Below are 72,089 nucleotides of genomic sequence, written 5' to 3'. Positions count from 1 at the left end.
ATCTTATGTCACATAGCTTTCGAGTAGTTCCAGAGAACTTTCCACGACCTTCTTTGGGCTGCGGGAAGAGTGTGTGAGAGCTATGAGTTCGAAAGATGATGGCAGCTGCCTTCCACAGCCCAGTGCCGAACCTGGAAGCACTCGTCGACCTCTGTGTGAAAGGTCTATACACTAGGTGTTGCAGCGAAGCCCGCCACTAATTTTTATTTTTAGGCATTCTATGGCATAAACATATGTTTATAGGCATACTACTACAATGTTAGCGGAATTCAAGCACTTAACTTTTTAACTATTACATTTAGGCGCCTGGCTGCATTTACGGGTTTGTAGCTGGCGGTTATCGGTTTTTAGAATTACGAACACGCGATTGCCCTCGGTGCTGTGGTTCAACAGATTCAGATGTTCTAGTGCGCCATACGAAAAGCGTTCGTCTGTGTAGCGCACTTAGCAACGGTCACCAGTACACGCCACTGCATGGCTTTCGTTTCACTTGACCTTGGCTCCGTGGCTTATGTGGGATACACCTGTGCCGGAGCGAAGCTCCCTTATAAACTAGGCCCCCAAATGTAGTAGCATAAAGATAACATTTAAAAGCAGTTAACCAGCTTTCTAGTGAACATGATACACCTTTTTCAGACCTAATACAAGACTGTTATTACTATGCCGCAGAAGCAATCTCTTTGTCTCATAAAGACTGTACTTAAAAATTAGTGGCGGGCTTCGTTGACACACCGAGTGTAAAGGATGGTTTATGGACTATGGGGGTTTAACGTCCCAAAGCTACTCGGGGCGCCGGAAGTGAAGGGCGCCGGAAATTTCCACCACCTGGGGTTCTTTGATGCGCACAGACATCGCACAGTACAAGGGCCTCTAGAAGGGTGTAAAGGAGACCGATGGTGTAGCACTAGTCCGCTGTAAGTGACGCTAAGTCTTCAGAATATTAATCCGCAGCAGGAGCAGAGGGCTTTGTGGACATGAAATGAGTTAAGATTTGGTAATAAGACCAAAAAAAGCCTCAATACCGGTTTTAAAGATTTCTTACGTAAATGCGTTTTTGTATGCAGGTTCGATGCAACTGCTCAACGTGCGGCCCGTTCGTCTGGGGGTATGGTTGTCGCTTTGGGTTCGAGAGGCCCCGGTTTAAATTCCGGACGGGCCCATGAAATTTAACCACAGTAAGATTCAGAATAACATTTAATGTTTGAACCGGACCCCCTACCTACCCTCTCCGGCGCGGCACGCAGGCCTCTGGGAGAGGAGTAGGGGGTTTATTCACGACAAGACTAGCACTTAAATTTAAGTGACGCTGCAGCTGCCAGTTGGGTCTGTTCCTTTTGCACCCTAGATTCTGGGCTTCTTAATACTTCATTTCAAATTTCATCGTCTTCATATTTGCTTTTTCCTGGAGCTTCTTCGCATTTTAAGACGATGTGGTCCATGTCTGCTACTCCTCCGCAAAATATGCACTTCTCTTCTTGACTTTGGGCCTTTTTTTCTTTCCTTTTATGTTTGATCCATGCCCTCTATCTTGGGGAAGGGTAGTTTCGCGCTTGAAGCCTTCTTAACATCTTGCAGTCTCTATAGCTTAGCTACTTCCTGTCTGGAATGGGCAGCCTTCTTTTGTCCTCCCTTTGCATGGCCATCTTCTCGCTTGGAGTATAGTGTTCCGCTTCCACTACCTTGATTGGTCCAGCGCAGTAGAGCCCTCGTCTTGATAATACTAGACGAGCAGTCCTATCTGAGGCATCACTGCCTGGACCCCCAGTATGTGCTGAGATCCATGTTAGTCTTACATATCAGTTTATATTTGCGCCTTTAATTACTTCGAGCGCTTTCTTGCCGATTCTTCTCCTTGGGTAGTTCATCACCGCGTTTCTGCAGTTGCTAATGATGACTTTGGCTTTGGTAGCAGAGAGGGCTAACGCAATCGCTAGCTCCTCTGCCTCTGTGGTAGATAGGCCTTCGGCTATAATGTCACGTTTGCATTTCCCAGCCGCATCTACGGCCAGCGACGCTGAATGTTTTCTTTTTTTTCTTCGCGCCGTAAGCCTCAATCCTTGGGATGCTTTCGAGGCATTCAAGTCTCGGCCCTGCTCGCGAGCTTGCATGCCAGAACTCGTCTGAGCGCCCAAAGCAGGAGAATCGAGCGCGACTCGCTGCCGTATCAGGCGTATACCAATCTGAGGATGCGGCTGCTGCGATTTAAGGATTGAGTCCTGGAAGAAACTGCAGCTGCCGTAGCTGCTATTCTCTTAGCGGTGTGTTATTAGCGCCGGCAGGAGTGCGATCCAGTACGAGGCACATGGCGGTGCGTTTCTCCATACACTACACCACGCTTAGCGTTGCGAGGCTCTGTGCGCGCAGGCACACGGAATATACGCCTCGCATGTTTAGGGGGCCCTGACGTATTACGAGCGCGGATAAATTATTGAATCCATACAAGGGCCAAATCCAAGAATTTTTCCCAGCAAAGACGAAGTGAAATAGGTGCGTCCCCTATATTTTCGTCTAATTGTAAAATTAAAGCGCTCTTAGCACAGGAGCTGCATGCCCAGGTTCTCGTGCCCAATAGGGCCACAAGCTGAGACATGGTGCGGATTACCTCGGTTGGCGTTGCTGATTGCCATTACCCTCCGTTCGCTGGACGCCTCGAACAATGGGCGCAGATCTCACGGTGCCTTCTGGATCCTTTTGCGAGACGACAGCAATGAAGGTGCGCTTTATTTTTCTAGTGGCGCTGAAATTTAGAGTCGATTTGCCTGAACATGCGAACAGACGTATTTCGTATTAGATTTTGCACCCACACTGCACCTTTGACATCAGCTTTTGAAATACTTCAAGGTTAAAAACGTAGCGCAAAGAAACAAGGACACGGAAAGAAGGACAACACACGACGGCGCTTACTTCCAACAATGGTTTATTTCAGAAAGAAAAAGTGGTTTTATAACGAAATCACGACCAACACGCTGACAAACCATGTGCTAGCAACGCGTATCAGCCAGATATGCGAGCTCCTTCGCCATCAATGATACAGAGGGGGTACTCACACAATCATCTTTCAAAAGTGATATCCATTCCGCTTCTATGATTTCTCGTGTCAACGGGTTATTGTGCACTTTTAAAACCATGCATTGTTCAAGAAGCGGTATGCAGTGACATGACGTGGCATGGCGACATGGCGTCAGAGTGTGCAAGATTCTGAAGGCTGAGTCGTTTCGACAAGCTCGTCTCTACAAGGAATTGCTGCATCTTCTTGTTCACCAAAGGTCGAGCCAATCCACAGCAAGGAACAAGCTTCGAGAGTGCCAGCGGCTTGTCAGTCAGACTACGGACTTCGTTTGGCAGCGACAACTGAGCTCTCTCAGAAGTCAGCTTGGCAACAAGCCATCTTCACCCCGGTATGTCATCCATACCCCGCAAGGACTGGATCTTCCTGGCCATGTGAAATCTGTTCTATCGTTGGGTCCTAAGTTTGCTCTGGAACCAAGTACGTCTTCAGCGGAGCGGCTCACGTTCGTTCACCAGATTTCCCGAATCATCCCTGAACAAGAGGCTGACCGGTGTGTTTCGGCAGGCGTCGATACCTTGGTGAGATGTAAGTGGCAGCCTTCCAGACTTCCTGTAAATCGTGTTAAGTCGTATCTCGAGAAGCATTCATTGTGCCTCCTTTCTGCGGATAAAGAAGGAGGGTTTGCCGTGTTTCCGTCTGATATGTTTAATGAAAAAGAGTGTGAAGCTCTGTCCTCCGCTTTCAACTGCCACCCAACTGTAAACATTTTAAAGAAAAAAGCTGAAGCGAAGAAACTGTGCAAAAAGTTAGACCTTGGTTCTGTTTTGAAAAGAATTACGGATTGTAAAAAGGACTTCCTTCACGTTTTATTCAATGCAAAAACCCATAAAACTGATGTTCCTTTTCGAGTTATTGTATCCGAGAATGGTACTTGGCAAAAATCGGTTGCCATGTGCCTACAAGAAAAACTAAAGCTGCTTTCTATTCAGGATCCCTTTCTTGTCCGTAATTCTGAGCAGGTTCTAGATTTTTTCAGGTCACATGAAGGACAAGGCCTATGCGCTTTCTCTGTGGACATAAAAGATATGTATTATTCCATTCCGCATGATGCTTTGTTATCTTGTATTGAAGAATGTATAGACCAGCAAGGGTCGATTGCTTTTCAAAATGCTTCTGGCATCTCGGTGAATGGATTTATAGAACTTTTGAAATTATATCTGAAGTCAACGTTCATTGTATGGGATGAAAAACCTTATCTTCAGAAAGATGGCATCTGTATAGGTTCCTGCATTGCACCCATCCTCAGCGATTTGTTTTTAGCCCGTTTGGATAGGTCGTTTGCTGATATTGTAAAAGATACCAATGTAATCAATATTTTTAGGTACGTTGACGACTTTCTGATTGTTCTTAACAGTAATGACAGTTCCTTTAAGGATGATGTTCTTAATGTTCTCAACCTTTTTCGTAACCATTTTAGTCCTCTTGAACTAACGTTTGAATTACCTGAAAAAAGGGTAATCCAATTCCTTGACATCAGCATCGCAATGCATCATGATCGCACGTGCTGGATGTTCAAACCCCGCGGCGAAAAACCATTGTTACCTTTTCATTCAGCCCATTCTAAGCTCGTAAAAAGATCTATTGCTAGCCTTTCATTTTTTAATTGTTTGAAGAAGTCTTGCCCGCACCTCATGCATGAAAGTTTTTCTCAGCAATGTAAGAGGCTTGAGAATGCTGGTTACCCTTCCCATGTCCTAGTGTCTGTGGCGGAAGGTGTTTTGAAGAAAGTCTGCAATAAAAAAGGCCAGGATAACCAGGAAGCCATGAGTAAGAAAGAAAAAGTTGCCGTCATTCCTTATTTTCATAAGTTTTCTCATAATCTCAAAAAAATAGCGCAACGTTCGGGAGCCAGAGTGGTTTTTTCGGCGCCTAAGAAGTTGAGTCATCTGTGTACGAAACATTTCAAAAAATCTAAAAACGGTGTTGGTTGTACGAAAAAACATAGGAAAAAGTTTGTCCATTGTATTGAAAATGTCATTTATCAAATTCCTCTTTTCTGTGGCAAGCAGTATGTAGGGCAAACCGGCAGATGCCTGAATGATAGGCTTCGAGAGCATGGGCGTGACGCAGATGATATGCGTGAAAAAGGGTTGTCAGTCCACTGCCGGTCATGTCACTGCATACCGCTTCTTGAACAATGCATGGTTTTAAAAGTGCACAATAACCGGTTGACACGAGAAATCATAGAAGCGGAATGGATATCACTTTTGAAAGATGATTGTGTGAGTACCCCCTCTGTATCATTGATGGCGAAAGAGCTCGCATATCTGGCTGATACGCGTTGCTAGCACATGGTTTGTCAGCGTGTTGGTCGTGATTTCGCTATAAAACCACTTTTTCTTTCTGAAATAAACCATTGTTGGAAGTAAGCGCCGTGTGTTGTCCGTCTTTCTGTGTCCTCGTTTCTTTGCGCTACGTTTTTCACCTTGAAGTTATGAACCAACAAGCCCAAGCATATACCCTTTTGAAATACCTGTAGTTTTGCAGTAGCAATATTTTGTTGTGGGGACAATTGTTCCTTCCCTGGGTATGAACAGCCGCTTTCGCTCTTTACACCGCCGTGCCTCCCAGAGGAGGCGTCTGGTTTAATTTTCATAGATTGTCGGGCCCGTTAATTGTTCTCAGGCATTCACTCAGAACGTCTCTGTCTCTTGTGAGCGAGGCACAGTGTATGCTCCGCCTTACTTACGCATGCAGTTCAAATATATTTGTATTGGTACCCTTCTACGCCGTGCTTTGCCCACATCCTTATTGTATTCCTTGTCCGATGTAACGGTTGCGAGATCCTGCAAAAGAAAAAAAATTAAGGGCTCAAAATAGTACAGTCCGTTGTAACAGACGCAACGCCAGAGGAATTTTGACTAGTAGCGGAGGGCTTCGTGAATACGAAGATGACTCACGCGTGAAGAATAAAGCCGAAACAAATCATAAAACCGCATTTGTTCTCATCTTACTCAAGAACGTGTTTCTCAACCAACAACGTTCGTGGCCCGTTGGTCTAGGGGGTATGATTCACGCTATGGGTGCGAGAGGTCCCGGGTTCAAATCCCGGATGGGCCCGCTTTTTCTTAGTGTGCCCGTTCATGCTGGTCGGCGAAATACATTTTTTTGCGGCAGGTCTTTTCCTTTGAAGGTGACATCGAGGCACTCTTGCTATACCGTGCGCACAGCGCCATCCTGCGCCAGGAGTAGAAGGCAGACATGGCGGTACTTAAATTCCTGTAATGCAACTGCAGAAATTAAGTGCATTTCTCATTAATTTTAATTGAATTAATTATTTTTCTACTCGCGTAAGTTGCATGTCATGAATTAGTTTTTAGCAGTTAATTTGGAAGCGAAAGTAACTAATTACAGTACAAATTACTTTTATTCAGAACGAAGCACTGCTCTTGGTGACAGCAAAAATTTGATCTCTCGTCTGCTGGGTCGGGCACTTCAACAGCAGGGGAACGCGCGGAAAAGCCTGGGCCAGCAAGCACTGCTGAGTTGGACACGCGGGCGGATGCCGATGCGCGCGCGGACTTAGCCACCACCTTGGAACCGAGAAACACGGAAAGCTACATGGCTTCTGGCGCACACCTGACAAGAGATTTTACCGTTTTCCAGTTGTACGCAAGGCTTGAAAAGCTTTTCGTTATGCCGAAGACAGTGTTGCCATAAAATGCATCTGTAGGACAGCTGTTCAACATGGCGAATTGGGGACACTATCTTGAAAGCAGGGCCCACTTTGAAGCTGAGCTGCTCCTGCGATGCAGTAAATTGAGAAGACTGAATGATTGTGGGAGGTGTCTCCACTGGACTTTCTCTGTGTGTGCAAGGTAAAAAGTAATTTTAAAGCAAATGGAATTACTTCATGAAACTAACTGAAATGTAAAGGGCTGCGCTCTGGTTGGTTATCGGGCAAGGTCATTGGAGCTCTGAGATTAATGAAACTATTTTTAAACAGACTCGCTAGCCATTGCCGTTAAAATAAATTCCATTAATTTCTTGTTCTTATAGTAAATCAGCTCTCGAGGCATTGGGCATAGGTCATGTCACACCAAACGTTCCATGTTATGCTCCTATTTTGCGCTAAATCTTCAAATTTATGTTGAAAAAACATGGAATTGAGTTTTTTTTAATATCTGAATTCAACCTATCCCTTAAGCGCTTAAATTCATGCAATGTTTCAACTTCATGTATTTAGCGATACAAGCTAAACATTTTTTCCTTTCATTTGATGCCCTTGTAGATATCCTTAGTGATCCATGATTTTCCCGTTTTTTTTTTGTGCGGAAGCACAGTTGATAAGGGAAGGCGACGTTATAACATTGTTTAGCATAGGAATTGACGCATCGTATGACATAGAGGGATCACATTCAGCATAGACGTTTGCCCACTTTAAACTGGCGACTAAAGACGGTTAGTTGATCTTTAATTGGGGTATAACGTCGCAAAGCGACTCTGGCTATGAGAGACTACGTAGTGCAAAAAAACTCCGGAAATATCGACCTCCGGAGGTTCGCTAACATACATCGACATCGCACAGTAGACGGGCTTTTTCGCCTCCATCAAAATTCAACCGTCGTGGCCGGAATCGAACCCACGTATTTCAGTTCAGCAGCCGAGCGCCATAACCACTGAGCCACGGGGGCCGCTTAGACACCATGGTCATTAATATGTTTTTTAGTGTGCTTCATGCTTTGGGAATTACTGTGTATGGCAAGTGCTGCAAATATGTATAGATAGCCGTTAATGTCAGAACACAGGACGCCAGATCTATAGAATTGCCACCTTAGGAATATTTGTAAAGCACAGATCACTCAGCGCGCGTTTGAGTGAGTTGTTACCCTAGTGCCTTCAGCAATTAAATTTTCTCAACTAATTGCAAGCATAACTTCAAGAAGTTGGCATCCTGGTTGTTTAGCTGAAAAGAGGTCAACAATAAATTTGCCTTAAACTACATGTCTTTTTTGACGTTTGAAAAATCAGCGCTCTTTCAACAACGCTAAAGAAAATTATGAATAATCCCATGGGGAGGGCGATAAAGTGCCAGAACGAGTACATTAGGACAAACAATGTCAACTGTTTCAAAATTATTCCTCATACATGCGAAATGGCACACATTGAAACAGATGATGCTTCCAAAGATAAATGGACGCGCCCCCACCGCGTCTTTCTGAGCGATAAACGGAGCCGTGTCTATCAACTCGAAAACTAGGAACTTCTGCCCTAGCAGAACACCAGGTTTCTGAAAAAACTAAAAAGTGGAAAGCACACTTGAAAAGAAATAAATACACGAATTTCCACATGTTTGTTCCGGAGACTTCTTGCGTTCGCATGAAGTAGAGAAACTTGCTTCCTACGCAACCAATTTTCACTGTTAAGCGATTTGTAATGGTCCTCAGTCGTATAAGTGGCCATGAAGTATAGAAATTGTCGATAGTGTTAAAATACTTGGAGTTATTTTCACACAAAAATGCTTTGGGACACACACATGGAAGAAATATTGGTCAAGTTATCATATGTGTTTATATGGTGGTACGACTGACAGCTCTTTTACCTTACAGAATAAAGGCTCTCGCTTATAACACCCTCTTCTTTTTCTATGCGATATTATTTTCTTCTCGTTTGGGGTACGACATCACTTACGAATCTTGAGAAGATGCATATCCTGCAGAAAAAAAAATCGTTCGAGCCCTATTTAACTTACCTTACAATGCCAACATATCAGGCTTATTTCCGGAAGCAAATATAATGCCCGTATTTTACCTTTATAATTACAAGTTAAGTCGAGGTTTTTAGCGGGATGCAAAAGAAATTTTTAAAGTTTCTTCATGAAATATCTAATCTTACCACGAACACACATTCTAACGTCACAAGATAGACAGAACAGTGGAAGGTGATCACTCCGCGAACCAATTATTCTCCACAAAAATTATCATACACACAACCAACACTTTTTAATACTTTTCAATAATCAGGTCTTGAATTTTATGCATCTCTTGTACGAGCATTAGGTCATTTTTTGTCACCCATTCTTTGTTAAATAATTGAAGAAAATTTTTGTCATCTAATCTGCGTTTTTTGTCTTAATTTTTGTGCACATTTCATGGGAAGCCAATTGCTATATATGTATATTTCCTGCTCAATCCTTGCTTGCAAACTAACGCAGGTTGCGGGTTCTAGTCAAGTCGCTTGCCTGTAAAGCGACTTTAACCCGCAGTCTCCTCTGTCAATGATAGGAGAAAAGAAGTTATTATTATTATTATTATTATTATTATTATTATTATTATTATTATTATTATTATTATTATTATTTATAAATTATTATTAGCCTTTGTAATAGTGTTCGCTTTGTAGTGCCGCGCTCCTCAACAAGATATGGTGAAGCTAGACGCTGTGTTTATGCGCCGAAAATTCTGAACGATTTGCCAAATGAGGCATTCTCGATTAGGCCAAAAAAGGCATTGAAAAACTTTATTTGTTCAATGTAACGGGGTTGCTTCAATACTTCTAATATGCATTGGTCATCATCTCTGAAATATGTACATCTTATCTTATTGGTATTGATCCTTGTCTCGTCATTTGCTCCTTGTTTGTGTTAAGCTTCTTAATTGCTAGTACTCCTGCATTTACCTTGCTATGCTTCGATACTGATATGAATATTGCACACTCGTCCGCTGATTTTGCCGGGCCAAGTCCTTCAAGCCATTGGTGGCTTTGACAGGCCCGTTTCTCGTGCTTTGTATTCTTTTGTGCAATAAATCTATTATTATTTATATGTATATTTAAAATTAACCGCAATAGACGAGCCAGTTTTTCTACACAGTCACAACTGTTATTCCTGTCGATGCGTGCCAATTACCTACGTGAACTCGGTAAAATAACTGGGAGTATTGTTCGAGTGTGATGTGTCGCGGCACGCTCTGCTATCACACATTTGCGATAAGCTTAGGAGCGCTGCATGGTTATTTTTCAAGTTCAAATCTATCGTAAAATTTCAAGTAAAAAAAAACAAAGATTGCACATGCTTTTGTCTACAGCACTCTTCAATATGGAATTACCGTCTTTGCTTTTTCCCCACCCGATGGCAGAACCGCGTGGATTCTTTGTTAAGGAACATACTAAGAAATGTAGCCTACAATAATCCGTCACTAAAAGATGATAACATGTTCTCGGCGCTTGGCTTGCCATGCTTCTGGTCTTTGTTTGTGCAAACTGTGGTGCTACGGGATTTTTGGTTTAATGGTTTTGAAACATGCATTGAAAAACATTATTTCTTCATTGTAACGCAGTTGCTTCAATACTTCTAATATGTATTGGACATCATCTCTTAAATATGTGCATCTTATCTTCTTGGTATTGATTCTTGTCTCGTAATTTGCTCCTTCTTTGTGTTAAGCTTCTTAATTGCTAGTACTCCTGCGTTTACCTTGTTACGCGCTGATACTGATGTGAACATTGCACACTCGTCCGCTGATTTTGCCGGGCCTAGTCCTTGAAGCCATTGGTGGCTTTGACAGGCGGGTTTGTTGTGCTTTGTATTCTTTTTGTGCAATAAAATTATTATTATTATTATTATTATTATTATTATTATTATTATTATTATTATTATTATTATTATTATTATTATTATTATTATTATTATTATTATTATTATTATTATTATTATTATAAGTACATTTGGGTTAGAGGCGGCAAAGTGTACGTAAAGAAGCATGAAGCAACAACGCTCATCCGAGTTACCTGTGACTCTGACATAAACAAGATAAAATGAGTGACCTTTCTGTACCCAGCGAAATTAAATTTTCAGACTTTTCTGCCTTTAAAACGAACCTTGGGCGAAGCAAAGATCAGGAGTTCACACTTGTAAATTTTAATGTTCGTAGGCTTCGTAAATATTGGGACCAATTCATGCTTGTAGCCCAAGATGCCACAGGCTTTGTCGACATCTTTGTTCTTACTGAGATAAATGTGCCATGTTCCTGTTTAGACATGTTTGCCGTGAAAGGCTACCGGCCAAGTTTTGGTACGCGTCCTACACGCTGGGGAGGAGGGATTGGTGTATTCGTCAATGAAAAGTACGATGTTTGTCCTATTGACATCACTTTTACATATGCGGAATGCTTAATAATAATAATAATAATAGCATAACTCGTTTCGTAATCGAACTTGAAGAGATACTTCTTCAGCACAAATGGGATGAGTTGTTTTGATTTGCAGGTGGCCTGGACATCGGTATCTTATGCCGAAGCAAAACTTTGGTAGCTGATTACTTATCCTCACTCTCCGCATATGAAATTGAAAACGTGATTAATGCCCCCACACGTGAAGACCTAATGAACAGTCGACTGGTGAAGTCTTGGCTGGACCACATTGCTGTACGTGCACCGATTCACAACTTGACCTCGTGTATTATCACACAACGGCTGGCCGACCATTATTTCACTGCTCGTCGTTTTTCTGCTCAATCGAAGGTTCAGAGAACTACACTAGAGTTGCAGTGATGCCAAGAAGATACCAGTGTCAATGTTAGAAGAAAGGAAACTCGATAATTTAGTAGCAACGTTCAACTGGGCATCTCTAATAGAAGATCAACTAGCGGAAAAAGTTTACGTAAAGTTATGCGATAAGCTAGCTGAGTTCAAAACTTTTCTACGCCTACGGTTACTCGTAAAATCAGGCAGAATCACAAATGGCTAAGCCCTGAAATTATGATAGCGGTCGCGAACAGAGACTGGCTTTGAAAACGTTCTAAACGTAATCCCAGAAATGCAGACCTCCGTTTGGAATACAGGGCTGCTAGAAATAGAGTGGTAGCACTTGTTAGATCTGCACGGCGAAGGTATTTTCAAGAGCAGTTCGAACGATCTGTCAGAAATCCTGCAAAGATGTGGTCGTTGATTAACTACCTTCGTGGAAAAGAAGCAAACTCACTTTGCTCGGACGCTTTAAAAAATGATTCTGTATCAAAAGCTAACGACTTCAATAAACATTTTACGCTCGCGACGGAAAAGGCAGCAGCTCGACAAGACGTTAAGTGCTCACTAAAAGAATGTTTATCAGCTTCAGCATATCTTCCAAGGCTCTCAAAGGACGATCTTGAAAGGATATTATTCAGCTTCAGACGAAACAAGCCTGCAGGAATAGACGGCATATCAGCCTGATCGTTACAACGGAATTTTCCTGCTTTTTCGAACATCCTACTTTTTTTTTTTGTTGAACGGATTTTTGGAAAGCGCGGTTATTCCGGAGGGCTTGAAAACAGCTATCATTGCACCGCTTTTCTAGGGGGGACAAAGAGATGCTTGTGAAAATTACCGAACTATCTCCATACTGCCAATTTTGTCACAAATACTGGAAAAATTTCTGTTTGAATGCATGACGTCTTTTTTGAATAAATTCTCTGTCATTTCGGGTCGTCAGTTTGGGTTTGTTACAGGGAGGGGCACTACAGCACTTCTGGAGGAATTCGCTGATCTACTCTACAGTGCCCTTGATGAAAACCTGTTCAGTTGTGCCCTCTTTCTAGATGTTCAGAAAGCTTTCGATACCGTGAACCATATTATTTTGCTGCACAAATTGCATCTGTTGGGCTTCCGAGGCCCCTTTTATGATATTCTCAAGAGTTTTCTGTACGGACGCGCACAAGTTGTCAGATTAAAGTACAAAAAAGAACATAGCTGGAGCCTGCCACTGAGGCCAGGTGTACCCCAGGGGAAAAATTTATCTCCATTCCTCTTTAATTTATATACAAATGTCTTGAGTTCGATGGTATCCAAGTGCTCAAATTTCCAGTACGCGGATGACACAGTTTTGCTAGCAAAACGCTCTTGAAAAACATGTTAAACTCCATTGCATATAATTCCCCTGTGCCATCCGGCGCTAACGGTTTTCAATGGCTCAGTCTCCCATCATTTCGCTCTTTATTTGTTCAAACAGTCGTTCGTCGCCATTTTTAGAATTCGAACTTTTTAGTGCTGAATGTTTGGAGTAGAAAATTGCGTAAGTCGACTCGTTATTTTGTACCGCAGAGTTTAACGCGCTATGGTAAATAAAGACGCTGCGTTTATGTTCCTGAAATCTTTAATGAATTGCCTGATGAACGTTTTGAAGTGACCTCTTTGCGGAACCTGAAGATGCACTTGAAAGCTTTATTTTGACCGCGGACGCTCTTTGTTTATCACGTAATTGCGTGTGATTCTGTTTTGTTCTGTTACCTCTTTCCATACTACTTATCTTGGAGCTCTATTCGTGAATTTTGTAATAATTTAACCTTAGTGTTCTTTGTAGACATTAGTGTTTTCTATTGATCTGCCATTTTGTCGCTCTGCTTTGACTGCCAGGCCCAGCCCGGCAAGCCTCTTGCTGGCTTAGACGGGCCTGAACTTCATTTGTACTGTATACAAAGTGGTAATAAAGACTTATTATTACTATTATTATTATTGGCCAGCTAAAACATCTAATTGGATCCAGGCGCATAAATGCCATAGTTCAAAATTTAAGTGTTTCAATTCCACTAACATTGGCATTACTATACCGTTAAGAGATATTTACGTCTTAAGCAGCCTATCGTTAAAGATTAGTGGCCCAGTGTATAGCTTTCCAGAGAGAGGCCGAACAGCGCCGCCATATTTGGTACTCTGCTTTAGGAGGCAGCGGCTAAGATCATCTTGAAGCTCCCACACACTATTCCTACAACGGCCGCCGCGGTCGCTGAGTGGTTATGGCGCTCGGCTGCTGGCCCGAAAGACGCGGGTTCGATCCCGGCCGCGGCGGTCGAATTTCGATGGAGGCGAAATTCTAGAGGCTCGTGTGCTGTGCAATGTCAGTGCACGTTAAAGAACCTCAGGAGGTCGAAATTTCCGGAACCCTTCACTACGGCGTCTCTCATAGCCTGAGTCGCTTTGGGGCGTTAAACCCCCTATAAACCAGACTATTCCTACATCACAAAGGCCATCAGCCCGGCAGTCGTGGAGAGTTCCATGGAACTTCACGAAAGTTATGTGACGTGAAATAAATGCCATTAACATCTTGTCAACGAAGGACACGTAACGGCACAGGCACAAAGAAGTACTAAACGCGATGGACACGAGTCATGTGAGATCAATAGTGCGCTTCATTTGTAAAAGACACGGGTGTTAGGGAACTGTGGGGCTTCATCCGACCCTTGAATTGTAGGAGGACACAAATGGAGGCAGTGTCCACGCTGTTGATTAAATAACAGGACAATAAAGAAGATAAACTAGCCATGGGTCATCTATATTTCCTGCAGCCAACTAAGGTTCTCAGCACTGCTAAGAATGCCCGGGTTAAGAACAACCCACAAAGGAAATGCGCGCGTTTTTCATGATTAAAAAGTAGTCCACTGCACTAAAAAAACGCATTAACGATGGGCAAACAAAAGCTGGAACAACCTTTGTTAAGACCAGGAGAATTCGCGGAGATGAAAAACATGGTCTTCATTAAAAAATTGCGATACGGGGAAACTGTGATAAAGCAAGTGGCTCACGTATTAAGGGCACTGATACTGAACCCGAGCAAGGTCCTAATCCTTTTATCGAACACACAAGAGTGTCACTTGTGCCGATACTAATTCATTTTCCAAAAAGTACATTCGAACGCCAAGTTAAACTCTCAGATAAAAATCTTTTGTGGTTTCCATACCCAGCAATTCTGGGCAAAATCATTTTTGAGCGGGAAACCGTTTATGAACGCAGTTTTTTTTGTTCATATATACGATTTCGTTATGACAATCAATATATCGGCAAATAAACCGACGGCAGTCTTGAATTTTTTTTTTATTCACGTTTTTGCTGACGTCAAAAGCGTTCGCAATTGGTTTTATAAGGCAATCTTAACTGTTCGATGCGATCGCTGGACAACTTTAAAAAAAAGGTTTTGGGACATATCAGAATAATGAACGATTATCTTCAATATTTCCATAACAATGTCTTATAATTTTCCAATTTTCAAAATTTTTGCACGAGAAAGTTGGACTTGCGTACAAGTGCACTCATGATTTAATTTTTTTTGCTACAAATAGAGTATTATCAAGAGGCTAAGTAATAAACACCACCATCTCAGCTCAGAGGTAGCCTCAGATAAGGAGGCGGCCTTTGGTATCCTCACCTATAGACGAACTAATAAGTCCATCAAGCGCATCCCGGGAACCGGAAGCTGGAAGGCCACGTTCCAAAAGCTATCCTAGGCTATCAGGCCCTAGAAATACGATCTCGCGAAGCTATTGTAACTTCAGAGGAGCGGGAAGAATGAACGGTAGTAGGGGGGAGGGGGGGGGGGGGGGTTGTGCTCACGTTGGTGGCAACGATAACGGTGGATGAATCATTCTAAATTCTCTGGAAAAACGAATCTTCGCTATACTTCCTGGACTTTATTACTGCGGCAGAAATATAAATGCAATTAGCACCTCAGAATTTACATCTTTGGTTAGTGATAGGATTGAGCCTTACGGTGGCAATTTGTAATCCCGTTGATGGGCGTCTTTATTTACAATGCGGTTTCAAAGTGCTCACACATTTTGGTCTCTTCGCGACTGCTGTATACCAGCTTGACATGACTGGCGACTGGGCCGCATAGGGTATCGAAATATCGACTCCTCAGTTGCATTTTATAGAGGGATGAAAGCGAACTGAATGGCGATTTTAATCATGGTCCCCTGATAGGTTGCTTTAATTTATTTAAGTGCTAAGATTGCAGACACTTTTTGAGAAGTTTCAACTCAATAACCGTGGACAAAAAACATCGTAGATAAGGCCCGAAGTCATTCTGCATTAATAATGCGCCAATGCGGAAAAAGCTTATTACGTGATGAGGCGAATCGCCACAAAATTTTCGGGGATCTTTAGAGAGATAACGAGAGCTCTGGTAGAGGCCTTTCTAATATCCGCCCCTCATGAAAAGTCAGCTTCAGATTTTCAAGTCTTGTAGAAAACACAGTGGAACCGCAACGAACAGAGCTACAAGTAATCAGTGAAGAACCCCGGAACGCCCATGTATAGAGGAGCTCTACCGCTATATATCAGGCTGACTGTCATTAATTAAAGGAATTCTGAACAGAATACAGAACCATATTAAACAATGCCTCTACACAGTGCAAAAGTAGCAACCATTACACTTAGATTTCCCGATGCACGATAAATTTTCTACTGAAACAATTATCCACGATTCGCCAAGGCCGCACGTCCGAAGTATGTACGGCAATCTCGTGACAAAAAACAACGACGGACAGTGGATCCCATTGATGCGGAGGGGAATACTTTAACACTATGACTCCGATCGTGTGAACAATTTGTGTCGAACTGAATTCACTCACACCAGCGAAAATCAAAGTCTCGGATTGATATTTCATTTATTTATATGGCGCTAATTATGTTCAAATAGGATGTCCAGCGGCCATCACTTTTCCTCCACGGTGGTGGCTCTGAGATTTCCACTTCCTACACCTAGGCTTCAAGCTCATAATTACCTGAAATAATTGGGCGGATGAGATCAGGAAATTTGCGGAGATAAAGAGGTTGAGGCTGGCGCAGGGCAAGGTTAAGTGAAGAGATATGAAAGAGGTCTTTGTCCAACAGAGAGCGTGGTCATGCTGATGATGACAAGGATTATGAGAAAATTACCGGTTCTGGTTTACACATGGCAACCATACAATTTGGAAGCCTGTCAGAGCGGCGAACTGAATCATTTTAAAGCTTGGCTAAGCATTTTTTGACGTGTTACGTGCAGCTCGACACTAATTACACATATTTAGCGGTCACTGCAACCGTCTGCGCAGAGGGTAAAAAAAGTAAAAGTGGGATTGATGTTATGAAAGAACACAGCGCAAAAAGTATTGAACATAAGAGAACAAACAAGTACAAGAGCTGTTGAATCGCCCATCATTCCTAGGAAAAAAAATTGATCTAGCTCATGAAGCAACAGAGAAATTGAAAAATATCATCCTTCCCCCTTGAAATCATACACAGTAAAGATTATTGTGTGGTAATACTATCTGACCCCTTGGTTCAATTTTTCTCTTTTTTCTTTTGCCACTCGCTCGGCGCCCATGCTCGAGAGTAGAGACTAGAAGAGAGAACGGGGCTGCTCTATCCTGTCGGCCGCTGCTCCACTGCTCCTCAGTTGTGAGTAATGGTTCCTTCATTTTTTTTGCGCGCTGTATGTTCTGTGCTCTTTCTGGTTCATCTCGGAAATGATATGAAAAACGTCTTCATACGTAATGAAAATCCACAATGAAGTGATGATAGCACTGGGTATCACCCGCTATCTTTGGATGCCCGAAGAGGTAAAAAAGCAATATTTCACCAGCCAGCCTTGCCGCGCACCGCCGACGGCACAGCACTGCGGCCGAGGAAGTTGAGGCTGTCATGTGTACGTTGAACTGGCATTTTCTTTGTAGTTTGCAGACCTCATATGTAAGCGGTCAAATTATGGCAGAAATGTGGCCATAGCTGTCATCATATCTATGCAGCAGTACAAATGCGCCCAGTTTTAGAATTACAACTCAAGACACTACTGGTGCGCTTCGTCCAGTCGTGTCTTGTGTTGTGATTGTAAAGCTTAGCGCATTTTTGTACTACTTTTATGGAATACCAACTAGCGCAGCCGTCGCCTTGATGTCTATGCAGAGCTGTCTTTCTTGTGTTGCCTTCGAAAAGTGACTTAAAGGCACGTTTCACTTTGTGTTTCAGGAGTAGTTGACAAGGCGATTCAGGAAAATAGCTCGGAGCAGTCAGCAGCCAAACAGCGGGCTGTCGCAATAAAAGCTGTCGGAGACATCTTTGCCGAGGGTGCAAAGTCTGGCACAGAGCACGAAGGCTGTGGCAACAGTTGAACAAAAAGTCCCAGCCAGTCACTCATTGTAATCTTTTGTGCACCCAGTCCTATCATATGGGCACAGGCTCGCACTGCAGCCGCCTGGAGGACATAAGCCAATGTACGTATGCCAAGCAGTTAGCAGCTATTCACAAGCAATAAATACGCATGTGCGGTCTTTGCCAAAACTATACAGCCCAAGGGGCCTGCTTCTGAGCCCTGCATCGCGGCTCCTCTTGCGTATTTAGGAACCCTAACCTCACAAAGGCCGGAGGAACTTAAGTCCTCAACCATCCCAAACTGAGGACTGGCACATGTTCTTAAGAGCCCCACTACATGGCTTACAAGCAAACCCCTTGGGCTGCATAGTTTTCACAAAGACTGTACCTATCACAACCAGATAAACTGACTCCAACTCAAAGGCAACCATACAGGATTGTCGCGTTCCACTAGTGCAAGCGGAGCACGACTGTTTGCACATTGTTTGGCTCTTGATCTTCTCGTATTTGTTTATCCTTATTTCGTTTTTGCACAATTTTTTTATATTTTATCTCTCATGCTTGTTTTCGTCGCATGGCCCGTTTTCATAATTCCTACACCTTTACCTTTTCCTATTATGAAAGCACTTATTTCGCAAAACGCTGCCTTAAATACGATCAATGTGCGTGAATTACTGACAAAAATAATAATGTACTAATATGTTTATTTTTCTCCTTGCCCACAATAAAAGAAAAAGTGCTGCCACAAGAGACTTCTGCGGTGAACAGCTTGACGGGGCGGCTGAACCCGTGAACAGATATGAACGGCTGGTGCTACAAATATGGCATGATGAAATGTAAGTTGCTTATATTACAGGCATTACAGGTATGCCCCATATATCAGCGAATAAAGACGATTATTCTTCTATTGAAAATAATATTCGCCGAAAGGAAAATAATAAACGCCTAAAAAAATACGCTGCATTTTCATGAACTCTAAACCTAAAGTACATCCAGTAATAAAATATTTCCAGTTTTAGAATGTTTGAAGGCAAATTGACCGGAACTGTGGCGCCGTCCGTCAGTATAACAGGAGCTTCTTTTTTATGGTTTCTTTAATCCTCTAATTCATTATTGTAATTATTGCACTTTTAGCCCGTGCACCATTTTTATTCTTCTGTATATTTTGTTACCGTGTACCCCTTAATATACTGCGTTTCCAGACTGCCTGGTTCAGTTTTACCATTTACAACCATGTTAATATGGGTCCAATTAAGGCAATGAGTCCAATTAGGATTTGATGTATTGGTTTTATAAAATAAAATGATGATGATGATGATGATGATGATGATGATTAAATAAGATTTTTCTTATTGCTCCATTTTCGTAACACTTTCAGAGCTTTTCGTTCAAGTTACATTCATTTCTGGAAACACATTCTTAACCAATAGGATGTGCACTTTTCAATATGATGAGCATTAATACCAAAAAAAATGAGATCGCTCGCGGTAACCTGACTTTGCCAGAGGCTGCAAAATTATGTAAAAACCGCTGCGCGTTGGCTATTATGTTCGATCAAGCACTCGTAACCGTGTAGGCAAGAGTCGCTCAGGGTGGGAAAATATTTCCGAACTTTACAGAATGATTTAGAAAAAAAAAGCGGGCCCGTCCAGGATTTGAACCCGGGACCTCTCGCACCCTAAGCGAGAATCATACCCTTAGACCAACTGGCCGCACAGTGTTCGTCTACAACTAACCTGTATATGAAGGCGTATTTACGCAAGAAATCTTAATCCGGTATTCAGGCTTCTTCTTGTTCTTATTGCTAGGCCGCAATTCATTTGACATCCACAGAGCTCTCTGCGGTTGGCCATTAATATTAAATAGCCTTAGCGTCAGTTGCAGCGCGCTACACCATTCGTTTTCTTTACACCCAGTGTGACAACGAACCGCGCTATTAATTCACTATCAAGCTGTTTAAGTAATTTCTAACAGCTATCTTTTCAATTACTATAATGAGGGCCCTGACTGATACTTGAACTTTGCTCCAGCACAGGTGGAATAGAGAAGGTCACGTGACACGTGCGCCACGGAGTCGAATGTACAGGTGACTGTTGCTGAGCGCGCTTCGGACACACGCGCACGCTATTCGAATGGCGCACGAGATGGCCTAAATTTGCGGAGCCATTCCTTTCCCCAGAAAACCAATTATTATTATTATTATTATCGCCTAGGACAAGCGCGTCTTCGAAATTATAAAAACCGATACGGGTATAAATAATGGCTAACCACAAATCTCGAAATGCAGCCAGGCGCTTAGATTTAGTAGTTAAAAAGTTAAGTTCTTGAATTCTGTTAACGTACGTTTATGCTATTCAAAATTCCCTATCAAAATGGTTTGAGGGAAGCAGGCAATTCTAGACTAAGAAACTTGGCGTCATATTTTTTGAGCACTTGACAGTAACCAGCAAACGACTGCACTGGATCGCAAAACGAAACGCAAAGCGAAAGAAAATGGTTACCAGTACGCATGGACTTCAGAAGGGCGAGGCTTTGTGCGCAATTCCCCGGATGAAACTGCTGGAAGGACCTCGAACCTCGAAAAAATTGTCTAGCGCTCAGTTCATGCCAAGTGCGACATCCAGATTAAATCATGACCACTTACACGACTGAAGACCATAACAAACTGATTAATGGTGAAATGTGGCTGCGTAGGAAGCACGTTTCTAAATTTTATAGGAACGCAAGAAGTCCCCGAAACAAACATGTGGATAATGGAGCGTATTTATCCCTTTTCAAATAATAATTATTGGTTTTTGGGGGGAAAGGAAATGGCGCAGTATCTGTCTCATATATCGTTGGACACCTGAACCGCGCCGTAAGGGAAGGGATAAAGGAGGGAGTGAAAGAAGAAAGGAAGAATGAGGTCCCGTAGTGGAGGGCTCCGGAACAATTTCGACCACCTGGGGATCTTTAACGTGCACTAACATCGCACAGCACACGGGCGCCTTAGCGTTTTTCCTCAATAAATACGCAGCCGCCGCGGTCGGGTTCGAACCCGGGAGCTCCGGATCAGTAGTCGAGCGCCCTAACCACTGAGCCACCGCGGCAAGTGTGCTTTCGATTTTTTAGATTTCTTTCAGAAACCTGGTGTTCGGCTAGCACCAAAGTTCTTAGTTTTCGAGTTGATAGACACGTTTCTGTTTACCGCTATGAAAGAAGACAAGATGGGGGCGTGTCCATTTATCTTCGGAAGCATCATCTGTTTCAATGTTTGCCATATTTCGCATATTTGAGGAATGATTTTTAAACAACTGTGATTGTGTGTCGCAATGTACTCGTTCTGGCACTTTATCGTCTTCCCCATGAGATTATTCATAATTGTCTTAGCTTTGTGGAAAGAGTGCTGCTTTTTGCAAATGTTTTTGCAAATATAGTTGCAGACGATTTTATTATTGTCCTCTTTTCAGCTGAACAACCAGAATGCCAACTTTTAGAAGTTATGCTTGGATTTGGTTGTGAAACTTTTGCCCAAGCCAGTAGGGTAACAACTCGCTCAAACGCGCTGATTGATTTGCGCTTTGCAAACATTCCTAAGGAGGCAACTGTCTAGATGTGGTATTCATTGTTCTGATATTAACGGCCATCTATACATATTTGTAGCGCTTCCCTTAGAAGGCAATTTCCAAAACATAAAAGCCGTCGCGGTGGCTCAGTGGTTATGGCGCTCGGCTGCTGACCCGAAAGCCGCGGGTTCGATCCCGGCCGCGGCGGTGGCATTTCAATGGAAGCGAAATTCTAGAGGCCCGTGTACTGTGCACCGTCAGGGCACGATAAAGAACCCCAGGTGGTCGAAATTTCTGGAGCCCTTCACTATGCAGTCCTTCGTGGCCATAGTCGCTTTCGGACGTTAAGCCCCGATAAACCATAAAACAAACCGTTTCTACCTAATCATCCAGAAGTAGTGTAGAAGCCCCGCGTTGCTTTCGACAGAATACCAAGCCTATTGCGCAAGACTTGCATCCAATAACAAGGAAGGAACTCAGCTTTTTTTGTTGGTGACATGTGTAACAGCTTAGCCGCTACAGGAGCTCAGAATCGAGGTCGATAGATAAAATGGCTCGCATGCGTTAATTATATATTATTCAGTCAGGTTGTCAGCGAAAATAAACAGCGGTTCCTTGCGGTTTTTGTATTAAAATAGCTATGCCGCATGAATATGCGTGGGTGAGCAGGACAGCAATATCAGTAGGGGCGCATATAACTACGAGCCGTAAGATGCCGCTAGCTGCCAGGTCTGCCACAGCTCCTATGGTCTGTCTACTTTCGCATAGCTGCGACCTGGGGAAACTCAGTGACCAAACGAAGGAGCCCAAAATACGGCCCTCTATTCGGCAGCAGTGGACAGATACGAACTGCTGATGCTAACAAAAAGAGATGTAATCTGTTATTGAGGTCTGAGTGCTTAGGAATGCCTCATAAATCACCGAAAAAAAACTGAAAATCCTTCTGTAGGATATATTATTCTCCGAAAGAAACCTATCTTTTTTATGTACAAAGACCGAAAAATGTCCGCTGAATCTTTAAAAAATTGAACCACAAAAGTCGAACCCAAATTCGATAGAATAATTTTAGTTTTGCAGCGTCTCAAGACAAGTAGTCGGATCTGTGGCCCTGTCAGTAACACTGACAGGATCTTATTTTTTATCGGTTTGCTTAATCGTCAAATTCGTCTGCAGCATTTTTTATTTGCTGCTAGCGTTGGTAACGTGAATTTCTCTCGGAGAGCGGTCTTTGGGAACAGCAAGGCAAAGCGCAACAGTGTTTGTGGGCTTGTGCGCAATCTGGAGACCCGATTTTTTCAGGATTCAGGCGATGGTATCGCTGACACTTTCGACGTAACGTAACAGACGTATTTTGGTGGTGGAGTTTGTCTTTGGGCGTTGATTTCTTGGCGAATGTGTTTTTGACGTCAAATGGTTTTTTGAATAAAGTCTTTTGGGTAGCCGGTCATGATGAGTTCTTTGAATATCGTGCGTTGTTCTTTTTTTCTGTAAAGTTCTGTGCTGCAGTGTGTCTCAACTCTTCTGAACAGCGTCTTCACCACTGATGCTTTATGGACTGTCGGGTGGTTCGAAGAGAAGTGGAGATACCGGCCAGAGTGCGTTGGTTTGCGGTATACGGAGAATTGAAGGGTATGGTTGTTTCGGGACACGAGGACGGCCAAAACCGGCAGGGAGTTTTCCTGTTCCACCTCTTGCGTGAACTGAATGTCAGGTTCTACGGTGTTTAAATGACGAAGGAAATTTTGAATCTCAGGTCTTTTGATGACGGCGAGGCAGTCGTCGACATACCTGAGGAAAATTTTTGGTTTCGGGTGGAATGAAATGAGGGCTCGTTGATAGATGTGTTCTATGGTTAAATTGGCCATGACGACAGAGATCGATGCTGCCATTGGTGTTCCTTTCACTTGTTAAAATTTCCTGTTTGACAAGAAGTATGTGTTTGATCGGCACAACTCCAGGAGGCGGCACACATCATTTACACTCGCGGGGTTCGTGCGCTGAGTGTGTCGTCGCGTTGTAGGCCGTCTCGGGCAGCGGTCACCGCAAGCTTCACGGCCACCGCAAGCTTATACCCACAAGTAGCAGTGCTTGCAGTGCTCAGCAGTGCTAGCAGGCCCAGGCTTTTCGCACGCTGCTTCTGATTTTGAGGCGCCCGACCCGGCAGACGAGAGATGAAATCTTTGCCGACACCAAGGGCAGTAGTGCATTCTTAATAAAAGTTATTTCTACAGAAATTAATTACGTTCGCTCCCTAATTAGTGCTAAAAAGAAATTCATTACAAGCTACTTACTCGACTAAAAATTTATTCATACTGTAGTGAACCATGACGGTCCCACCTGATGCCGCATAGGCAGATCGCTGACGAAGCCACGATGAAGACGAGGCGCCGATGAGAGACGGTGGTGGTGGCAAACATTTATTATGTACAATACAAGAATATGTTTGGGCCCAGGCCCTATTGGTCCAGGTCCTCAGAAATTTGGGTGCAGCTCCCATTCCGGAGCACCAATGGCGTCTTAATATTAATAATTGGTTTTTGGGGGAAAGAAAATGGCGCAGTATCTGTCTCATATATCGTTGGACACCTGAATCGCGCCGTAAGGGAAGGCATAAAGGAGGGAGTGAAAGATGAAAGGAAGAGAGATGTGCCGTTGTGGAGGGCTCCGGAATAATTTCGACCACCTGGGGTTCTTTAACGAGCACTGACATCGCACAGCACACGGGCGCCTTAGCGTTTTTCCTCCATAAAAACGCAGCTGCCGCGGTCGGGTTCGAACCCGGGAACTCCAGATCATGGCGTCTTGCGCCGCTCGCGCCCTGGCGACCAAGGTCCGTTGGGACTGCAGGTCATGGCAGCTGAGCAGCACCGCCTTCCAGGCCTCTCTAGAAGGATGGGAGACGAAGGATTGCGAATAGTGGGGATTTGAAGGGCAGGCGCAGACCATATGGAAAACGTCCGAGAACGTGGCTCCGCACAGCCTGCAGCCACCGTCAAATTCTGAATCGAAGTGTTTCAATACTGCCGGGCACCGCATTGCATTTGTAAAAATTTTGAGAAGATGCCCTTCGTCTGCTCTTCGGAGACCTTTACAGGGTTCCGGAAAGCGACGATGACTGTCCTTATAATATGCAGTGATGTCTTTGAAAGTAATTAGAGATTGGGTAGGCTCGGAGTAGGCTTCCTGTGGAAGTGTGAGTGCCAGAGGAGAGAGCGCGAGACCGCTTGGTTTTTGGAGTGGCCGTCGGCGCTGCCAGCAGCCGTTCTTCTCGCCGTTTTGTGTCGCCCACAGTGAACTCTTTCCCCAGATATATTTGCGCACAAACCCCCAAAAATTCAATTACAATTAACGAGGAATGTACTTAAATTTCTGTAATTGCAATAAACGAATTTAATTGCTGCCACGTCTGCATCCCAAGCATGGCGCAGGGTGTCACTGTGCGCGTGGGAGAGAGAGAGTCCCTCGATGTCACCCTGAAAAGAAAATACTTACCGCAGAAAAATGTACTTCGCCGAGTACCATGAATGGCACACTTTGATAAATATGAACAGAACAACGGGCCCGTCCAAGATTTGAAACCGGGACCACTCGCACCCAATGCGAGAATCATGCCCCTAGACCAACGGGGCACATGTGGTGCACGTATGAAAACACGCATTTGAGCCAGATATTAACAAATCCAGTTTTACGATTTTTGTTTTATTGCTCAGCCTCGACGCGTCCTCCCATTCACTGAGAAATCCGTTACAGCTCGATGACATTACACAGGCGTTGGGCCTGAAACACCCTGTAGTACGGGGTGTTTCAGCTAATATGTTCGGCAATATTTAGAAATAGTCTCAGTTCGAATGTTGCTTTTTTCGACACACCATTGGCGGTGGTGTGGTGCATCAGAATACAGCTAAGACGTGATAACTCACAGGCTGGTTAACAAATAGCGACTCTTTAATTTTTTACCCTTACTGTTAGTATATTTATTTTGAGGCGTGTTCGCCACCATAAGTCAATTCCATATCAGTTCTTAGAATTTTAGAAACGAAGTTACCCTCGGCGCTGCGGCCCAACATATTCAGGATGTTCCGACGAGCTACGTGTACTGGAGAGGTTGCTTTGCCTGCAAGCTTTTCGAAAGCGCATCTGTTTTTGCGCGAAGTAGACAAAGTATAGAGGGTAATATTAGTGAGGCAATCTGCACCAAGTGTCACTCAGCGTGTGAAAGAGTTAGCTCTGGGAGCCTCGGCTAGAAGCTTTTGTGCTAAAAGCTCGTGAATTTCTAGGGCGATCAAATTATGCTATCAAAAGGAAGAGGAGGGGGGCGGCACAAATTTCACTCCACCTGGGGGGTCAAAGTTCCTGGATTCGGCCCTGCCGTGGATTACATTATTACTCAGTGCTCGAAATACGTCAGTGTCTACTAAAATGCGAGGAGTGCGCCCCGTGCGCCTACGAGAACAGTGCCCCCTCACGCCGTGCGTTGTAGCAACACACGCATCTCCATGTGCTTTGTGCTGGCTAGCTCCTGTGCTCACGCTGATTCCATGCCTCAATAAAAAGAACAGCTGTGGCAGCTGCAATCAGAGAAAGGACTCGATCCGGAAGCTGCGGTAGCCGCGTCCTCTGATTAGTCTACGCCAGCCACGGTGGCGCGTCCCGCTAGGGTCACCTACACAGAAGAGTTTCGGCAAACGCACGGCCGCGAAGGCATGCTATGCTTGCGCCTTGAAAGCGTCTCAGGAGTCGAAGCTTGGTGTGCAAAGGAAAAAAAAACGACGTACAATCTAGTGTGGTTAGGCCAAATGCGAAATAGATTCGCTAGCACATCGGTTTTTCACTTCGGTTTCGATTTTGGCGCGAAGCTGGGTTTTGAAAGTCAAGTAGGCTTCAGAAAAAGGTCGGCGAAATCGGCGAGCGCAATAAAGCTGCAGCGGTAGCTTATGCTCTGCCATAAGGGTACGACACAATGGCGTTAGTGGGTTAATGGCCATATATACCCGCAATTGGTCATTCTCTACTTTACATTCAAAGTACGCTGGGAATCCTCATACCACTACTGGCGCAGTGGTTCAACGGTTAAGCAGTGCACTACTACCCTGCAATCGGAGGTGCTGCCACTGGTGGGGCTTGTGAGACCCTTGTGGTTCTTCTCGAAGCGACCTCTGGCGGCCAATCATTAAATGATCTGTCACTTGCCTCTGTGAGTACTTTCGTCACAATCGGGTGGCAGGTTCTCATGGCATCAGAGTGATGTGACCGAGGTGGCCCACCTACAAACTAGAGGACCACCTGGGTCAACTTAGCCAGGCAGACAGTGGCGAAATCGGTGTGTGGAGTTGTGCTAGCGCACTTAAAAAGACCTGCTTTCATAAATTAACGGGCCTGTCCGGGATTTACACTCGGCATCTCTAGCACTCAAAGCGAGTCATGACCCTAGGCCAACAGGCCACTTTTATTTTCTCTATTGCATGGAAACGGTCCTGAAGTGAAAATGTAAGCCTGTTTACGCCACAAAACACCAGGCCACCATACCCCTGTGCGTCCCCACCTTCCCAAACGTCAAAAGTCCGGGAGGCACATGCATGCATCTAAATAGGGGATGCTGCTAGGTGGCTCTTCCTGGGGTAAAAATATACTTCCGTACCAAAGCGCACTCCTCACGAAGCAAATATTTCGAAGATCGTGGTGGTTCGTCGTGCTGATCCATCATACGGCTCCTCCCGAGACTAACTAGAACCAGCAACGTAACTAGATCACATGGCACAACACAGTTTTTCCTCACAGGCAAAAACAGATCCTGTAGGGTGTGATGTCAATGTCGTTCTTAGTTGTTTGTTGTAATATGTCCCAGAAGAACATAGCATCAATGCACAGAATAAAACACTGGTCAATGGTCTCTGGTGTATTGCACAGGCGGCAATTCGCCGTCCGTGGCATTAACATCTTCTTAGCATAAAGCCGTGCCTTCGCAGGCAGCGTCGATGTGTGCACTTTAAAGAAGAAAGTTTTTTGCAGCAAAAGAAATGCACATTCGCCTAACACGTGTCAAAACATTGGTGTCAAGGAACCCCAGAAAAGTTTGCCGGCACAACGGTACAGGAAACAAATACTATGAGTCATTTGCCTTCTGGAGAGGCTATATAGATAGTCTAAAAAAAGCACAAAATGAGGAAATTGAAGGTGTCAGCAGCTTCCGTAAGGAATCTCTATAACCCCCCCCCCCTATCCCCCCTCGAATATCTCCAATCGCTGCGGATAGGGAACGTCAAACAAGCACTAAGATGCCTAATAAGCGCAGCTATTAAACAGGGTGGTTTGCCGATTTGAAAAAGAAAAACGTGAAACAAGCTGATGAAAGAATAAGTGAACAAGGACTATTCCATTAGACTCTAGAGAAAGAAATAGGTTATCGCGACGCATGGGCTCCCATTGGGAGCGCCATACGAAGGCAGCAAATATTCTGTGAATCACCTGCCATTTCGTCCTCGAACAGTGGAGATGAGTGCCTGCAGCACATAGGCAAGTTTTACAACTAAAAAAAATGGACACACAAGCACTCAGCACGCAAGCACGCAAGCACTCAACCTGCATATAAAGGCGCACTTGCGTAAGAACTCCAAATCGGATATTGAGGCTTCAATTTGTTTGCATCACCAATTATTTGTTCAATTCGTATCCACGAAGCCCTCTGCTGTTGCTGATTAATATTCTAGACGCATCGCGTAAGTTCCAGCGAACTGCGCCGTTCTTCTCCGTTATACCGGATGTGTCCACGAAACCCCTCCCTCGTTTTTCAGCGAAGACTGTAATAGGTTAGCTAAAACCAAGCAGAAGTTAGGGGGTACAATGTCAGCCATGTAACGCATCAGCCTCCCACACGTAACCTAATAATTGAGCTAAAACCAAAGCACAAGTTATGGGGTACAATGTCAGCCATGTAACGCTTCAGCATCCCACACGTAACCTAATAGGTTAGCTAAAACCGAGCACAAGTTAGGGGGTACAATGTCAGCCATGTAACGCATCAGCCTCCCACACGCAACCTAATATGTTAGCTAAAACCAAGCACAAGAAAGGGGGGTACAATGTCAGCCATGTAACGCATCAGCATCCCACACGTAACCTAATAGGTTAGCTAAAACCGAGCACAAGTTACGGGGTACAATGTCAGCCATGTAACGCATCATTCTCACACGTAACCTAATATGTTAGCTAAATCCAAGCACAAGTTAAGGGGTGCAATGTCAGCCATCTAACGCATCAGCCTCCCACACGTAACCTAATATGTTAGCTAAAACCAAAGCACAAGTTAGGGGGTGCAATGTCAGCCATGTAACGCATCAGCATCCCACACGTAACCTAATAGGTTAGCTAAAACCGAGCACAAGTTAGGGGGTACAATGTCAGCCATGTAACGCATCAGCCTCCCACACGTAGCCTAATATGTTAGCTAAAACCTAGCACTAGTTAGGGGGTACAATGTCAGCCATGTAACGCATCAGCATCCCGCACGTAACCTAATAGGTTAGCTAAAACCGAGCACAAGTTATGGGGTACAATGTCAGCTATGTAACGCATCAGCATCCGACACGTAACCTAATAGGTTAGCTAAAACCGATCACAAGTTAGGGGGTACAATGTCAGCCATGTAACGCATCAGCCTCCCACACGTAATCTAATAGGTTAGCAAAAACCGAGCACAAGTTATGAGGTACAATGTCAGCCATGTAACACGTCAGCATCCCACACGTAACCTAATAGGTTAGCTAAAACCGAGCACAAGTTAGGGGGTACAATGTCAGCCATGTAACGCATCAGCCTCCCACACGTAACCTGATATGTTAGCTAAAACCAAGCACAAGTTAGGGGGTACAATGTCAGCCATGTAACGCATCAGCATCCCACACGTAACCTAATAGGTTAGCTAAAACCGAGCAAAAGTTAGGGGGGTACAATGTCAGCCATGTAACGCATCAGCCTCCCACACGTAACCTAATAGGTTAGCTAAAACCGAGCACAAGTTAGGGGGTACAATGTCAGCCATGTAACGCATCAGCCTCCCACACGTAACCTGATATGTTAGCTAAAACCAAGCACAAGTTAGGGGGTACAATGTCAGCCATGTAACGCATCAGCCTCCCACACGTAACCTAATATGTTAGCTAAAACCAAGCACAAGTTAGGGGGTACAATGTCAGCCATGTAACGCATCAGCCTCCCACACGTAACCTAATAGGCTAGCTAAAACCAAGCACAAGTTAGGGGGTACAATGTCAGCCATGTAACGCATCAGCCTCCCACACGTAACCTAATAGGTTAGCTAAAACCAAGCACAAGTTAGGGAGTACAATGCCAGCCATGTAACGCATCAGCATCCCACGCGTAACCTGGTCTAGCCAGTGGTAGCAGTAGAGGGGAGCAAAGATTTTTTTCTCTCAATGCAAAATTCAAGTGGACACGTACAAAAAGAGCCAGTTATGTGCCTTTCCTTTCCTCAAGAATAAGAGAATATTTATACCGAAAATCAGATTAGGCAGTCTATTTCCTACCCGCCGCGGTGGCTCAGTGGTTAGGGCGCTCGACTACTGATCCGGAGTTCCCGGGTTCGAACCCGACCGCGGCGGCTGCGTTTTTATGGAGGAAAAACGCTAAGGCGCCCGTGTGCTGTGCGATGTCAGTGCACGTTAAAGATCCCCAGGTGGTCGAAATTATTCCGGAGCCCTCCACTACGGGACATCATTGTTCCTCTCTTCTTTCACTCCCTCCTTTTTCCTTTATCTTACGGCGCGGTTCAGGTGTCCAACGATATATGAGACAGATACTGCGCCATTTCCTTCCCCCCAAAAGCCAATTATTATTAGTCTATTTCCCTGTATACCCTTATTCCCAGCATACACCACGGTGCTAGAAGTCGTCTAGGAACTCCGCTTTATCGAAAGAAAGGACAGACGGATAACTGGCTCACTTCGTCAGTGTACACCTCAACTGCGCCCTCAAGGGAGTGAAAAGTGTCACCGAGTGTCACCGAGTAATTCTCCCGGCAAAAGCCTTCGGAGCTATGCCGAGCAGTTTGAGCTGTTCTTCAGTCTTCGTGCAAGACAGCCTGGTGTCCCACTGCTGCAGTGCTGGTCTATTGTTTTTGGAGCTGCTTCTGCTTTGTTTTTTTTTTACTGGCCTATGTAAAATAGAAAAGCGTATCTCTTTCCCTACAAAGTCATGACTAGAGAACAGTCGGTTGCCAGCGACAACTGCAGACTAATACATACCGCAAGTGGAGTCTACTCTGAAAACATATCTTACAACTCATGACAATAAATGCCCAATATGCAGGAAACATCCACCTCCGTGAGAGAAAAACACGAACGCCGGCTACAGGTTTGCTCCCACCTAGCGTTCGTGTTTTTCTCTCACGGGTTGGTTAAGGTGTCCACCAGCAAAGTGAGCCAGTCATGCGCCTTTATTTCCTCAAATCCAGCGGAGTTCTATAACACATCCTGCACCACGGTCTAAACTGCGAAAAATGCGAGTGGGAACTAGACTAGTTTGCTTCGAGCAGGCGGGCCCTGGACAGTGCCGGGAAGGAAGAATTGAAAGGGGCAGTCCATGATGCAGGACAACGCTATGAATCAGGCCTGCGTCCATTGTATGCAGCGCTTTCTTCTCGCGTCCTGCATGCGCTCCACCCGCACGTAACGCTTGGCCAGATCTGACCGCGGCATATCAGTTGTAAAGCGAAAGGTGATCATTGACTTGCACCAGTTCGTGTTCACAGCCGCACTTTCGCTGTGATTTACAGTAACCTTCCCCTTCGTTATTTAAAAAAGGCTTTTTGAGGCATAAAGACGACTTTTGCGGAGTAGTAATACTAGTCTGGCGGATGTGGGTCAGAAAAAAGGTAGACTGTGTTAACTAGTAAGCTAGTTAGGTAATTCCTAATAGTCACCTTTCTATGTACTATAATTAGTGTTCTGGTTGAGATTGGAGATTGTGTCCAGCACAGGTCAGATATAGAAGATCACGTGGCACATGCGTCACGAAGTTACCTGCTCGACAATGGTTCCCAAGTCCGCAGCACTGACGCGATTTTTTCAAATGTTGCACGCGAAGGCCTAAATCTGTTGTGCCATAGCAGCGAGGACAACAGCGTATTCGAAATTCTAAATACTGATATGGGTATTATTAATGGCCATTTACAAATCTCTAATCGCAACCAGGCGCCTAGAAGTTATAGCTAAAAATTTAAGCGTTTGAATTCCACAAATATTTGTACTAGTATACCACTAAACAGATGTTTACGTCTTAAAAAGTGTATATGATTAAAGATTAGCGTCCAAATGTACAGGACGTTCGACAGATAAGTCGAAGAACGCCACCATAATCGAAACTCGTGTTTAGGAGGCAGATGCTAATACCTGTTTCCGGAGCACGAAGCTCCCACACACTACTGCAGCATCAAAAAGGCCATCAGCCCGAGAGTCGTGGAGAGTTCCATATAACTTCACGAAAGTCATGTGACGTGAAATAAATGCCATTAACATCTTGTCACGTAACGGCGCATACAAATAGGTATACTAAATACCTGACACGCGTAATATACATCCCTAAACTTACGGTATAAGAGGAAACTCTAATAAAGCAATCGACTCAGGTATTGAGAGATCTGCTGCCGAAACCGAGCAAGCTCCTAATCCTTTTGTCGAACACTTGGGAGTTTTACATTGTGCCGATGCTGAACAAAATTTTCAAAAATATGCATGCGAATCCGCTAGTTACCTCCCTGAAAAACTGTTTAATTTCATAATCTGAACAGGAGATTCCGACCAAACTCGAGCACTCATCATTTTTTATTGGCGTTACAAATACTGCATATTATCATGAGGGTCAGTAATAAACAGCACCATCTCGACACGCCGGTAGTCCCGAATATAAAGCCGGCCTATGGAATGCTCATCTACGAAGCCATAACTTCGGCAAGCATGTCCTTTGAAAAGTAAGCTCCGGTTCCAAAAGCTCTCCCAGGGTATCAGGCCCTGGAAACACGACCTGGCGGCGAAATTGTAATTTCACAGAACCGGTAGTAATGAACGGTAGTAAGGAGCGGTTGCTGCGATGGAGATGGTGACGTTAGAGGTAACAACTTTGAAGGATGAATCATACTAAATTTTCTCGAACTCTGCACCTTCAGTATACAACCTCGATTTTAATACTGCATCAAGACAGCCCAAATACAATTAGCAGCTTAGTATATTCATATTTGTTTACAGATAAGACTGATCAGCCCGGGAGCAACTTGCAACCTCACAGATGGGCTCCGTTATTTAAGAGAGCCGACGATTCTTCCATGGAAAAAATATTCTCCGACAGAAACAAAAAAAATATTTTTAAGCAGGAAAAATCTCCTGAATTTTCATCAAATCGAAACGCAAAGTCCAACCACTAATTAGAACACCTTCTGTTTCACAATGTTTTAAGGCAAATTAGCCAGCCCTGGGGCACCGTCAGTATAACGAGAGCTGGTTTATGCGGTTTGCTTAATCGTCAGATTTGTTTTAGTAATTACTGCGCTTTTAACCTCTGCGTCATTTTTATTTATTGCTAACGTTCGTCGCCTGCACTTGTGTTTTGTTTGTTTTCTTGCCTAATATACGTTAATACCCAAAGTTTCCAAACTGCCTGCTTCAGTTTTCCCATATCTAACTATGTTAATCAGAATTTTTATTGCTTCATTTAGATAACCCTTTCTGAGCTTTTTATTCAGGTTACATTCATGTCTGCGAATACATGTTTAATAAGGAGGGTGTGCACTTTTCAATATGGTGAGCATTAGTACCAAATAGAGAAATGGCGCGCAGGAATATGACTTCGCGAAGGGCAGCAAATTTATGTAAAAACCGCGTCCCGTTGCCTACTGTGATCGATCAAGCACTCGGAACCGTGAAGGCAAGACTCGCTCCTGGGTGCAAAAACATTTTCGAACTTGGTTGAGCATGTTTTTAAAAAAGAGCGGGCCCGTCCGGGATTTGAACCCGGGACCTCTCGCACCCAAAGCGAGAATCATACCCCTAGACCAACGGTCCACGAGTTTTGCAGGTTTAGAAACACGTACTTCAGTAAGATATCAAGAAATCCGGTTTTAATATTCGTTTCGGTTCTGTTCCTCACCCGAGAGCCATCTTCGTATTCACGCAGCCCTCCGCTACAGCTAGTTAAAATTCCTTTGGCGTTGCGTCTGTTCTTTCGGACCGTGCTATTCAGGCGCTCTTAATTTTTTTGCAGAATCTCGCAACCGTAGCATCGGATAAGGAATACAATAAGGATGTGGGCAAAGCAAGGCGTAGAAGGGTACAAATACAAAGATATTTAAACTGCATGCGTAAGTAAGGCGGAGCATACACTGTGCCTCGCTCACGAGATACAGAGACATTCTGAGTGAATGCCTGAGAACAATTAACGGGCCCGCCAACCTATGAAAAGAAAACCTGGCGCCTCCTCTGGGAGGCACGGCGGTGTAAAGAGCGAAAGCGGCTCTTCATAGACAGGGAGGGAACACTGCTCCCCCACAACAAAATATCGCTACTGCAAAAGTGCAGGGTCTTCAAAGGCTAAGGTCACAGGTGCAGTATGGGTGCAAAGTGTAATATGAAACACGGCTGTTCGCATGTTCAGACAAATCGACTCTAAATTAGCAGCGCCGCTAGTAAAATAATCCGCATTCTCGTTGCTGCGGTCTTAAATGATGCGCTCTGGCGAAAGGATCCGAAAGGCGGAGCGCGATCTGCGCCCATGACGTGGTCACTATGACGCGGTTTTGCGCCGCGCGTCTGTTTCCATTATTAATTAGGGGCGACGTCGTGCTTTCGGTTTCTGCGGCGATGGACGTGGCGGCTGAGTGACGTCATACCTGTCACGTGGTTTCTCCTCGGTTCAAGGTCGAACTCGCGCACACGGCGAAGAAGCTACTAAGGGCAGCAGTTAAAGCTTTCGCTTTTAAACAAAGATCTAAAGCGAATTAGTGCGACACCATGGTGAACCACAAATGGTAAGGGCTTGGGTTCGTACCCGACCGCGGCGGCTGCGTTTTTATGGAGGAAAAACGCTAAGGCGCCCGTGTGCTGTGCGATGTCAGTGCACGTTAAAGATCCCCAGGTGGTCGAAATTATTCCGGAGCCCTCCACTACGGCACCTCTTCTTCCTTTCTTCTTTCACTCCCTCCTTTATCCCTTCCCTTACGGCGCGGTTCAGGTGTCCAACGATATATGAGACAGATACTGCGCCATTTCCTTTCCACAAAAACTAATTATTATTATAAGGGCTTGTAGCGACACTTGACTTCTAGCTCATTTGAATGTCAACCGGCAACGCATGGAGAAACTGGCTTTATCCAGCGTAGTGGAGCTTTCGCTTCAAAACTCTATGGCCCCCGCTGCACGCTGTCAAAATATTGTCAGGCCCGTTGTTTTAAGGCGTTCACTCAGTACGTCCCTGTGTTTCCCGAGTGAGGCCTGGCGCATTCTCCACCATACGCGTGCCAATTTGAATATCTTTGCATCTGTTTAATTCTACTGCTTGCTTCGACCACATCTTTATGGCATTCCTTGTGAGATGCAACGGTTGTGAAATTCTTAAAACATGCAAGTTCCCTGAACAGTACAGTGCGATAAAAAAAAAACTCAACCCCTGTAGAATTTTGACTACCTGTAGCGGAAGGCTGCTGATTACAAAGATGACTCTCGGCTCAAGAATTAGACCAAAAGAAATCGCGAAACCGGATTGTTGGATATTTTACGTGAATGTGTTATTTTATGCCGACAGCACACATGGCCCGTTGGTCTAGGAGTATGATTCTCGCTTTGGGTGCGAGAGGTCCCTGGTCCAAATCCCGGACGGGCCCTTTTGTAGCGATAGCTACATTACGGTAGCATTTCGAGCCTTCAGCGTGACGGCGCGCAACCTTGTCGCTGCGCCGCCAAGCTGTAACGTGGTTGGTCACATGGTGCGGAGCCGCTGCCGGCGGCGCCGCGCCTTGGCTGATCCCGTGGTTCGTCACGTGACCAAGTTGCACTCGGCCAGCTGTAGCTATCGCGTCACTCCAGGTTACACCATAGCTGAACCACCACCATTTTTTTTTCTACAGCAATGTTCATCTTGCAGAGTTTGTGCTGGCCGGAGGTAGAATCCAGAAAGATTTTCGCACTTATACAGGTAAGTGCAGCCCTTGCAGCCACGGATTCTAAGTGCTTGATCAATAATGATCTCCAACGCAGGACGGTTTCAAACAATTTTGCTGCCCCTGGCGAAGTCATGTTACAGCGCCCCGTCTCCTAGTTGGTATTACAACACATCATACTGAACACTTCAGACACTACGTATTAAATATGTATTCGCAGAACAAACTATGGTGTGAATGAATAATTCTGGAAGACCCACCGAACTGAAGCAATCAGAGAAAAAGAGTCGGCAGAGACACTTAGGACTGCTTACGTGTGAGAAGGCGTAGGCCCGCCCGTTCACTTTATGAACGTAGTCGCCGCGCACTGCAGCGTGATGTATCCCGATGCCACACAGCTGACAATCCTACGTCTGCATGGCTGTATGTAGCCGCTGCCGCGTCCCTTCTGCGCGCTAATTTCATGAAGGGTCGCCACCCTACAGCTGCCCGCGCTCCGCCTTGAGGGTATGACGCGATAGTCATAATGGGTTAATGCCCATATATGCAGAATTCGTCTATCTCTGCTTAATATTCATAGATACTCGGGAGCCCTCATCAGACTCCTGGCACTGTGGCGTAGCTGTTAATCGGTGCCACTGCCCTGTGATGGCATTTGCTGACAGCGGTGGAACTGGCTCGACTGCTTCTTTCGACTGCTTGTTTCGACTGCTTGCTCACGCAAAAGTTTCCGGAAACGCACCTTTGCGCAGACAAGCTGCCAATTCTGCAGTTTAATTGATTTGTTCTGGAGGCACGTTGACAGAAATTAGCAGCATGTCGCGGTGACGCGTGCGTCTATGTTGCCTTTCATTTAAATATATTGCTTCAAATCCGGCCACAGAAGCTAGTTTTCTCTAAAACTCGCAACCAAGCTTTTTAGATGTCATTTCTTGCCAGTGCAGTGACGTGAAGATATGTATATGAAGCGTTCTAGAGGGAATTACTCGCTCAGACGCTCGATGTGCGTCCGTGGGAAGGTGCAATAGGGCATGTCATGGTCGTCGAGCTCTCCTGGTGGCTCTGCTGCGCGTCTGTGTGTGCGACCGTACGCAGTGCTGAAATATGCGTAGAAGTCCAATAGACTTTTCGCCAAGACGGAGCACCCCGCGCAAATCGCCTGCTGACTATTGCTGGCCACGCGTTTTTCTTGCTTTGTAGACGCTAAGCCCCGCAAGTGCGATGCCAAAGCATGGCGCTTACAAGGAGCAGCACGGACTCATTACTCAGCAAACGTAATTTCGCTACTATTTATTTACTTATGCTATTAAATTACTGCTGCAAATTAATTCATTACATGACTAAATTAGCAGTCCAGAAAAGTAAAGAATTGCGTTACAAGTTACCGGGAAAGTAATTTAATGACAATAATTTTAATGCAGCAATTCAATTACTGCCCTGTCTCGTCTTAACATAGTAGTTATCTCTGCGCTGAGTAGAGGCACTGTGTCAGCGTTCTGCGTTTTGTCTGACAGAATCCTTTAACGTGAGTCAGCTTGCTATGGCAGTATACAGCGCCTCTACCTGTTCTTGGGGGTTCCGGATTCCGGGGTTCTTCAGCGATCACTTGAAGGGCAGTTCATGGCGTTTCCAATTGGTTCTGTTGTTATTTTGAAAATTTAAAGCGGGACGCTCCGTGAGGCACTCTTGGTGTTAGAATGGCCTCTACGAATGTGCTCCTTATCTGTCTAACGATCCCTGAAAATAGTGGCGATTCGCCTGATCAGCTAAACAGCTTTTGCAAGTGGTCACATTATTAACGCAGAATGACTCTTCGGCTTTTTACCCACTGTTACTTGTCCATAGATTTCAGCAGAATCTTCTAAAAAATTCTAAAGTCGATTATGATCCTACGTAATGCGAAATTTGAACGCAGCTGTGTCGGTGTCTCGGACTGTAGGCTCATTGTTATGCTTCGCTGAGTCGTCGGCACCTCAAGCCACGCTATTTGTTAGATAGTAGTATTAGTAGAAGAGTACGATGTGCAATGCACACCACGCTAGAATGTGCATAATGGTCTTATTTATATTAGTCTATTATATTAGCGCAGCGACGACCAAGCGGTTGAGCATCCGGTTCGCATGCAGGAGTTGCGGGGTTTGATCCCCAGCGCCGCCAGGTACCCACCGGTGATACAATGGGTACAAGCTTACCACTAGCCTTGTTCTCGGCTAATCAGGGGTGAAGTGCTGAAAAAAGGGCCTTTGACCCTACCTTGAGTAATCGAAAATATCTTGTGCCAAGGCGCTCTTTAGCCAGAGATGCCTTTGCTCCATAAATAATACAAAAACATCATCATCGGTAGCAGTGTCAGTAGAAGAAGACGGCGATGTGCAAGGCACATCTCTGAAGTTCGCTGCCATCCCTGTCTAAAAATTAAATTTCGAAGTATTTATTTACATTCCGGTACCCTGGGCGAGCTGCTCGTGCCGAGGAGCTATATTGTATTCACGGAAAGACCAAGAAGTATGTGCACTTTGAAACAATAATATGAATAGAGTACATCTATAGGATTACACATTATTCCCCAAGAAATCTAAATCTTATAACTATGCAATTATGTAACTTGTAAGCTGCGCATTGCATTTACGTTATTCTGAGGTGCTAATAAATACGAGGTGATGCAGCGTTTCTAGACCCTTTAGGCAATTAATATTTCATCAGACGCTCTCATCCTCTCCACCGCAGCAACCACCATCCACCACCCCTACCACTACAACCCCTGTGAACTTGTAATGTAGTTCCGAGATCATATTTCAAGAGACACCATACGAGACCTGTAGGACGGTGAGCTTCCTTTTCACAAGATGCGCTTGCTGTAATATTGTTTCCTTCATGAGTGTAGGTTCAAAAGGCGGCCTTCAAATCTGCCTCTACCGGTATGCTAAGATGGGGCTGTTTATTCTTGCTCCTCTAGATAATGTGCAGTCCTCGTAACCCGGATATTCTGCTGCAAGTGCTGATAGTTGGTCTGTACCTACTCTACCCTTGACGAAAATAGACCGACTGGTCACCTGAGCGTTGATATAAGCGATTCTAGCAAAAGTTTTTTAATGCTTTACTTGTAGAATCGGCAGAGGTAATGCTAACAAATGTTTGGTAAAAAGAGTAGGATCTTTCTCGGTTTAGGCACTGGCACAACCACTTCTTGATTCACTTGCTTTTATAGTTTACATCGACCGGAAGTTTGGTGACGCAGCATAACAGACCGTGTTTTCGTCTCCGAGAACTCTCTGGGGTATGACGCAGGTTACTTCAACTGCTCTTTGCACATTTTTAATACGTACTGAGTGAAGTGCAGTGGAAGGTTGTGAAAAGGGCTTCATGTTGTTTGTGGCTTGATCTTAACCAGGGGCTTTGTGGTAGGGCTGAATACCTGGCTCACCTGCAGGAAACATGGTTTGCATGCGGCTAGATTTGTCTTCTTTGTTGGCCTGCTATTTCATCATCAGCATGGTCACTATCTCCACTTGTTCATTCCTACCTTCCAAGGCTAGGGTAAAGCCGCACACCGTCCGGCACATTGGGTTTCCTCTAAATGAAGCACACTGTTCATCTCCCCTTATGAGAGTCAGTTGTTTAGAGTACCTTTGCGCCTAAGTCGTTTTGTGTCCTTCCTTGACTAGACGTTAATGGCATTTATCTTATGTCACATAGCTTTCGAGTAGTTCCACAGAACTTTCTACGGCTCTCTTTGGGCTGTGGGAAGAGTGTGTGGGAGCTATGAGTTCGAAAGATGATGGCAGCTGCCTTCCACAGCCCAGTGCCGAACCTGGAAGCACTCGTCGACCTCTGTGTGAAAGGTCTATACACTAGGTGTTGCAGTGAGGGCCGCCACTAATCTTTATTGGTAGGCATTGTATGGCATAAACATATGTTTATAGGCATACTACTACAATGTTAGCGGAATTCAAGCACTTAACTTTTTAACTATTACATTTAGGCGCCTGGCTGCATTTACGGATTTGTAGCTGCCGGTTATCGGTTTTTAAAATTTCGAACACGCGATTGCCCTCGGTGCTGTAGTTCAACAGATTCAGATGTTCTAGTGCGCCATACGAAAAGCGTTCGTCTGTGTAGCGCACTTAGCAGCGGTCACCAGTACACGCCACTCCATGGCTTTCGTTTCACTTGGCCTTGGCTCCGTGGCTTACGTGGGATACACCTGTGCTGGAGCCAAGCTCCCATATAAACTAGGCCCCCAAATGTAGTAGCATAAAGATAACATTTAGGAAGAAGTTAACCAGCTTGCTAATGAACATGATACACCTTTTTCAGACCTAATACAACACTGTTATTACTATGCCGCAGAAGCAATCTCTTTGTCTCATAAAGACTGTACTTAAAAATAAGTGGCGGGCTTCGTTGACACACCGAGTGTAAAGGATGGTTTATGGACTATGAGGGTTTAACGTCCCAAAGCGACTCGGGCTATGAGGGAAGCCATAGTGAAGGGCTCCGGAAATTTCGACCACCTGGGGTTCTTTAACGTGCACTGACATCGCTCAGTACAAGTGCCTCTAGAAGGGTGTAAAGGAGACCAATGGTGTAGTACTAGTCCGCTGTAACTGACGCTAAGTCTTCAGAATATTATTGTGCAGCAGGAACAGAGGGCTTTGTGGATATGAAATGAGTTGAGATTTTGTAATAAGGCCAAAAAAAAGCCTCAATACCGGTCTTAATTATTTCTTACGTAAATGCACTTTGGTATGCAGGTTCGATGCAACTGCTCGACGTGCGGCCAGTTCGTCTGGCGGTATGGTTGTCGATTTGGGTGCGAGAGGTCCCGGGCTCAAATCCCGGATGGGCCCATAAATTTTAACCACATTATTATTCAGAATAACTTTTAATGTTTGAACCGGCCCCCCTACTTACCCTCTCCGGCACGGCAAGCAGGCCTCCGGGAGAGTAGGGGGTTTATTCACTGGAAGACTAGCACTTAATTTTAAGGGACGCTGCAGCTGCCAGCTGGTTCTGTTCCTTTTGCACCCTAGAGTCTGGGCTTCTTAATACTTCATTCCAAATTTCATCGCCTTCATATTTGGTTTTCCTGGAGCTTCTTGGCATTATCTCACGATGTGGTGAGCGCAGTACAGCCTTCGTCTTGATAATACTAGACGAGCGGTTCGATCTGCGGTTTCACTGCCTGGACCCCCAGTATGTGCTGAGATCCATGTTATTCTTACATATCAGTTTATAATTGCGCCTTTAATTACTTCGAGCGCTTTCTTGCCGATTCTTCCCCTTGGGTAGTTCATCACCGCGTTTCTCCAGTTGCTAATGATGACTTTGGCTTTCGTAGCGGTGAGGGCTAACGCAATCGCTAGCTCTTCTGCCTCTGTGGTAGATAGGCCTTCGGCTATAAGGTCACATTGCCCCGCCGCGGTGGCTCAGTGGTTAGGGCGCTCGACTACTGATCCGGAGTTCCCGGGTTCGAAGCCGACCGCGGCGGCTGCGTTTTTATGCAGGAAAAACGATAAGGCGCCCGTGTGCTGTGCGATGTCAGTGCACGTTAAAGATCCCAGGTGGTCAAATTATTCCAGAGCCCTCCACTACGGCACCTATTCTTCCTTTCTTTCACTCCCTCCTTTATCCCTTCCCTTGCGGCGCGGTTCAGGTGTCCAAAGATATATGAGACAAATACTGCGCCATTTCCTTTCCCCAAAAACCAATTATTATTATTTACTTACTCGTTGGAGTTTAGGTTTAGAGTTCATGAAAGTTCAGCGTATTTTTGTAAGTTTATTAAAAAAGCATTTTTCTCTTTCGGGGAATAATATTTCTAATGGAACAATCGTCGGCTTTCTTCGCTGATATATGGGGCATACCTGTAATGCCTGTGATGTGAGTAACGTACAGGTCATCATGCCTTGTTTCTAGCACAAGCAGTTCATTGCTGTTCACGGGGGCAGCCGCCCCGTCAAGCTGCTCAAGTAAGAAGCTCTTCTGCGGCAGCACTTTTCATTTTCTTCTAGGCAAGCAGAAATTTAAACACATTATTAGTAAATTATTATTTTTGCCAGTAATTCACGCGCATTGACCGTATTTAGTGCGCGTTTTGCGAAATAAGTGCCTTCATAATAGGAAAATGTAACAGTGTCGGAATTATGGAAATGGGCCATGCGTCGAAAACATGCATGTAAGGTAAATAATACAAAAAAGTTCGCGCAAAAACCAAATAAGGAAAAACAAATACGAGTAGATCAAGAGCCAAACAATGCGCAAACACTCGTGCCCCGCTTACGCAAGTGGAACGCGGCAATCCTGTATGGTTGCCTTTGAGTTGGAATCAGTTTATCTGGTTGTGATAGGTATAGTCTTTGTCAAAACTATGCAGTCCAAAGGGTTTATCTGGGTTTACGAAAGCTGTCTTCTCAGGGTCGGATGGATGCAGGGGAATGTGCCAATAGCCAGATCGCAAATCAACGGAGGAGAAATATGACGCGGAATGCACACAATCGACGGCGTCGTCAATGCGAGGTAGCGGGTACACGTCTTTCTTGGTCAACGCATTTAAACGACGGTAGTCAACGCAAAATCGCCAAGAATTCTTTTTTCCGTACTAGGATCACAGGTGCGGCCCATGGACTAGAACAATCGCGGATAACTCCTTTCTTCAGCATGTCGTCTACCTGTTCTTGAATTAACTTGCGCTCATCCGGAGATACTCTATAAGGTTTCTGGCTAATAGGGGGTGCGCTTCCAGTGTCAATTTTATGCTGCAGTCGAGAGGCAGGGAAATGGCTACCAGATCCGTTGGAGCCAAAGTCGAATACTTGGATATGAGCCGTCAAAATGTCTTTCAGGGTATGGCGTTCACTAGACGGGAGCGATTTGTTGGCCATGCGCTCAAGCGCAGCACCATTTTCAGACTTTGCTTGCGCGGCGCCGCTGCAATGAGAAATAGTTCCAATGGTGGGGGTCACATGGTTCTCAAATCTCGCGAGTACTAGACCAGAAGGTAGATGAGCAGGCTCTTCTGACACATTCACAGTCCAGAGGTGTGCATGACCACCCACTGCCTCCAGGATGACACGTGGCACCAACACATTTTTCTTCGCCCCGTTCTGAACATCTGGCTCGATGACTATTGAGTGTCTTCCCAAGAAATGGTCCGATGATTTCACGGGCACAAATGTTGCCGTCATCGGAGGCAGCAGCACATCTTCTGTCAGGGAGAGAACTCCTTCATGATAACGTGACAGGTTATCCACTAATGCCGGAATAGCGTTCGACTTCAAAGAAATCTCACCGCTACCAAAGTCAAGCGTTGCACCACACTCGCGCAAAAAGTCAACACCCAAAATTACGTCATGTGTGGTACGTCTCAGCACAACGAATTCTGTTCTGTAGCACTCGTCACCTAGTACAACTGAAGCCGAGCACAGGCCAACCGGAACTAGAGGTTCACCCCCAACTCCACAAAACGTACCAGTTCTGTCCCACACAAACATAACTTTGTGTCCAAGGCGGTTCTTAAATGAAAAACTCATAACTGACACAGTGGCACCAGTATCAACCAAAGCATCCGTCTCAACATTGTCAACACACACTGACACTTTGTTCTTTAACATGATGATAGGCAGAGGTATTCTCGAAATTGACCGTCCGGCGACCTTACCTCCATCGGTCGCACCACCTAGTTTCCCAGCGGTGGAGAAACGCAGCGGCGACGTGGCGATGGTGAACGGCCTTGCCGCTGCGGCGGCGGAGTGATACTGCGATCGGAGACAGGGGAGTCATTGCGTGCACCTCAAGGGGGAGGAGGAGGCCGATAGAAGGTAGCGGGTGGCCGCTCCCACTGGGCGTCATTCCTGAAGCGTGGTGAGCGTTGAGCAGGGGGTCGAGAAAGTTGTCGACGCGGGCAAAAGCGGGAGATGTGTCCGCTGCATCCACAGCCGTAACATATGGGGGACTGGCGGCTCTGGTAGCTCATATCAGGATCCGTTGGAGGTTGAGGAGAGGCGACAGACACGCGACGGGGCGCACCACGAGCACTTCACCAGGATGGGACGGACGCTGCTGGAAATAAGGGTGCGACGTCGATTGCCGGGTCCGCTCGGAGCCGATGGTGTAACATGGTCCGTTGCCATTTTGGGCAGCAGTCCATGGCGTAGGCTGTTCCCATGATGGCACGGACCTCGATGGCTCTTGGTAATGTACATCAAAATTTGTACGTGGCCGCTGAGCAGCCAGCTCCTCGCGTACGATCCTCCTGACTATAGAAGCGATGTCTTCGGGGTCGGGGACGTCGATGCTGGCGACGGTTGTGACATTCGAGAGGCGGCCGAATTTGGGCGCTATCCGGCGTGCTTTAAGCGCCTCAAATGCACGACACTGCTTTGTGACATCTGCAACCGTATCAAGGGTGTCGCGTGAAATAAGGTAGTGGTACACGTCCTCAGCAATCCCCTTGAGAAGGTGTCCGACCTTATCATCTTCTAGCATTTGCCGGTTGACAGTGCGGCAAAGTTTCAAGACTTCTTCGATGTACCGCGTGCATGTTTCGACGGGCAGCTGGGCTCTCTGAGAAAGTTGCTGCTCAGCGCGTTCCTTCTTCGCAAGAGTGTCTCCGAAGGACTTACTGATTTCTTCGACAAATCGGCTTCAGGTAGTGAGAATTTCCTCGTGGTTGTCAAACCAAGTCAGAGCCGTGCAAGCAAGGAAAAAAACGACATGGTACAGGCGGGCGGTAGAGTCCCAACGGTTGTACTTGCTGCACCTTTCATAATGCCGAAGCCATTCTTCAACGTCCTCTTCGGTCTCGCCGTAAAACGTACGCGGCTCTCGCTGATGGAGCAAGGCCGTCTCTTGGTCAGGTCGCTGTACCCGAGTCTGCGTCGCTTGCGTGGTAGGCATTGGCAGGAACAGTTGAGGCGAGAAAGGTGGCAAACCTGCTACACGGCGGCTGCGACGAGGCACTCGCGAATCCAGGACGTATTCACCCAGCACCTCCACCAAATGTAGCGGATGAAATGCCTTTAATACAGGTGAAAGCTCGGAGGATGAAAGCTGGTCGCCGACGGCCCAGAGCCCAGATCAGACTGTCCGCGTCTCTCTCCTCTTCTTCCTCGAACTCCGCGGCGTAACAATATTGATAGGATTGCAAGTTATTTCTCCGTAAAGCTAAACCTTATCACTATTCAAAGATATAATTTCTGTGCTGTTAATTGCATTTGGGCTAAACTGCCGTATTAATAAAAACGAGGCGGTATAGCGTACGCGTTTCTAGAGAATTTAGGCAATTAATATTTCATCAACCATTGTCGGCACCGCCGCCACCACCAGGTGAAGATCACCTCCACCCCAGAGAACACCAACTTGCCCCCCCCCCCCACCCTACCACTTCTGTTCTGAGAATGTAGTTCCCAGATCATATCTTTCAGAGACACCTTAGGAAAGCTGTAGGATGGTGAGCTTCTTTTCTCAAGGTGCACTTTCTGCAATTATTGCTTGTTTCGTGTGACATCAAAGGCTGCCTTAAAATCTGCCTAAACCGATATGCTAAGATAGTGCTGTTTATTCTTTCCCTCTAGATAATGAGCAGTCCTTGTAACCGGGATATTCTCCGTAAGTGCTGATATGTGGTTAGAATCAGAATACGCATAACTTTGTGCTGCGCCTCTAAAATTATATGCTTCAAGCTTTCTGAAGAAGATATAATGCTGTATAGAATCGAATGCCTTCCGAAAATCTAAGTAAATTTCAGATGTAAATAATGTAGCTTCAATGTTACAAATGATGTTGTCTTTAGTGCGCAGGAGGGCCATTTCGGTCTATTTGCGTTTTTGAAATCCTTACTGCTGTTCAAAAATAACTTTCCTTGACGACAAAAAGTACGGAATGTTTTATATAGGACACGCTCTGCAATTTTTGAGAACAGTAACAAGACTGAGATTGGCCTGCAGTTCAAATTATTGTATTTACCACCTCTATGTATTACAGTAGGGCACGCAATTTTTAATCTCTGTAGGAAATCACTAGGACCAGTCTCTGATTGTAAATATGGGTTAGAGGCTCTGCGATATCACCTGCAACTGCCTCAATCGGTGGGGCTTTAATATCATCTTCGCCAGCAGCGAATTCGTTGTGAAGGATCTTAAAAGAGAAATAACTTCAACTTCCGTCCGGTGTAGCAGCAAGAAATATACTATCACTTACGGCATATTTCATAGAACATAAAGGGCTGCGTTCTGTTTGGTTATCGGGCACGGTCATTGGAGCTCTGACATTTATAAAACTATTTTTAACAGACTCGCTAACGATTGGCGTTAATACATTTTTCCGTTAGTTTCTAGTTCTTATGGTAAATCAGCTCTCGGGGGATTGGTCATGTCACGCAAAACCTTCCACGTTCTGCTCCTATTTAGCGCTAATTTGAAATTTATGTTGAAAAAAACGTCAAATTGAGTTTTGTTTTATATCTGAACTGAACCTATTCCTGAAGCGCTTAAATTCATGCAATGTTTAAATTTCATGTGTTTTGCGATACAGGCTAAACTTTTTTTTCCTTTCATTTTATGCCCTTGTAAATTATCCTTAGCGATCCCTGATTTTCTCGCATTTTTTTTGTGCGGAAGCACAGTTGGTAAGGGAAGGGAACGTTATAACAGTGTTTTAGCGTAGAAATTAACGCATCGTATGACTCAGAGGGATCACTTTCAGCACAGACATTTGCCCACTTTGAACTGCCGACTAAAGACTTTTAGTCGATGTTTAATTGGGATAATACGTCATAAAGCGATTCAGGTCATGAGAGACTACGTAGTGCAAAACTCCGGAAATATCGACCACCGGAGGTTCGCTTACATGCATCGACATCGCACAGTAGACGGGCTTTTTCGCCTCCATCAAAATTCAACTGCCGCGGTCGGAATCGAACCTGCGTATTTCGGTTGAACAGCCGAGCGCCATAACCACTCAGCCACCGGTGGCCGCTTAGACACCATAGTCATTAATATGTCTTTTAGTGTGTTTTATGCTTTGGAAATTGCCGTCTATCGGAAGTGCACATAGATAGCCGTTAATGTCCGAACACAGGACGCCAGATCTAGACAGTTGCCTCCTTAGGGATGTTTGTAAAGAACCGATCACTCAGCGGGTGCTTGGGTGAATTGTTACCCTATTGGCTTCGGCAATTAAATTTTCACAACCAAATCCAAGCATAACTTCTAAATGTTGGCATTTTGGTTGTTCAGCTGGAAAGTGGACAACATTAAAATCGTCTACAACTATATTTGCAAAAACATTTGCAAAAAGCAGCACTCTTTCAACAAAGCTAAGACTATTATGAAGAATCCCATGGGGAGGGCGATAAAGTGCCAGCACGAGTACATTACGACAAACAATGCGAACTGTTTCAAAATTATTCATCTACATGCGAAATGGCAAACATTGAAACAGATGATGCTTCCAAAGATAAATGGACACGCCCCCACTGCGTCTTTCTGAGCGATAAACGGAAACGTTTCTATCAACTCGAAAACTAAGAACTTCTGTGCTAGCAGAACACCAGGTTTCTGAAAAAACTAGAAAGTTGAAAGCACAGCTGAAAAGAGATAAACGCGCTTCGATTTCCACATGTTTGTTTCGGAGACTTCTTGCGTTCGTATGAAGTTGAGAAACGTGCTTCCTACGCAACCAGTTTTCGCCGTTAAGCAGTTTCTTATGGTCTTCAGTCGTATAAGTGGTCATGATTTAATTTGGACGTCACACTGGTAAAGAACTGAGCGCTAGACTATTTTTTTTTCGAGCCAGATCCTACCAGTAGTTTCATCCGGGCAACTGCGCACAAAGACTCGCCCTTCTGAAGTCCAAACGCACTGGTAACCATTTTCTTTCGCTTTGCGCTTTGCGAGCCAGTGCAGTCGTTTGTTGGTTGCCGTCAGGTGTTCAAAGAATATGACGCCCGGTTTCTTAGTATTCAATTTATTCCTTCTCTAAAACAATTTTGAATGGCATAAACGTATGTTAGCAGAATTCAAGCAGTTAACTTTTTAACTATTACATCAAGGCGCCTGGCTGCAATTCTAGATTTGTAGTAGGCCATTATTAATAGCCGCATCGATTCTTAAAACTTCGAAGACGCACACACGTCATCTGACAACGATTCCCCAGCACCACCTTATGTCAGCAGCGGTTCAAACACCACACGCAGCGTGTTTACAGCAGTTCACCAGTCGTGCATCCCATCACAGTTCACCCCGGCAGCACGGCCTTCCTCTGCGATGTGGTGTCTGCGGGAGCCATGTGTGGAGCTTACAATTCCGGGCATAACGAAAAAATCGAACTTATCGACACCGGACATTAAACAGTTGACACTATACCTACTCCACGCCGCATATAGTGACCGCACTCATGTGTATAGAGATGGTTTGGTCTCAGGTACACGTTCAACCTAAGCCGTGGTCATTCCTGCGAGGCAGTCCAGTATTAGCCAGAAAACTTCGCACGGGACAATATCCACCGAGTCAGAATTGGCCGCTCTTCGTGCGGCAGTGCTGTACATCGGTGCAAAAACGCCCCACAACGTGCTGTGTTCTATAACTCAAAAGCAGCCCTACAATATCATAATTGTGCTTTACGCCATGGCGATCACAATGAACTCGTACTGAATTAAGACATCTTCAACACAAGGCGCGGGAAGAGGGTCATGACATCGTCTTCCAGTGGATACCGGGACACTGTGGTATTGTCGGAAACGACGCAGCTGACGCTGCAGCTCGATCGGCTCACGGCAGTGCCAACATTGTCCAGATACCGTTGACAAGAGCCGACGCAGCAACATATCTGCGAATGCTTGACTTAAAAGAGATCTTAGCGTGATGGTCTTCTTCTGGCAACTACACATGCCGTCTGCACCGCCTAGACCCCTTACTTCAACTCGGTCCTCCGTCCGGCCTCTCCCGATCCGATGCTACGCTGTTGTGTCGCCTGTAGCTGGGTGTGGCGTTCACAAATGCCTACTCCTCCTTAATCGCAATGGCAGACTCCTGCGTGTGAGATCTGTGGGTGCGACGAAACCATATAGAACACCTTCTGCGTAACTGCCCTGGGTTTCAGCGCGAGCGTGCACTCCTGCCCGCAACACTCAGCCGTTTAGATCCTCGGCTCCTTAAACTGAAGCCAAGATTCTGGCTCCTTGGAGTAAGCCTTCACGGCAGGGGATAGCTTTGAAGGTACTTTTCAAGCTCTTGAAGGACTCAGGACTGAGTGCAAAGTTGTGAACTCTCAGTGTGTGCCCTGTGTACCCTGAAAGTAATGGCCAACGGGAATTTTAAACTCAGGGAATTTTAAACTGACAAGGCCTGCCCGACTGGGGGCTGTAGGCTACCTTTTTGTAGTTTGGGGGTCTACCCGTGTATGTTTTCTGTTGTATTCTGTCGAATCCCGGCAATAAAAAAAACGTAATGGCCAACGGACATGCGGAAAAGTGATCATCTCCATCTGTTCTCTCCCCTTTCTATCTCTCCCTCCGTTCCCCTTCCCACGTGTGGGGTAGCATGCCGGGCGTCGCCTAGTTAACCTCCCTGCCTTTCAGTTCGTCTTTCTCTCTCTCTCTCGAAGACGCGCTCGTCCTCGGTACTGCAGCTCCACAAATTTAGGCCACCTCGTGGGCCATTCGAAAAGCGCGCGTGTGTCACACGCACGCTCAGCAGCAGTCACCTGTATACACGCGACTCTATGGCGCACGTGTCACATGACCTCCACCTGTGCTTGAGCAAAGCTCCAGTATCAATCAGGGCCCTCATTATAGCAGTTGAAAAGATTACTTTTAGAAATTAGTTAGACAGCTTGCTAGTGAACATGATGCACCTTTTTTCTGACCTCCGCCTGCACTTGTATTACTATGCCGCAGAAGGCTTCTCTCCGCCTCAGAAAGACTATACTTAAATATTAGCGGCGGCCTTCGTTGTCGGACCGTGTATAAAGAAGACGAGTGGTGTAGTGCGCTGGAACTGACACTACGCCTATTGAATATTAATGGGCAGCCACAGAGGGCTTTGTGGATATGAAATTAATTGTGTCTTGGCAATAAGAACAAAACGAAGCCTCAATACCGCTCTTCAAGATTTTTTTGCGTAAATACGCTTTTATATGCACGTTGAGTACATGCGATCACGGTGTGTCCCGGTGGTCTGGAAGCATTTAAACACTTCAACATTTCACTGCAACTTTCAGCATTTCAATGCTTCTAGCTGGAAACAGCGCATCGGCCGTTGGGCGAGGTCTCCCAAGGTTCACCAGTTTTGTTCGCGCAATTTAGTCGTGTAGCTCTCAATTTCTTTGTTTTGCCTCGCGATCCGTCTTCTAAGGTTCTTGTTCCACTTTTTTCTTTTTCAGCCTGTGTTTCATGCTTTGTTTGGCCTTCCATATGTGCAGAAGTCGGCTATCCGCTATACCGGGAGCATCGCCCCCACTAGCGCCCTTGTCGCCTCCCCAACGTGGCGTTTGAGTGCCTCCGTCCATTCGTAAATGTTTTCGATCCTTTCTAATTGCGCGGTTTCCCTGATTTCTCTAAATAAATCCCATACCGTCACGGCCGGTTGGCACGCCCTGTGCATCTTAACGCCCTCTTTGCTATCGAGGCAATAATGAAATGGCCACTGCCGAAATGGTCACTGGGCAGAAAAGCCTGCATGAGATTTCGAACTTTAGAGTCTCCCACGATAGAGTTAGAAAGCAAAGGCCTACCGCAGGGCTCAGTTTTAGAGCCTTTCCTGTTCAACGGGCCTATGAGAGGCCTCCCGGGGAAACTCAGCCAAATCGAGGGGATAAATGTCAGCATGTATATGGACGACATGAACCTTTGGACTACCCAGGGGAGCGATGCGAGTACGGAGGAACACCTGCAGGCAGCGACAGACATCATTGTCGAATACGCGGCCGAAAGGGGACTTTCGTGCTCACCGCGAAAATCGGTGTTCGTATACAACCCAAAATACCTTCGCTGCAAAAACAGCGGGGATTTTCATATTCAGGTAGAGGGCAAACCGGTGCCAAAAGTGGAACAGATCAGGATCCTGGGCATGGTCATCCAATCGCACGGGCGTAACGGAGAAGACCTGAAGAAATTAGAGACCTATTTGATGCCAATCCTCGGGCTCTTGAGGAGGATCGCGACTAAAGGAAGAGGCGTCAAGGAGAGAAACTTACTAAATCTTATCCAGGCATACGTAATAAATAGAATAAGTTACGCGACGCCCTACCTCGGCATCAAGGCCGGCGAGAAAGACAAACTAGACTCCCTAATCCGGAGATGCGTTGAGAAGGCGCTAGGACTGCCCATGGGCACCTAGACCGAGCGGCTGCTTGAACTCGGGGTGCACAACACGTGGACAGAATTGGCGGAGGCAGTGCGAGTCTCCCAGTTAGAGAGACTGAGCACGACTGAGACGGGCAGGGTTACCCTTGCAAAAGTGGGACTCAAACCAGACAGAGCGATCCAGACCAAAGTCGAAATTCGCAGGGAAAGCAGAAACGCCTTCGCAGTCGTCCTCCCCCCACCCTTCCCTAGAAATATGCACCCAGAATTTAACGTAGAAAGAAGGGCCAAACGAGCTGAAGCTCTACAGCGCAGGTTCGAAAATATCGAAGCCAAGGAAGTAGCCTATGTCGATGCGGCAAGTGACAGAACGGGTGCGGCGGTAGCCTCGGTAGTCGATGGCCGAGTGGCGCCGGTATCTGCGGCAGCCATCCAGGCCGCAACATAGAGACTGCGGAGGAAGTTGCAACAGCGCTCGCTTGCGTAGGAATGGAAGCCAAGTTCATAATTAGCGAAGGCAAAACTGCCATCCAAAATTTTCGAAAGGGGAGGATATCACTGGAAGCGGCCAAAATCCTCCGCCAAAGAACCCTGAATAGAAAAATTCAGTCAATTTACACACCCGCGCACGCTGCCGTCGCTGGTAACGACGCCGCTTAGGAGCTAGCCCGAGCTCTCTACTTTCGGGTAGCCGTCAAGCGCCCCGCACACCAGGCATACGACGAGCGTCTGCAAAATTACGGGGAAATCATCAGCCATTATAAATTGAGACTTAGGCTGGTACCCCCGCCAGATGTTGTCCTAAAAATAGAGAAGCTGTCGCGTGGAGGCGGCTCCAAACTAATACCTTCATGAACCCCGTCGGTGCGTTTCACGTGCTACCAGAGCTTAAGGAGAGCGATCAGTGCGAACACTGTGGGGCGAGAGGGACCCTCGACCACATAATTTGGACATGCCCACAATCCCCACGGGTGGGACAAAATATAGTAAGTAGAGAAGCCTGGGAGACCCTGCCGCGAAGCGCGCACACTACCATCCAGCGAGGCACCATCCATCTGGTGGAAGAGGCCGCAACAAGCCAAGGGCTGCCTGCCAGCCTCTAATCCGCGGGCGCACAACTCCCCGTCTTCCCAGGCCTGCGTGCCGGGGGCGGGGAGGGTGGCGCCTTTTTTCTGATGGAAATAAAAGTTGTTTCAATCAATCAATCTACGACGCGTGACCGGTAAATCCTATAGCGCCGCAGCTGGTGACTTGAGACGATACTTGTATAGTTGAAAGTCAGACTCATGTACACTAACGTCGAAATGTCAAATAAATTGATTGCTGGGAGATATATATAGTACTTAATTACGACAATATCGCTTTTCGCGCACGTCCTGAGTGTACTCATTTTCACCCTCATATACGTCACAGCATCCTTTAACGAGAGGCCTGTATCGATAGCTCAAGAGAATACTAACTACTAACGTGCGTGCAAGTGTCAAGAAGCATTGTAATGCATTGTTCACTGCTCGAAGGCAATGCACGCGGCTTTTCCGCTTTTGTTTGTCAAACGAGAGGCCATCAGATTTCTCTGGAATGACTGTAGCCGCGCGCAAGTATCTCTTCATGCTCAAAATTGTTGTGAGCGCATTAGGCGTCTAATGTTTCAAGTTCCTGGTCACATTTAATTTTGCAAAGCCGAGAGCGCCCGTCCTTCTGACCTCACCTGACCGGCCACTTGTTTTATCGCTGCGCCGCCGAACTGATTTCTGTTTGGAACATCAGTTCGCCCAATAAACAGTTCTCGAGTTTGACGCAAGCTCTCTTGTCGTCATTCTGGCCTGACTAACGTTACTAGAAAGTAACAGAAGCCACCAGTTCAAGCTGCGCATGCTGCCACAGATAATGACGCGTACCGATTGTTGCAATTTCAGAAAATAGGTATGTCCAATGAGTGACTTCAGCTACCATAAAGAGAGCCATATTGTCTTTTTTATTTTTTATTGGTTTAGGGGAAAAGTAAATGGCGCAGTATCTGTCTCAAATCTCGGCGGACACCTGAACCGCGCCGTAAGGGAAGGGATAAAGAAGAGAGTGAAAAAAGAAAGAAAGAAAAAGGTGCCGTATTAGAGGGCTCCGGAACAATGTAGACCGCTTGGGGATCTTTAACGTGCACTGACATCGCACAGCACACGGGCGTCATTGCGTTTCACCTCCATGTATATTCAAGCTGCGGCGTGTCCTGAAGCTGCCTAAAAATATTTGGTTGAAATATCTTTGTAAAAGATCTCAGATTATGCAGTTGAATGTCCAATTCCCTCTATTCACTTAAATTCATGGACTTTTATTAGCAGCATCGTTAACCTTAATTTTTAGTTCCTGACATTGTAAGCAAAGCCAGCTCGTCAACGCGCATTGCTATTAGGTTTATTAGTGGAGCTCCGTTAGGTTGCGGAAAACTTCTTTTTGTAGTGCTACTTCGTTTCCTGAATGACGTGAGGAAAGTTCATGCTCTCAGGAGGTTTATCGAAAACGATCACGAGGCTTAAGAAATTCAAGAGAATAATGCAAAGCTGGCAGTCATCGCCTCTCAGAGGAGTCTGTTCGCTCATGAAAGCCGATTTTATTGAGACAGAACGCAATTCCAAACTAATTTTGCTTTGCTTGCAGTTAGTTCGTGCTTGCAGTTACTGTCAACAACTGACTTAATTTTTGTGTTGTCATCAGATGGGACGGACGGTCGTGAGACGCCGCCAAACTTCAAAATGCCTTTCCTAGAGGAAATCTTTGACGTCGCGTGCTTGCAACGTGTTCTGCTCCTGCAGCCAGGGTTGGGTTCCGTCTAAAACCGTTCCTTTCGCGAATGACATGACGCGTTTCCCTTGGGAGCACCATGAATTCTTAATGCCACTGTTGTGCAAAAGTAAAGCAGCTGCTCTTGAAAATTCAGGAGCTATATTTACGCTGCAGAATCCTTTACTCTTTGAAACTTGCCATCCATGTGTTACACGTCGCATATCATTCTACACACTCATTCAGATCTTGCGGAAGAGGAACTATACAGACTGATAGCCTTGCTTCTCAGCTAAATACAAGGGTAGAACGTGTTGACGTGTGTGCTCGAAGCATACATTCGACCATACACAGTCGGGCTAAAGGAGAGAGCGCGCAACCGTTAATCCGTTGTTTCGGATTTCTCCCGTGGCAAAGGGGCTGTCTACGCGGTCTTTGCGTAAAGCGTACGAGGTAAAATATAAAGGCTTCGCGGTTAGCACTGACGCGGGCCGCACTGGGAGCGAGTGCGCGTTCTGCTTCCGCGTGAACGGCCGTAGCAGCGGCAGAGCGGTGGGGCAGTGGCAACCCTACCGAGGGGCGACGGGAGGCGGAAACACACCCCTTTTTGCAAAGGCCATAAGAAAAGCGCGCGATCCCCTCGAGACCGGCCGTGTATTGCGTTATGGCACGATTTGAGCCCAGGGACGCACTTCGGGGCGCTCGCGTGTCAGAAGCCAGTTGGCTCGTTCAAGCTTTCGGAATCAGTCGGCTCGTAATCCCGGCGCGTATGCGCCACCCCCTACATGAACCTGAAGAAGGCCGAGAGCGAGAAGCTGCATTGCATTTACACCAGAGTTAAGGTAACTACGGTTCCTCGTAACAATAGTTAGCCGCGCTCACACGGCAGGCGAAACTGCAGTTACGCCACCTAACCACAGTTACCCAAACCGAGTTTGCTGACCACCGTTTGCTACCTTAACCGACAAGATGGCGGCGCCCGTGGCAGCAGCAATATCGAACGACTCGTCCTCCCAGAGTTGTGTCATCTGGCTTGATTCAACAACCGCGGCCCTGATACGCATCTAATACGGTAACACGCGCAATGCTCGGATATATGCTGCGATTGTAGCGGAACTGAACGCCAGGCTGCCGCCAGGACAAGGCCCATACACCAGCAAACAAGTGAAGCTGAAAATGGAAAACCTCAACAAGAAATACGGTAAGTGCGACCTTTACCGAACGATGCTCGTGCCTTCGGGTTCTTTGCGCTGTTTTCATAGTGCAGCTGAACTGCTTAAGTCAGCCTCACATGTGCAACCGTAGCATGTGTTGTCGCTATAGCAACGTGTCGATTCTCTTCGCCGTCATGGCACAGTTCTGGAGTGTCGATAACGATCTTGAAAATGTATTGTTGAGGTAGTAATGACTCGAGATTAATGTCCTCAGGCAGGAGGAGCATACGCAGCACTTAGAATCTTCGCTCGTGCACGCGTGCACGGCGCTGCATGCAAAACTCGTCTTCCTCGTTACACACGTGTTGTTCGTCGTTTTTATTTGCAAATTGCGAGCTGCAGAGCATTACAGCATTGCTGCACACGTCGCTGTTTCTGGCCACCTCCTAGAGCAACAATGTAGTTAATTGAATTTCTAGATTTATTTCACATTCCTTTACCAGGCTTCACTGTGTACTAGCAGCATTTGTGTAGTAGTATACACAGTGCAGCCTGGGAAAGGTATTTGAAAGAAATAAATCTAGAAATTAACCAAGTAAGATATTGCTAAAATGACAATAGTTGGACCATAATGCACAGTCGTGGCTTCAATTGCAAAGCAGCAACTAGCAGGATGTAGTTTAGCCACATTGCAAATGTAAATTGCATGCATTAATTTCACCAGTACCTGTGAATATGCATTAGACAGTTATCTATGAAATATTATGCTTGCACTGAGAATGTGTACAGTGAAGCTTAATCCACTGAGATAAATGCTGTGATCACAACCTTCAAATCTTTTTTTAGCAACACATTTAATAGCTCACATCATTTTTATGTGTCCAGGCAGCTGAGACGGACAGGAACTTCAACTGGGTCGCCTGGTGTCTCACATATCTTCTACTGGCAGCTCCAGTTTCCTTGGCTGCCTTCCCATCAACGATAATGGGCGAGTCGAGGAAAGTTTAAAGGTAATTTGTGATTTATACCATTGCGTGTAATCTGTCCTTCAGATCACTTCAGAATTCTATTGCTGCTCATTTCTCAGTGCGGAACTTATACTCATTATAAAATGCTGGCCAACAATAGTGCGGAACGTATACTCATTATAAAATGCTGGCCAACAATAGATAATAAAGAACAGACTCAAGCAGTTGTGTAAACCACTCCCACAAACATGGGTACTGGCCTTCACGTCTACATTTTCGCCTTGTGCTGCTGTTCTCTGTCATGAAACGTGAACCAACTAGCCAAGTAACTCCCACTGCTGGTCCATAAATCCTTGTTTTGTTCTAGCAATTCTACATATCGGTAGTAAGCTGATTGTTTCCCCCTACACCTAATGTTACCATGCCAGAGCAAAGACTACTTTGTTGTACAGGGAGTTCAATGTGCATTGCTGGTTTTGGTTACGTCCTTTTTTTCAGGTGGGAATCATATGTCAAAAGGCACACACTGCCGATGGATACGACTTAAGTCTCTAGTTGGATGAAGTTATGGTTCGCAACAGAATTTGGTGCCTTTATTTGCGTGATATATTAATATTGCTAGCGGTGTGTGACAATTCATCTTTCACACCTGTACACATGCAACTTCACCTTCATCCTTCTCTCTTCTAGATACTCATCTTCGTCCATTGACTCTATTAGCAATTAGGCTTGAATACAGTGGAGTAATACAGAAACCTGTGCATCATAAGCAGTTATTGCGAACTGTTTTTCTCTACAGGGACACTGAAGGGAAGTGGCAAAGTAGATAATAAATTTCTATGTGATATCTGTAATGTCCAAGAAATTCAATAAAACAAAGTGGTGGGCTAGTTGGTGATTCATACTTGGAATGAACGACAGCGTAAAAAAGGACAACCACAGAAGAGAAGCGTTATTTGTGTAGTGTCCTCTTCTGTGGTTGTCCTTTTTTGCGCTGTCTTCGTTCGAAGTATATAAATAATATCCGTATTGTATTGCGTTTTTGTCTATAAGCTCTTTGTGCATGCTTTCTGTATTCATTGCCATTTCACATAAAATACACTCAATTGCAGGTTCAGTGCTGTCTACTCCTTCTTTTTGTATCACCCCATTTTTCGTTCTGTTTTTAAGCCTTGAATGATGAACCAACTGACCCAGCAATCCTTCCTTTGGAACCATTGGACAGACTTGGGGGGGGGGGTGATAAAGTGAGCTCCTCATACAACCATGGGCATTAATGGCAGTGGGGAGCGGAAATGGCGCTTGCGTTTTGAAATCGCTGTGCCTTGTCGTGCCAGAGTTCGCACCTCACCTTCCATGTACTTCTGTTCAACTCAACCCCATGAGCTGGGTTTACCCTTGGTCAACCATGCCCCACATACTTGCAAATGTTTAACATATTGCTTGTTATTGAATTTGATCAGCTTGTATACTGTCTTGTTCAGCTGTTCATTTATTTATTTGTAGATACATCGAGCCATAACATTGGCCGAAGCAGGATGGCGCACAATTATGAAAGCCATAAAAGCATTAGCCGCAACAGCCACAAGTCAATTAAAGGACATAAAATCTACATTCATCACAACACCAACACTAGGAGCCGTACAAAAATCCTCCAACTCCTTCACAAAATATTTCGAGTCACATAAACCTGAAGGAAGGCGACTGCACTCCGCAAAAGTATTCAGGAAACAACAACTGAACCCATTAGTCCATGTGAAAGTGGGGCTAGGGAATGCTGATGTACATGTCTGGATCTTCATATATCTATTTAGTTATGTTCAGGAAAACAAAAATTTGAACCGCTGCCTTCTTTCCAGTTTGGCTATCACAAGTTTGTGTTTTTGTAATATATTGTGGAAGCGGATGATTGCATTACATTTAACCTCTTTTCTGAGATGACAACATGTTGTTTTGTATGTTTCATCATGTGCAGCTTCCAGTTGTCAATAAGGCACCAGACGGCTCAGAAGTTCTCCTGTCATGGGAAGACAGCCTGCCTGAAGGAAGCAGAAGAGACGACCTCTCACAACTTGCGGCCAGCTCCCCCATTTGCAGTGCCAGTGCTGCAGTAACTCTACTGCAAAGCACAGGCAACAGCAGTGGCGACACAAGCAGAGCCAGTGCTGGCGTAAACAGCAGTGCCACAGCAGGGGCAAGCAGCAGTACCGGTGCTGGCACAAGCGCCAAAAGAAGGGAATCCCAAAAGAGCCGCCACAAGCGACAAGGATCGGCTATAGAGCAGCTAGTTGCCCTCCATGAAGTTGAAAGTGAGTTAGCAGCAAAGGCCAACCACAAGGCACACAAAATGCGCAAGATAATGGTGCGCCTTCAGAATGAAGCGAATGCCATAAATGCAAGCATGGTACAACTGCTTGCAAAATTTCTAGACAACAAAGAAAATAATGACTCGCTCAATAAAGAGTGATCAAGACAACTGGAAGTTATTTGATATTACAGCATGTGGTGAGATGAAAGATCTTTTACTGCTGAAAGTGTTGTATTATGCTTTAAACAGTGAATTGTATTAAGCGGGCTGGCTACCGTGGTAGCTTGCAGTATCAGTTATTAACAGAGCCCATGCTTACACTGCAGGGGTACACAAGTGCAATAACCAAACAAGTCTTGCAAGTACATTGCTGTGCTCTCGCAGTAACACGCCACCTGCTTCTCCACTCAGAACCAATGGCTGTTGCAAGTTCACCAGGAACAGTTTGCTACAAGGCTGATATTTTTCTTGCAACATACCTGGTTGTCTTGGGGAGGGAGGGGGGCAAGTTATAGAACAGTGGGGAATTTCGACAACAGCAAAATAGTAAGTAATGACATGAAATTGTTCACAGAAAGCGTACTTTGGTTTAACGAGTGTGGATGGGAATGTAATGAAATTTATCACACTGTAAGTCTTTCAAAGCTCTCACCATTGGGTCACATATGCATCACATGTTTGTGTTTGCTTTGTGTGTGGATGATGTGTGCAAAAATATGAAGCTTCCACCTGCGACCAACATGATTTCGTTACCTTCATGAGTAAAAGGAAAAAATTTCTCGCAGCTATTGCTTAATCTTCAACTGGATATAAATTTTTCACTGTAATATGATTGTAAGTACCAACAGCTTTTTTGGTCAGAGGTATCCGCTTCCATTGGGCTACTAGCATCAGGTGCATGCAACAGCCTAGCGAAAAACTATGGTGATACACAGGGGGCCCTTATTGGAAAGGTCTATATAGTGAATGCATTTCATTCACTATACTACTTTCAGAATAAAGTTAAATGGTGCAACGGAACAAACACAGGAAGACACAGAGACAGAAAAAGCGCCACTGCTGTGTCTTCCTGTGTATGTTCCTTTGTGCCATTCAACTTTATGATGAACCAACTAACGCCTCCAGCAAGTACTTCTGCTTTCATAAGAAAGAGTGCAGGACTAAAAGCTTGTACTGCTTGACAAGGTACCAACAAGTTGCTGATTGGCAATGTGGCAAGACGATGGCCAGTTATGCACGAAAATATAAGCAAACAGCAAGTGATAGAATAGCTGCCAATACGCAGACCATGTGACACAAACACAACAATTAAAAATGTAGTACAATGACGATGAAACAGCAACATAAACAGCAGTGCTCAGCAGGAATGAATCATTTAAAAATGGAAAGCTCATGCCGGCATTTTACTATCGTCTGTGAGCAAAACTGTTTGAAGAAAGAGATTTGTTTACAGGAAGTAATGAAATCTTCATTATTAGTTCATTAGAGATGGTTGCTTGTAGGTGAAGGTTTGTTTGTCATAAGGAGTACTAGTAGTTGGTACGAACCACTTCATTTTGTAGTATAACAAGAACCAATAATTAACATTAGGTATATAATGCAAGACAATTTTCTGAAAGCCTGGCCACGACGACGGCTTTTCAATGAAGGTGCAACGCAAGACACTCATGTACTGTGCAATGTCAGTGCATGTTAATGAACCCCATGTGGTCGAAAATTCTGCGGCCCTTCACTACGGCATCACTCATAGCCCAAGCCGCTTTGGAACGTTAAAACTTCATAAACCAAACCTATTTTATGAAAAACATGTAGGTTACGAAAATTACGCTAGTTGTAACCCTCATAACCTTCACCCCAGTAGGGATTATGCTTCATGTGCGTGCAATGGTAGCCATTTAAGGTGAGCCGAACCCAGTGTCTGCTCCTTCAATAATGTGTGTGTAGCTCTGTTCAGGGCTGTTCCCTCTTGGTAGAGGTGTCCTTCTTAGCTGCTCTTGAGTTTCCCACGGACTGGGTTCGAGCTCAAGGCAAGGTGCTTGGCCAGGGCGCCCCGATGGCCGCACCTGACGTCTCTTCCCGGTTGCTTGTGCACACCGGCTGAGGCCGCCTTTCATCAGCGCTCTGCAACACACCAAACTAGCTTGAATCACAGCGGTCACTGAGCTGCTCACAAATGTTGTAGAGCACACAAGCAGCACGGATCACATAACTGACGTTGTGGATGTCACACTCAAGGCCTTCAGCATCCTTCTAAAGCGTGCCTTGACACGTCCAAAAGCATTTTCGACAGCACGTCTGGAACTCGGCAGCCAGTAGTTAAAGGTCTGTGAGGGGGACCCAGAGGCACCGGGAAGGGGTACAGCTTCATCAGGTGCGTCTGCAAGGGGAAAGCTTGATCACCAAGAAGAATTGTGAAAACTCCCACACCTTCAATGAGCTATGTTTCTTGTCGGAACAGCTCACTAGCCAGAGTAGCTGGCAGTCGACGCTTCTGAAACAGTGCCGGGTCATTGTTCCTACCAGGGCTCGCAACATTCGTGCATAGGAACCTGTATGTGTGTTCGACAACAGCAAGTAGAGCGACACTCTACCACCCCTTATGATTGTATTATTCAGCAGCTTCTTGCTTTTGGGGGGGGGGGGGCACATCTCGATATGACAGCCATCCACTGCACCGACACCTTGAGAGAAACCACAGACTGCTGTGAATTTGCACATGTGCTCGTAAAGCTCAGCTGGTGTCGGGAAATGTTCAAATCGTCCTTACAACTACTCCACTACCATGACGCAAAATTCGTGAAATATTAAATTAACGCAGTGACTGCTGTGAATTCACACATGTGCTCGTGAAGTTCAGCTGGTGTTGGGAAATGCTCAAATCGTGCTTCCAACTACTCCACTACCACGCAGCAAAATTCGTGAAATGTTAAAATAACGCAGTGACTGCTGTGAATTTGCACATGTGCTCGTAAAGCTCAGCTGGTGTTTGGAAATGCTCAAATCGTGGTTCCAACTACTCCACTACGATTCCGAAAAATTCGTGAAATATTAAATTAACGCAGTGACTTTGAATTTACGCATGTGCTCGTGAAGCTCTCCTGGTGCTGGGAAATGCACAAATCGTGCTTCCAACTGCTCCACAACCACGCTGCAAAATTCGTGAAATATTAAATTAACTGACGCAGTGCTCACGCCAAACCAGTTGGCAGCAGTCCGCTCTTCTGCTGATGTTGCGAGGCGGTACAAGCCGATCGCCACGCGTTTCTCCGGCGGAATCACTTTCCGCATGTTGGTATCTTGCCGGCTCATGCTTCCACAAACAGACACCATGTACCGGAATGTGCCGCGGTTGATCCGAAAGTTTTCTTGGAGTCCGCTGTCCGGAATGTGCGGAAGCGTGGTGTCGTACCACGAGTCTGGGCGCGGGTACGCCGACAGATTTCGCTCACGGACGGACAGGTGCGCCGCCGCAAACAAAAAGAGCTTCGGCCGACCCCGGTGTCGCTTCCTCGTCCATTCAAGCATGTCAGTTTCAGCGCTCAGCGCCAGCATCTGTACGCGCAGGCGTTGTAGTAATGCCTGATGCGCCACGAACACAGCCCAAAATTGAGCGTCGCCCTCGTTCATGACAGGCTTGCTAAGGGCCAACATAGGCTTGACACACAAGACGTCCGAAGGATCTTAACTACACAAGCACAGCACGCACTGTGAAAGAAAAGCCACGAAAATAAACAACGATAGCAGTGAGCAGTGATGCGTCGCAGCGAGCAGACACGGGGAAAAGAGGTTAAAGTAGCCAAATTAGAACGCGCAGTCGGCTACGAAGTCGACTGTCATCATTGTTTTGAACTTCTTTTTAGATTTCGGCTAACGACAGCCACAAGCACAAAGAAAAAAGTTTTTAAGCAGGCCTTAACACAAGAAACAACGTATTTCCTCTTATGTGTTCTTTTCAACGTAGCCCTGTTTAATAATACGCCTCAGTGGGCGACGTTTTAACTTCAATGAGGCGAGTATCACATGATCTGTTTCGTCGCACTAACCGAGATGGCTAAACTGTGTGTAAGCGCGGCTATCTGCAGTTAAGCTTAACCACGGTTAAGGCTGCCCGTGTAAACTACACCGAAAAACACGATTACCCTTGCCACTGTGGCTTAAAAAATACGAGACTTTTCTCTCCGTTCGAAAACCCCGCGGCTGCGGAAAGCGCAAAGCGACGCCAATCGCATCGCGTCACTCCGTGGCGCAAGTTCCAGGTAATAATGTGCTCCGCCCGTGCAGTGCTGAGGTGCTCTCCGCTCCTCGTCACTTCACTGCTCCATTAGCGGGAGGGGCAGAGCTTGTCGCGTGGTACGTGCATTACGGAGTGACGCGTTTGACTGACGTCGCTTTGCGATCCCTCCAGCCGCGCGGCTCTCGAATGGGGAGAGAAAAGGCAAGGCTCAAATTAGTTGAGCCACAGTGGTGAGAGTAATCGCATTTCCGAAATTCTAAAAACTCATATGGCCTAGTTGCCATCAGGCGCCTATTGGTAACGGTAACAACTAAATTTAACGATTAAAATTTAGTTATTTGCTTTATAGGTTAACATGATTCACCTGTCTTTTTCTCGTCCACCAACACGAGATCACTATGTCGCAAAAATATCCTCTTTACATTAAAGACCCTATTTTTAAAAATTAGCGGCGGGCTTTCATGACGCACCTGATATATAGTCATTTACCGATAAACAGAGAGCAAAAAATATTTATTTTCCCACCCTGGTCCAGGCTGCCGTCACATGTCGTATAGTGATTTGCAGCGAAGACATGTGCTGCATCAATGCAAATATCTACAGTTACATGCAGAAAGGGAACTATTGTTTTACATGCTGCACAGTATGTTGTATACAAACAAAGTCAAATACAAATAAGTACAGACCACTCACCTTAACAGTCTAAATGAGTCAATCATTGATAACCGCTATAGATTCTATGAGCCCTCTACATAGGTGACATGGTTACCCAAAGCAGGCCAGCCGGAAAGCAAGCCTGTTGTGGCCGTCATAATACGGATTCAGCAGGGCACGACCATAGGAGCAGGAACTCCTGCTGTCCTAGAGAAAACTCTCTTCCGCCAGGAAACCTAAAATTTTGCTTTTCAGATTATTTGAGAACATGTTGTTTATGCCTAAGCAGTGTTTTCTCAAAAAGAAGTCATATTATTCCCCAAAATGAGTTCCTCAAACCAGCAGAGGACTGTCAATCCGATGAAACCCCTATGTGGTTTAACACACCCAATCTGCAAAGTTCAATTGTTTTTTTTCCTGTTGGAAGTGCTTTTTGGTCTGAAATTTTCACATTTAATCCTTCTTATATGCTTTAATGATAAAAGAATCTATGGCCCGTGGTCTAGGATGAAAAGCACAAGTTACTGCGCTGAAAAGAGCATGAGGCCAGCTCAGTGCAGGACGAGCAGGTTTGAAAGAACAGAAAGGCATTGTAGAGGTGAAAAGGAAGTGTACGAAGGACACCTAACATGCGGAACATGTCGCAGAATATAGTGACACATATAGGAGCGCTAGGCCACAGCATCTAGACGTGGGTGGTTGGCTCGTGAGCGCGAAAAGCATACATTTGTCAAAGTCATCACCTTCCACTCGTAGCTTCTTTTCCAGTACAACAAAATTATGTGTGTGTCGGTAGGAGCATTTTAGTGTGCTTGCACTTATACTGGTACTTCTCATTTATCCTTGCCTATCTGCCTTATGCCTGTTTTTGGCATGCTGCTCACAGTGTCAGGTGGCAGCTCAATTAATAGTGAGAGGCTGTTCGGGAAGAACAACCAGTTTCGCAACCCATCCCATGCAACCAAATCCGACCGATGGCAACACCTGCCATCAGAAATGGTACGAAGACTGCCAGGGATATATGAATGCAGAGAATGACCAATTCCTTATGTATGAATTGTTATTGCCCATTATTGCTGCACATACAGTGGATCTGACCACCAGAACTGAGGTGAAGACCCAACTGCTAGCTCACCTACTTTCCATTTGGCCAAACCACTTGTGCTCGGGTCTGCGGTTTAGACACTCCTGCTAGCCTGAGCCTGAGGAAGCTCTCGCCTGCCCGGCCGGGCCAACAAGTGGGCAGAATTGGGTCAGGTCTAAAACAACACAAAAGCTATAAGCGTGCTACAATAACGCAAAAGCTGTTACTACCAATTTCAGCGAAAAAGAGTGTGTAGTTGTCAGAATAAAGGCCTGAAATTCTTCAGCTTCTGCTTCTGTTTGTGTTGGTACATTTTATTTTTTTCCCTAGAAGAAAGTACATTGCATTGAATGCCACACATACCAATTTGCTTTTCTGAAAACATTGAACTGAAGCCCACTTTCTGCCTCTTAGTTTCGGATTTATGTCACATAGCCTGTAACACCGGAATCGGATCGCCACCAACGCGCAAGAAGTCACTCCAGACCACAAGGCAGCCAGGTGTCCGCTTGTGTCCTTTTTCCAAAGAGCACTATGACAGTTGCGGGGCATAGTTTGTTGGTCTGCAGTGGGGAAGGAAGAGACGAAAGTGTCGGAGATAGCAGATGGGGCCGGTTTAAAGCACTGGGGCAGCATGCATCAATGGAGGGTCCAGGTTGCCCTGCTTCGATAAGTCTGCAATTTTGAGACAGCAACCAATGATTCTAGAAGCAGAAGTGGCATTGGAAAGAACTCGATTCACCGGCACAAAATTGCTTCGCGTGAAAACAGTAAGGGAAATGGCGACCCCTGCAGAATAAACGAAGATCCGGCCAAAGGAGCAATAGAAGCAAATGTAGCAACGGCTCCCGTGAATCAAGGGCGCACAATACATTCTACCTGCATCTCTTGACAAAATACTGAACAACTTGTGCATCATTCAAGTGCGAGGTTTCCAAAGCAAGATGCATGTCACTTATATAACGAACCTACCAGCGAGAATAAAAGTGATCTTTGTGCGCTCCTTTCAGCTAGCTAGCCGGTGCCCTTGCACATGTAGATACCAGCACAATTAACACATTTAATGTCGCACACTGGAAAAGACAGCCACTGGCATCAGTTGAACCATTGAATAAAGTGGCCATCAATGTCACTTTGCACTGTCATTTAGCCATCAAAATTGAAATTGTGTGCGCCAAAATTTGCTACAGGCAGAAAGGCACTGCAGCTATTCAGTTGTCAAACCTGTGCTGTTTGCTTCAAAACACATGCACGACTGGGAGACTGACAAACTTTTGCAGAGTCAATATACTGCAATAATAGTCTTCTCGGTTAACTGACCTTGCCTGTGTCCAATGCAATGTATGCAGACACTTAAGGAACGCAAGTGCACGAGTTCAACCTGCGCCCATCCGTTACGGTCTCTCCTAGCATGCGTTGCTTTGCAAAGTTCAGTTCAACATAGCAAACAGAGCTTGATCTTACTACAAATGTGTGTTACATCTGTGTCACACTTAATTGTGGTCTCCTGGAGAGGTATGTGCAAAAAATTATGCCACCAACCACCATCTGCACTGTTAAACTCTACATCTTGCATTTGTACATGGTGTATATTGTAGCCCTAACGCTATCTTTTCTTACTATAACTCCCCCCTTTCTTTCCCTCTCCGTCCTTTTGTTCCCGCGAGCCGCAGCTAAGGTGCTTCGGGTTTCGATTGTAGATGCCATGGCTAGCTACATGTTTTCCTTCCATTGTTATTTACCTTTATTTCATTAATAAATAGTCACTAGCAAAACAACATAAGCTCTAGTTAACAAAGTCCAAATGTCTTAAATCTAGACTCCAGTAATTATCCTCCAGGCATTCCTCTGCAACATGGTGTACAAGGTATGAAGGACAACAGTGCGCAGCATTTACAATCTTGAAACAAACTAGTTTATTACAAATTTTATTTGCATTAAAGACTTTCCATGCAACAGGGCACACATAAAACAGTGTTACTGCAGTGCATGAAGTCAAAATATTTATAGAGAACTAGAGCAAGAGGCTGCTCTCATAGAAAAATGCAAAGCAATTATTGGACGAAGAATGCACAGAGAAAACAAGTGCTTAAATTTCTGTGATTCTAGAGATAAAAAATTGCAGGAAAGCAAGGAGAGAAAACTTCTTTACAGCAAACCTGACATGGGGAGTATCCCCATCATAAAGCAGCTGCTTGCGTCAGTAGAGAAGAAAACTTGAAAGTATCTGCCTATGCTCAGAAACACTGATCAAAACCCTTCCCTTACGGCGCGGTTCAGGTGTCCAAAGATACCTGAGACAGATACTGCGCCATTTCCTTTCCCCCAAAAACCAATTATAAACAAAATGTTGCTGCTTTGTCAGAGCCTCCTGAATAGCGTCTGCACCTCGCACTCTGCCTTCCTTCACAGGTGGCTAGCTTTGCATGTCATTTACCAGCGTTTATGCCGGTACAACGGGCCATGGCCCCGATGTCCAGGCGGGTTGTCCGAGCCGTCGTCCAGGCTGAGACAGCGGCCCCAGCCCAGCAACATCAGCAGACGCCGCGCGCTCTTTCTTATGCGCAGGTCGTCAGGGGAACACCCCAGCAGCAGCAGCAGCAGCAGACACAGAAGCAACGGCAGCGCCGGCAGCGGCAGCGGCGATCCGGTTGCCCGGCGTCTCGTACAGCGCGGCCCGAGCCTGCGGCCGCTTCTCACGGCCAGCCCCCTGACGCACGGGACGAGGAGATCGCGCGCCTAAAGCTGGTGTTGCGCGCCCTCAGCGCACTTTTCCCGGAGGGCACCGATGGACACCGGGCTTGCTTTGAAGCTGCGGGTGCTCCCGCACAGATAAGCCAGCATGATGGCTAGCCGCCGGACTCCGCATACCATCCATCCTGCAGTGGAACGTGCGCTCGCTTGCGGCGCGGTACGCCGAAATGCGAGTTCGCATCGCACAGGATTCGCCGGAAGTTATCGCGCTGCAGGAGACGTACGTACGTTCACATGACGGGGAGCCCCAGATGCGGCTACCTGGCTACATTGGCTACCACTCAGCCACCACGTGCGAGGAACCCACCTGTGCTGCAGTGCCCTGTTGTGTCACATCTCATCGCCCCGGGAAATCAAGGTGCGCGATATATGTGCGGCAGGACGTCCAGCACACCCTCGTCGGCTCGGCGGCGGCGACATCTAACGCCCAGGAGTGCGTGGTGGTGATAGTGCGCGTCGGTGGTGTTGACACGTCGGTGGCCAGTGCTTATGTGCGTCCAGCTGTCGCGTGGAACGCGCTGTGTTTTCGTGCTGTGTCTCCGTGCTGTGCCCCGCGCCAAATCATCTGTGGTGATTTTAACGCCCACCATAGTGCGTGGGGCAGTGCGCACCACTCCGCGCGTGGAGACGACCTGCACGACGCAGCAACGCAGCTGGGACTCCCCCCCCTTGAACACCGGCGAGCCCGCCTTTCGACGACGCGGAGCAACCGGCTCCTGCATCTACGTTGCCTTCGCATCCAGAGGCATCGAGGCGACATGGCGCCGATCACGATCTCTCTGGGGCTCGGATCATTACTCCATCCTAATTGAACCCACTGCGATGGAGGCGCGCCCCAAACGTGCCTACTCCATTACTAATTGGAGTGCGTTCAGGCGGGCGGTCGACGAGGCGGTGGCCACTGGCGCAGATTTCTTTTCAAGTCTAGTCCGAAGCGCTCTCGCAGCCACCCAACGAGCAGAGGTAAGGGCAGGGCAGCCCACACCTGATATGAAGCTGCTCAATCTGCGCGAGAAGAGAGATCGCGCAGAGCGACGGGCGCGACGGACAGACAGAGCCGCCGACTGGACTGTCTACAACCGCTTGGTCGCAGCAGCGCGCCGCCACGCCAACAAGCTATACCGCCGGCAGTGGGCTTCACTATGCCAACGGATGGAGGAAGTTGTCAGCTCGCGGAGACTGTTTGACACCCTGCGGCGCATCACCGAACCACAGGCAAACCGTCAACCGCTGGCCGCCCTCGCAATCTCCAGCGGTCTCAGCTTTGTAGAATTGGCAGAGCGGTTTGCCGATCGGTTCGCGCCGCCCAGCCCCGCAAACGCCGCTATCATAACTGCTCCTGAGAGCCCCAGAAGCGACGCCAGTCCCTCGCCCGTCGCCTCGGAAGGTCCATGTGATGCGCCGTTCACCGCGGCGGAATTGAACAATGCGCTGCAGCGCTGCCGCCTCCGCTCGGCGCCCGGACCGTACGGGGTGACATACCAAATGCTGCGAAACCTGGATGCGCAGCAACGACAGATCCTCCTGCAGAAGATCAACCTGGTGTGGGAACGCGGGGAGCTACCGGAGGATTGGCGAACCGCGGTCGTTTGTCCCATCCGAAAGGCAGGGCGCCCACCTACGGAGCTGAGGGGATACCGGCCAGTGGCATTAACATCGGCGGCAGGTAAGCTCATGGAGCATATGGCGTTGCAGCGTCTGAACGAGCGGGCTGCGGAGGCTGATTTGTTTGACGAGCGGCAGACGGGTTTCCGTGGGATGCGGTGCACGGCTGATTCTATATCGGACGTTGTTACAGCGCTGGAGCATGCCAGGGCAGCGGGCCAGGTCGTGCTGCTGCTGCTACTGGACGTCTCGGGCGCTTTTGACAACGTTCACCGCGCACCAATTCTCGCGGTGCTTGAGGGGGCCGGTGTGAGCGGGCGCCTTTTGCGATGCGTTCATGGCTTCCTGAGCGGGCGCACCATGCTCGTACGAGTAGGGGGTAAGCTCTCCAACCCTCGCCCGGTCGACATGGGCGTGCTGCAGGGCTCTGTCCCATCACCATTTCTGTTTAATGTGGCCATGTCGGTGGTGCCGGCCTCCCTCCCCACGAGCGGGCGACACCATGTGTACATGTCCATATATGCAGACGTCATAGCTCTGTGGTGCCGGGGACCACCGGGCGAGGCGTTCCGCGTGCGGGGGTGCCTTCAGGGAGCTCTGACCGCAATCGATGTAAGATTGCGCGGCCTTGGTCTGTCGCTGAGCGCGGACAAATCGGTGGCCATGGCCTGCGTTTCGCGCTCGCGCGCGCACCTTGCTCCACTGTCACTGGACGGGACTCCGATTCCTTGGCGTAAATCGGTGCCGTACCTTGGCCTGGACATCGACTGGCGCCTTTCCTTCCGCCCCGCGGCGACCAAGGCCTGTCTGCAGATGAAGAGGATCACCGCCGCCGTGCACAAGCTCACCGCTCGAGGCCAGGGCATCTCCCAGCAAGCCGCGCTGCGTCTATACAATGCCGCAGCTTTGGGGGCGGTGCTCTATGCGCTGCCGCTCGTCACGGTGCGCAAGCCGTGCTGGAAGAAGCTCGAGCTTCAGCACCGCAAGTCCCTGCGCGTGTGCCTAGGCCTGCCCAAAAACTCGCAGTGCGCCGCAACGTTGGCCGAGGCAGGAGCGTGGCCCCTTGAGCTCCAAGCAGCGCGCAGGGCACTGAATCACATCGACCGGCTTCACCGCGCACCGGACGGCGGCTCGCTGCTGCAGCGTATGCGCTGGCACCCGCGCTTACGAATGGGCGCGGCGCTGCTCGAGTATGAGCAATTGACCCAAGGCCCACCCCCCTACGGCTCCTGCGCGCCCTGGCCTGCTGCCTCGGAGGTACAGCGAGAGATCGTCGGCATCGCTGGAAAGCGGAGCACACCCCTCTGCGCTGTGCAGCAGCTGGCCTTAGCCGTCATACACGAGGAGCTCCAGGACAATCTCCTCGTGTACACCGACGGCTCAGTGGCCCGCGACAGCTGCTCCCTTGCTGCGGCGGCCACCATCCCGGCCCTGCGACTGAACAGCCAGCAACACGCAACCTTCCTGGGCTCCTCCACCACGGCGGAGTTGATGGGGATCCGGCTCGGGCTGGACCTGCTGCTCACCCTCGGCCCTCCGCCGACCAGGAGTGCTCTGCTGTGCGACTTCCGCGCCGCCGTCAGCCGCCTGCAATCTAACGGCCGCGGTACCCCACTAGTGCGGGAAATTCGCTCGCGCATCGAGCTCCTCGCGCAGAGAGGTTGTGCCGTGCGTGCACAGTGGGTGCCCGGTCACTGCGGCATCGCCGGCAACGAAGAAGCTGACGACCTCGCGACCGCTGCACACCAACTACCTGCTGCGATCTGCCCCTTGCGCTGGAGGACGTGCGTGCGGCCATTCACGACCATCTCCGAAAGCAGCACCCCGACCCACGCATCGCGGGAGGTGAGCGCAACGACAGTGTCACCGGCTGTCGCGCACTTACACGGTCACAACGTGCAATGATCCTCCGCGCGCATTGGCTCCGTGTGGCCCGGGGAACGACGGGTGCGTCACGGAATCGCGACGAGTGATGTGTGTGACGAATGCGGTGCAGTGGAAACACTAGAACATCTGCTCCTTCGCTGCTCCGCGTTCGCCGATGCTCGTCGCGATATGCTCGCGGCCTATAGGGCGCAGGGCATACTACCAGACTCCATCAAGACGCTATTGTGGCCGCAGGGCAGTGCGCGCACTCGTGAGCGAACTTTGGTGAGCCTCTGTGCATTCCTCGAACACACGGGCTTGACGTCCCGTCTGTTCTCCGTCAGGTAGTTACACGCAGTGACCGAACGCTCCACGAGTTCTACCTTGAACGATTAATAACTGGACGCCCCACTCCAGTTGTAACCTACACAGTGCTGTGCGCGTGTGATTTAATTCCTCTAAAATGAACTAATCACGCGCACAACCTGGACACATTTCTTATTGTGTAAATAGTTTGTACATATTACTTCTCCCTTGTCCACTATTCCTGTCCCCTCACCTCTTTCATTTCATTTCTCCATTCTGCCTGCTGTCCTTTATTTCCGCTGCCACAGCTCAGGTGCTTCAGTATCGATGGCAGATGCCGGGGCTAGCAAAAAATCTTTTCCTTCCTTTTTACTATTATTTTTAATAAAACCACTACCACCACCACCACGGGCCAGACGTAAACGGGTCATGCACACGCAAAAGTTGCGAATGCTGCTGGCTACCATGAGTGAAAATTAAAATCCGCTGACTGCTTCTTTACAGCACGAATAAAATTCAAAGCAAGCAAGATCTCGCCCCCCCCCCACCAATTAAGAAAAAAGAGGCACCGATAAAATTTACATGCGCCTCAAAAACACGGGTGAATCATATGGACGCGCCCAACTGTGGCACACACCATAAGTGGCACGGACTCTCAGCATCCGACGGACGAACATACGGCGCACACAATCATCTCAACTTCGTCACGAGGACTAGCATTCGCCCAGGCTGTTACCGAAGCGAGAAGCACCCCAAACAATACGCACACACTGTAGCAGCCGCTGTCACGGTCATCACTCGACACACGTTATTCGCGCACTGCACTCGAGTTTTCCGCGAGACGAAAGTCTTGGCGTGTTACGTACGCGCCGCACGGTGCGGTCAGGCTCCGTTTTTTTACTTCCTTTTTAACGCGCAGATACTAGTTGCCTGGTAGAGAAAACACCTGGGGAGCAGCGGATATGCGGTTACCGCACAAGGGCGCACTTTTCATCCATTTTCTTCTCCTGAGTAACCACTCACACACGAAGTGCTCCGCTGCCCTCCTTCGGCGTGAACCGTCGCAATTGCAGAATGCTTCCTTCGCTTGCTGTCAGGTGTACTTCGCCGAAAACACCAAACAGGTCGTTTCCACACATACATGCGGCACTCAACGGTCGGGCACAACAGTCACACGGTCGGCGAGCTTCGCTTAACGACGTAAAAATACTGAAAAAGCGAGCGCGCTAGAGCGCGCAAGCACCCGAGGACAACTCGCCGGCGGCCATATTTGTTTTTCTTCGGCGGTGGCGTTGGGGGCGTCATGAGTGATGTCACGCCGGCGCTCAAGCTCGTAGGCCACGTGGTGGCAGCCGACAAAACTAGAAAAAACGTCTAGTTTTGCTGCTTTCGGCGCAGTAATTTGTCCTTTTTGCCCTACTTCGCAAAATATACACTGTGTTTAACTTAAAAGTCGATGTAGCAGCGCTGTACAAAAAAACCTAA

General features: G+C 46.6%; 1 non-coding gene and 1 pseudogene across 1 annotated transcript; both read right to left on the bottom strand.

Moving 5' to 3' along the window:
• Window positions 1-33,430: 33,430 nt before the first annotated feature.
• TRNAP-UGG (transfer RNA proline (anticodon UGG)) lies at window positions 33,431-33,502 on the bottom strand. Its single transcript has one exon. It is a non-coding gene; the product is annotated as a tRNA-Pro (tRNA).
• A 10,061-nt stretch (window positions 33,503-43,563) lies between these two features.
• On the bottom strand, window positions 43,564-44,490 carry LOC144120377 (uncharacterized; annotated as a pseudogene).
• Window positions 44,491-72,089: the final 27,599 nt, after the last annotated feature.

The sequence above is a fragment of the Amblyomma americanum genome, chromosome 1 (genome assembly GCF_052857255.1).
Source record: "Amblyomma americanum isolate KBUSLIRL-KWMA chromosome 1, ASM5285725v1, whole genome shotgun sequence".
Lineage (NCBI taxonomy): Eukaryota > Metazoa > Arthropoda > Arachnida > Ixodida > Ixodidae > Amblyomma > Amblyomma americanum.
Note: the sequence above shows the minus strand (reverse complement) of the source record. Positions and strands in the feature narration are given on the sequence as shown.